Here is a 60,718-nt window from a genome sequence, read left to right on the forward strand (position 1 = left end):
AGTCAACGATAAAATTGTAGAGCAACATGAAAAGCTCCCGCTACACCTTTCTCTTGCTCAATACATGCTACACAAAAGTTCTTTTCCAAGCATGAGAGAAGCCCGCGAATGCACGCAAAGTGCTCGAGCGGCCAGTCGCTTGGCTTCTTTCAAGCTTGGAAAAAGACTTTTATGTAGCATGTATAGAGCAAGAGAAAGCTGTAGCTGGGAATTTTTTGTGTTGCTCCACAATCTTCCCATTGACACTTTTCATCTAATTATAATATTTAAGTTGACTGTGTAATTAAATAAGACTAATTTTTATGTAATTAGGCGGAATGCAAAAAATATAATAATAATCTGGGTATCTCCCAGTGACGGCAACAACATTACCTTGGTTCTGTCCAGCGATGTGACATTTGCATATTTTTAAAATTTCACTCAAGTTACGGGGGAAACCTTGTATGTTTCAAAATTGTAAGCTGAAAAGAAAGGTGGGCTCGATTCTTGTCATAGCAGCCCTTTGCACCATTGCGATAGGATTATGGGGGCCAAAAATGTGTAAGACGAGCCCGATCGCGATCGAAAGTGCGCCGCTTGACATCCGTATTTTAAGTTGTAGAAACTGCACCACTTGCTCCTGGCACACCAGCAAGTATGAAGGTTGGGAAACACTTATAAAATATTTCAATTTAATATTGATTCTTCGTCTCGAAATGCAGGCTGGAATCATCAACATTATTGTGACGCCATGACGTTGATAAAAAAAAATGACTGACGTCGGGCAGCAATAAAGCTGGGTATGACGATGTTGGTGACAAAGAATGGTCAAGAATGCTGCCCGCCTGTCTTTCGGATACACTCGCATGCGGCAGCAGCATTGTTCGAAAGAAATCCACTTTTTAGGTACCGAAAGCGAAACTAGTGCGTAGAGATAAATATCATAGTATCATAGTAAGTCATTTAGGGAACTCTGGCGCTTATCAGTTTTTCTTTTTTCTAAGGTTTATAAAGCTTTACCTTCATTGAACGCGAACAAATGATAAGTGGAAAATATCGTGTAAGTGCTTCTTTAATAAAAGCTAATATATTCAGTACGTTTCAATATTTAAGTGTATTAGTTTGTTTCCAATAAGTCGCACGAAGGTTATCACAGACCGCAGGCTATCATCGGAGCTGTCATTCTGTAAATGTAACTATTCTGTGCTGCAACCATGGTAACCAATTGTTGTAACTTCCTGAAGCAGTTGCCATAGCGATCAGAGCCACGATCATAGATGATATACGATCACAGCTGACTCTATGACCATAGTTCATGCCAGTTGGCCAGTCGCATCGCTGTGACCATCAACTGTTGTGTACAAATGGCGGTTTACACATTATTCTGCGAAGGCGTTCACCGCAAGTACAAAGCTAGTTTATGTTCAAAGGCAACTGCGTTTGTTGTGGTTCTAAGCTGCGCAACAATCGTAATTCCATTCATGTTCGCCTACAAAGACCTAGGCATGTATTCTAATTGCTTTTTTTCTGAGTTGTTGCTCATGGTTTGCAGTGACGCCGATGGATTTTTTTCCCCCACCCATCAACATCGTTTGTGAACGCTATTGGGAATTCACGTAGGCCTCCAGTTTAATGACACACTTTATCGTTTTCAGGGTTCTGGAAGAAGCTAGATCAGTACCAAGAACAACCTGAAGTGCGCTTCAAGCGTCGACTGATATTTATATTAGAATGTGGCGAGGGACTCGTATTTTGGAGTTCTTACCCTTTCCTAAACTCTCATGCTACAGAATTAAGCATCCCCTCTGTAGAGGTAAGTGACTGTTGTTAAACTTGGAAGTCGGAGTAGTAGGAGTTAATTATTAAGTCGAACTAATAGTTTAACTCGTTACGGGCGTTACTTGTCTAGTAGTTTGGGCACTGACTGTGTGACTGTGAATGGAGATTGTATTAAGGAGAACGTCACATAGCGTTCATAGTTTTGTAATTTCACATTGCTTCTCCCCACTAGGATTTAGAGGAAGACTTCGATTCTGATGGGAAAATGGATGAGCTGAATCTCAGCGTTAAAATGCCGCTGCCAAAAAAGTTCGACGTGCTTCGTGTGAAAATCCTTCTTCTTTTTGATTGTAGAATTGCGGTAAGTTGTTCTACACCTACTTAAGAGAGAGAGGAAAGACAGGGAGGTTAAACAGAGGCGAGTTTCCGGTTTGCTACCCTACATCTACGTAGAAATATAACAGCGATGATGTGCTAGGCTAGAGATCCACTGCAGCTTAACTGTGAATAAGTTTACATCCATACTCGTGATTTTGTGCAGTCCGTACATATAAATTAGGAAAAACAACTCAGTAAAACACACGAGTGCTTCTGTTTAGTGCTTGTGACTGAAGTAGTACTTAGTGGCGTCTGTGGGGTAGTGGGGGGAGGACACTCATTGGATTGAGTTCTTTGCAAGAGTTCATCCTTAAAAAGTTAAGGAACTTCGGGTTATAGCATTCTTATCAGTTATCATTGATTTTTATCAATGCGAGCCATAGTTCTTGTGCAGGACTTAAGGAAAATGGCAAGCCTCTAGCATACTTCTGCACTGCTCGCATTTCAATGTAGTCATCTCATTTGCCATACGTTATTTTCAAATTTCATTGCACCTTATTTTTTAATATGCTATAGTGCCTCAGATCAAATTCAGTATTGCATGAAAAAAAAAAAATGTCCACAGTGCAGTTTTTCGGAGCAAGAAAACCTTGTCGCCTAATGAATACACTGCTATATTCAGCATTATTGAGGATGCATAAAGAAATTGTACATTTTAGAGCACTAACAGAAGTAGCCACTTTTGCACTCAGCATAAGAATTTATTAATAGTAATTTTTCTGCTACAGGGTCCAAGAGATGCTGAAATGGCATGTGCTGCAGTTTGTGTTGCATATACTGCTTTCTGGTGCACACTTCTGGGCGCACCTTAGAAACGTGGCAGCATGCAACTGTGGCTCTGCCCTTTTGCATCAGTGAACAGAATAGTGCTCGTAATTTTGTGGCTTTGGCTGCAGTCTTGGATGTAGTAGGAAATACAAATGATGTAATTTGTTGAAAATTTCTTAATCTTTCGTTTGGTTCAAAAGCAAAATCTCTGTGTGCAGCCTTGTTTAATTTTTCCTTAACTTTCAGACGTACACCAGGGTCTCATATGAGGGGCTAGCCTTTATTGACCATTCCTCCAGCATTTCTGGCTCAGAACTTTCACTGACAGGAGAACTGAGACTTCGCCAGAAAGAACTGTTGCGACCTGGGTCTCATGACAGCCGCTTTGAGGTACATGTTCTGCAGCCCGTATGCATGCCATTTCGAAACTGTCACTTAGGTCTGAAGCAATGTGATGTAATTCTAGTGGGTTAAAAATATCTTTGTTGGTTTCCAGCATTCCATCATCAATCTGGACAGTTCTAGCGTGTCTTCATTCAGTCTTGATTTCATTCTAGACGAGTACTCAAAACGAAATGGTGAGTAGTTAATATCGCAGGTTTGAAATTATTTTTCAATGTGATCTCTTTTATTGTTATGCAGTGACAACGCAGCTGTCCAATGTTCAAAGTACATGGAGGGTTGCCTCGGGCGCTACACATTTCCTTGCCAACCTGAGGATCAAGTACCCAGTAGAGATTTTGTGGTATCCTTGTGTACACCTACATCACAGATATTAATTTATGCATGGTAGTCTTTGAGCTTATCTTAGTATGGGCTGCTTGTGCTTGACTAAACAGTGGCTATGAACAAGCATTTCAATTAATTTTTGTGCAACTTAGATTGCCGTCCTACAGTATAAGAAGCAGGTGAGGTGAAGAAAAGAATGCATCCTTAAACAAATATTTTCACGTTGCTACAATGACTGTATTAGTAGTATATCAGCATGTTGTTGTTCATTACATTTTTGGTTGACATACATTATCTGCACTAAAGTATGAATCATATAAAGTAACCTCATCTTCAAAGGCTGCTGTTGCAAGATGTGCAATGTGAAGAGGTGCTGTTTCATGTTACCGTCATTAACCAGAAAGGTTGTTGGCATATGCTTTCCCATTTCAAAAAATAGAGACTTCAATGTGAACTGCCATCTTGACATTTGCAGCGAATTCAGATGATGCGTTGCATCAGTTTTGAAAGTACAGCCCCGACATGGCTGTCTAGAGCGTGGGAGCAGTGCACTTCCGAGTCCCTTACCGTCGCCTACCGAAGACAGCTTGAATGACATAATAGCTGCTGCTGAGCATGTGCTACAAGGTGGACAGGATGTTGCCACTTGTGGTCATAGCCATGTGCTTTGCACAGATCCCTCTTTCTGATTATCCTGACATCTGAAAGGATGCGTGAGCGTAGATATTCTTTCTTGTGAGTAATGAGTGGTTGCGTTGTTGTGTGTGCTGATAAAGGAGTCCCTGCCATGGTGGCCTCAAAGACACTCTGTTGTAGGGAACAATCATTAAATAGGGGAAGCTGTGCTAGGCATATAGCTATGACCACATGTGCCAACACCCTGTTCACCTGGCAGGACGTGTTCAGAAGCAGTTATGCCATTCCAGCTTCGTTTGCCCTGTTTCCGCACTTTAGACAGCTATGATGGGTTCTGTAGATCTAAATTTAGGAGTTGGCAAAAGATGATTGAATGAGGGGTTATTATTACTAGTAATTGTTTCTTGATATTTCGCCTACTGTGGTTTAGTGGCTCTGGTGTTGCACTGCCGAGTTCAGGGTCGCAGATTCGATTCTGGCCATGGCGGCTGCATTTCAATGGGGTGAAATGCAAAAACGCTTGCGTGCTTATATTTAGGTGTTTGTTGAAGGATCCCAGGTGTGCAAAATTAACCTGGAGTTCCCCACTATGGCTAGTCTCACAATCATGTTGTTGTTTTGGCACATAAAACCATAGAACGTAATTAATTTCTTCAAATTTGCTGTGCTAAGTAACATTGTACTGTTCTTTCGTTCGAGTTTCTTGACATCACTAAACAGGTATCGTCCCGGAGTGTGGCAAGTCCTGAAGCATGCCTGGACCCAGTATTTGGCATTTCTTGCTATTTTTCTCTTACTGGGTGAAAGGACCAAGGAGTTTGTGTTTGGTAATCAAATACTCGAAACTTACCAGTCACTATAACTGGGAGTGACAGGCGCATGAGGTACCTAACTGTGCAGATGCTTCCAGCAGCACGCAGCATGGGCACTTGGCACCGATTCTGCACTCCATACGGTAACTTGCATGAGTGTTGCATCACAGGTCAGTATCAGTTTTGTTTTGTTCTTGCTACTATTGCCCTGGCTTGCCACATAACCTGGGAACATTCAAGCAATTGTATGTGCTTTAAACAGTTTGAATCGGCTGACATTGCAGTTTACTCAAACTGTGAATCTTATTCTGTGCTAGAGTATTCATCTGCAAAAGAGCAAGGTTAGTTGAGCTCGTGCACAGAGATGAAGGTACTTGCATACTGGGAAGGGGCCTAGTGTCTGGTTCAGTGTAGAACAAAAACATAATCATCTGCACATTTCGTTTCTTTATTCTTTTGCATTGAAGCATATTGGTCAGTATATTACATATATATCTCTGTAAGTGCATGCAAGCAAAGCAGGCTTAGTGCATGGACTAGAGGAATGAAACTGCATTTGAAGTCCCAAGTTCCAGCATGTGAACATGACATCATGGTTACAAGTTGCACCATCTTTTGTTCTGCATCCATGGCTCTTTTGTATGCAAACAGGCTGCTTATGAAATCAAATGTCATAAGCATATAAAAGTGGGGGCCACCGCTGCTACTGTGCTGCGATTTCTTCAATGCTGTCCTCCACTGCTACTGAACCATCTGTAAGGAATAAGAGGACTATCATTATAAAAGGGTTCTAGCATACACATTGCAGCGATTCTTATTTTAGCAGGAAAGCACTTTGTCACCGTGACGACTTCTGCTGCATATTGTCACAAGTCTTAGAATCTGAAAGCACTATGAATTCAGCAGTGCAGAGTAGTGGCAGGATTACAGATGCGGCACCTTGACCAAGAACAGAGCGTTAAATAAGAAAATTATGTATTAAGACTCGGTGTACCAAATAACAATGCATTGTAGAGCCAGGGCACACACTTTTTGGATTGTTGCACTCGTGCTGCTGTTCTCCCAGTGGTTGTAAACTCCGAGAGGTGGTAGTGTTAAAAATAAAGTTATTAAAGGGATCCTGAATCACTTTCATCGCTCGAGAAATGCATATGATATTAAAACAGGCCATTTCAGGAATGCTTTGCAGCAAAAGTGTACTTGAATGTTTTCAGCAGAAGTGTAGTTATTAGCAATCAAAGATCGCCTGTTGTCCTCTTTGCGGTGCTCTTGCTCCTTCTTCAATGCTTTGTACTGCAAAGGCTACAGCGGAGTGTAGTATTGCCCACAACGCTTTGCTTACTGAACATTGCCATGGTGCGCAGTTAAAATTTGATTTCCGATGTTCACACAGACACCACCACTACCGATTTTGGCACCTACGACGTTCCAAACTCGAAGGCCGAGTTCACGGTATATCATCCCTTTTCTGTGCTGCAGTGTACTACTAGAGAGCTATGCGTGGCTTTTATCGCACCGAGTGACGTGAATACCACATTTCCTTTCACACTCATCTCTACAGCAATCGCACAATATTGGAGGGTTGAACAGACTTCATCTTCGTTCACGCGAGTATGTCGGCAGTGCGCACATTGCCCAAGTGATAGATGCCGCACTCCGGACTCGCGTTAAAAGGATTCCTAATGTAACGAGCTATGACCATGATGTTGACACACCTCGAAGGTGTGCAACTAGGGAAGCAGATGACCTGTTTGTCAGATGTCGGTGCTTGGGCATTGAGTCGCGTCAGCCACAGTACCAATCAGAGCACACTGTTGTTGCATCTACGCTGCGCTGCAGACACAGCTACATGCAACTGTAGTGGTTAACTATGTGCACGACAGGGCTGGAGTGCGCGCTTGTGCTCATGTGCTCCAGTCTGGCCACACTATGTGGTGCAGACCAAGTTTGTCCTGTACCATCTTGACCCATTAATGGATGGCACCCACATCCCAGTTGCGCATTTTGTGCAGTAGCTCAATACAAAGCGAAGTCTGCCAAGAGTGAGTCCGCACTGGTAAGCGTATGTCCAGTCCAACCTTAAGTTTCTTGTGGTTTGAGGCTAGTTAAGTGTTCAAAACTGTTAGAAATTAGCAACACCCGATGGCTACGACACTGATAAGCAGTGTGGCCAAAGTTTCATTCCAACGTGGGTGATTGCGGCTGAGTGTTAGCAGACAATAGTCGGTGTTAGTCGTACTTTCAGAAGTACTTATTTCCTACTAAAATTCAAAAGCCGATTTTCCCTTACTTCAGCCTGTTTATTAAACTCTGTCAATAAATATACAGAGTAACAGTAGTAAGAAGCACACTAATTCAAACACCCTTCTTGATTGATGTCAGCTGTAGGCCAAAAGCAGCCGCATATGGGAATCTGCTATATGACGAAATATGGCAGCCCGAAAAGAGTGAAGAGAAGGCTTCTGTTGGAAAGAGTGTGTGAGAAAAAGGTGATTTCGTGCTCCTCTTGTGAGCTCCATGCACCGTGCACGACTGCAAAATTTGGCTGGGATGTTCACAGCAGTGTAAACTACCTGTGGACTGTGTTTTTTTTTTCCCAAGCATGAGAGGTGGTTCAGGACCCTTCTTACACATGCAAGTAAACAAAAGGCAGGCTTGATTCAAGATGGCTCGAATGATCTCAGTTGTCATGTGGTTTTCTTCTGGATAACATTCCAGCAGCATTGGTATTCTGTGGGCTTATTCTCTAGAAAAAACTTCTACTGCAATGTAGATTTATCTCAATGGAGGTAGATCAGAAAGATTTGGGAGCAAAAAACTATAATGAATGTGTAGCGCCACTTTCAGACAATTCATCACAAAAAGTAGCTTTTTGTTTGCTGCCAGCAATGGTACCTATTTTCATATTGTCCAGTGTTGCCATCTGCCATTTTGTTGCTAAAGCAGTCTTGGCCTTAAAGGAGTACTGACACAAAAAAAAAATCCACGTGGTTTCTTCTGCTTTAGTAAGCAGTTAATGACCCAGTAATCACGGCACGAAACCTAATTTACTTCAGAGTGCGACAGGTAATTATCTGCAGTCTTTTTTGTAGCGACCAGTCCAAGTTTCTGTTTCAGAGAGCAACGAGACGGGAGAAGCGGGAATGTAAACAAAGTGGTCACATGTTCGCAAAAAGCCATGACGTATGCTCTGACGCGCAGCCAGCGTGTGTGCCGGCGCGCGCATTTCATTTTGCTAGTTTGTCTGCTACGCCTGCATGTGGTTTGCCATGTCCTCGCCATCATCATTGTCGTCCAGCAGCGACGATTTCCTACATATGGGAGTCGCCGCCATATTTTTCACTTAGCGACTCTGATATTGCGGCCGGCGATGGCGAGGACGAACCTCAACAAAACCCTCGCGTTGGCCACATTCAATGGTAAGACACAACAAATCGGCGTTGAACGTTTTGGCCTGCACGGTATTTAACTAGTAGCGTGTATATATTCGTGCGTGGTCAGTGCAGTGCAGTCAAGCTGATAGTGTGGGAAATATCCCGATAGACGCGACAAAAACTGCAGTTGCAGCAACACGGAGAGCGTCCCACTACAAGTACAACAGAGGAGAAGAGCACATGTAAGCCGCATGGCAGCCAATGGAAATTCGTGACGTAGCCACATGATGTAGCGTTTTTTTGGTTATTTACAACCCCACCATGATGTCAATGTCGCGAGGTGCTCCGTTTTGCGGTTGGCTGCGCGCACATACTTTAAAATTGATTTTAAATATGTTCTAAGCTATATTTGCCGCTGATATTCTGTAGACGATGTGTGTGTGACCACCTAAATCAATCTCGCAAGTTATCTCGACTTCAAATTTTTGTGTCAGGACTCCTTTAAGGACAACAGGGTACAAAAATATTGACGCTACTTCACAATAATACATAGCAGCTGCGGTCAATGTTATCTGTGTGGCTGCTGCAATAAAAACAAGTTTAAGATGCAAACCATAGCAATTGTCCTACTTATCCAGGGACATTCGGTCCATTCATTGCAAGCATGTTTTTGCACAAAGCAACGGCACAGTTTTGAGAAGCCAAGCTGTTCTGTTGCAAGGCGAAACATTAAGCCCTTATAGGTTGAGTTGACAGTCCCTTTAATACATTGAACCAACACACTTAGAAGAGGATTTCATTCCTTGAGGGGAAGAAATGCTTCTTAACATGGTAAATGAACAACTCTGGCCACGGACAAGAGCCTGCAATCTTGTTCATGAGGGCACGTGTTTCTCTCTGCTTTCTGAAAAATCCCTGTTTGGCTTATAGAAGCATTCACATGGATTCACCTCTTCTGCTGCTAAGGGAGTGTAGCCACATGGAATTCTTCCTGAAGAAGTGGGACTACTTTTCTGAAAGCTGCAAAAGATCTCCATGGCTGGGAAATGTCATCACTAATCCTTTCCCTGATCCAAAACCACTACACGGGATACTCCTGTGTAATGGTTGCGTTCATAGAGACATGGGCTGTGCTACGTAGTGCAGGCAGACAACTATGAGTAAGAGTTATCCTAGAGAAAAATAGAAAGTAAAGAGCTGCGTGCCTAGAACTGGCTTATCACATCAGAAGACAACATAGGGGAAATTACTTGTACTTAGTAATTGCATTAAATTGATGGCAATAAAGTGGACGAAAAAACAACTTGCCGCAGGTAAAAAACGTTCCCACGTCTTCGCATGCGTAATGCAAAGACGTGAGATTTTTCCCTACTTGCGGCAAGTTGTTTCTTCATCCACTTTCATTGCCGTTAATTTATCATTTTTTGAATTCGATAGGTAAGTACAAGCAATTTCCCCTATGTTGTCCTTGGCTTCCTTGTTGGCTTCTCATGATACGAAATAAAAATCGGGTCCCTCGGTTAACCCCCTTTCTTCTCATTCATTAGAACTGGCTAAGGCACTTAAGAAAGAGAAAAGGCCTTGAAGGTGACAAAGGACAATGTTAGGTTTCATAGTGAAGTTGTTACTACAGCTAGGCGAGGTGAAGAATTTCAACAAAAATTTGTTGAAAAAAAATCACTGGTATTACAATTGAATTTGGAAGGGACGTTTGGCATGTCAAGGGTGATGATGCGTGGAGAAATGATCAAAGTTCTGTTAATTGCAGACTTTGGTGCTTGCACTATGAGGTATCCAACTATATGTGGCTGGAGAAATTTCAAGATTGTAGGTATACTACTGGGATGCTGTAGGACATGCTCAACTTACTGCAGAGTGTGGAACACTCCTTTGAGCAGTGAATTAAACTGTTGCTGTAAGCGAAGAGCTTGACACAATGCACATTTATGTTGGAGAACATTTACAGAAGTTTTGAGATTGCACAGCACACTCAACGTTGCTGCTGGCAGCATAACAGCTGTGGCCTGATGCTCTGCAAACATTCCACAGGACCCAGAAATGCCTCTTTGCCAGTAAAATACATGCCAGCTGGGTGCTGTGCCCACTTTGTCAAACTTTGCATCAGTGGAATCTGGTTTTAACGCGAAAGCGTTAAAGGGACACTAACGGTAAATTTTAAGTCAAGTGATAGACTAGTGCTCGAGAATCTCTAAGGCGTCAATATTATCGTGAACAGAGCCTTAATAATTGAGAAATTGAGGTAAATGCAGGACAGGATTAGAGACTCCCCTGGAACATTCAAGCACTTGCCCGATAATGTAAGCACTCCTCAGTTAAATTCTGTCACTAGTACTCAACCACTCGTTGCAAAAAAACATCCTAGTATTGCGTTATAAGACGAAATAAAATGCTACTTCAGTTCTATTTCATAAAAAAAAAAGAGAACTCATTGAAATTACCCTTGACAATGACGTGGGCGGTCGAAAGGTTACGTTTTCGCTCTACACCATGCTTTCTCGTTTCAGTAGTTTCATTATCGCGGAGTGCTGCGCTGGCTTCGCTGGCTTGCGAAACTCGCACAAACTGCAAGTAGCAGAGAATTCAACGTCCATGTGATGTCGCGGGATGCCCGAATGGTCTATGTCACTTGACCAAAAAGCAGCTGCAGCGCAGATTCCACCGCTCTGTCTTGGCTCGGTACTGCTGTCTGTCAGGCGCCGTTTTACTCACCGGTGGCAGCAAAGGGTGGTGATGGCGTATGCAACATCACCACTCCCCCGGTTGGGTAGCAGGAGATTTGAATTTTGAAAAAGGTATTTGGATCCTTCAGATGAAATTTTCTCATAAACTAAGTATTTTCTTCGCATGAAACAAGCGTTGCGAGGTTTCTGGAGTGGTATTTAAACAATCTACATTGACTTAGCATTTGCATTTAGTGTCCCTTTAAGGAGCCCGTGTCACCGAAAATCCGGTGTTTGACGTTTCGGCAAAAAGACTTTTGAACCACACATACCCAGACCTTCCATGTGACGCAAGGAAATGACTGAATTCAGTTTCTCAAGCTAAAATACGTGGAAAAATCGTAAACTATGACGTACACACAACCTACAGACATGATAGCTCTCAGATTGTAATTTGACTATAGGAGAAAACATAATTCTGTTACGCAAAAACTCAAAGAAACCCCTTTTCCAGCGTTTCTACAATGCGTCTATCATTTGCACATGCCGGCGCGTAAATGTCTCGGGAGTCCAAAGAGCGGTGCACCTGCTTTCTTCAAACACTTCCTGATGGTACTCGCCTCCGCTGCATCGCTGCCCACGCAAGAGGCCACATTCCTACCAGAAAGCCTGCCTTCGTGCATAGCATTCGCCGTGAGTGTTTCCCGGTAAACATTAAGGTTACATATGTTGCAGTTGCCGGGAAGCTTGAGAAACAGTCTGGGATCTTTGAATGCTATCGTCTTTCGCTCTTAAAGGCAAAGCTTAAGCATCCTCTAAATTTTGATTCACACAAGGCTGCCAGGTCTTTTTGTTAGACACAGTGCTTCTGAAAATTTTTTGTGGAGGTTTATGAGGTAGCTTGCTTTCATACCCAATGCATTATTCAACTTTGCCAAAGAAAGTGTTCCAGGGCACCGTGAACAAGCTTTTAAGGGCTTCAAGATAATTCAACATCTAGTGAGGATGGAACCATATACGAGTATGCTTTTCAGCTGCCGTGTGATAAAGTTCCCCTAATGTATTTAATAGTTCAGGAGCAACGAAATAGCCGAATGGGCAGGAGGCCACATGCGGAACAAAGTAAAGCAAGCACGTATTTTGTTTCCTCTCTCCTTTATCCTTTGCGGTTTGTTTTTGCTTGCCCTTACAACACACCGTTGCGCATGAAATTCTTCATGCATTGAGCAGTTCAGCTGCTACCACCTCCCAGCAAGAATAAAAATGTACAATAAAAGTATTTATGCTCTTTTGCAGTCTGTATTGTTCATCTGGAAATAGACAACATACACCTTCCACTGAACAAAAAATGTTTGCTTTCCATTGTGCTGGAGACAAACATGTACAGATGACTGGTACTGAAATTAATCTAAATGTTGCTGCAACCTAGGCTAACAGTCTGGAGGTTAAAGTGGAGCCTGTATTTTCAAGTGCATCTGCCAGGGCCAGCTGTATGTCTGAGCATATTTCGTTTTTAATGCAAAGCATTCTTTTAATTCCAGGAACTTTGTGGTAGGTAGGGAGGTGCCTGTCTTGCCGCGTTTCAAGTCTCTTTAATTAAAAGGAATGCATGATCAATGCTGGGATCAAACCTGTCTTCCAGCAGAGCACCTCAGTGCTCTAGCTAGTGGGCCACAATGGCAAGCACACTTTTCTCATGCCAAAGATAACTAGCTCTTTCAGATGTTTGGTGCGTGCGTCACCATACCAGTTTCTTGCATTCCTTCCTCATGATAGCTAGAGCATTGAGACACTGTGTTAGACTGCACTGTCTTTAGGATTGGCCCACATTCCCCAGTTCTTTCCTCGTAGCAGCTAAGGCTACACAAACTGTGTGACATCATACAGCCCTCACGATCGGCCGAGGTCAAACGGGTTTTAACATTTCTTAGCCAGAGTATAAATGCCATCGTTGTTTTAACATTGACTACATGGCATACACAGAGGCTTGTATAGCACTTAACAGCAGATGTCACAATCCGCGTTTCTCTCGCTTACGCCCGTCTAGTACTTATGTAGAACCCAAAAATTGGCATGTCATAAATTTGTGTTGAACGACCAGAGTGCAAATCATGCCGGTGCCATCATACGATTGCTGTCACTGTCGTCGTCTTGCTGCTGTCATCACACCCACAACTGCTCGCCTTATACAAACACATTGGTCCACATGGTAACACTCTCCAGAACTGCAAACAATGCTGGATAGCCAGCTACTGGCAAAATGCTTCATGCAACACAGATTTCCCCAGTACGTGGGATCTGCGCAATTGTTTTTTTTTTTAACTCTCACTTTGCAGACTTCTGTCCTTCGTAGTACTACTCAACTGTTGCTGTATGCACAAAAATTTAATTTTCAGGTCACTAGACTTGCTCAAGCCAAGGTTTACGGAAATGTAATGACAAAAGGAGAGTTGGGGGACCAAAAGCCTTGGGTTGCCATTTCATGTATAATGAACAATATAAAAGAATACATACAAATTTGCATTCAAGAGGCCCCCGTGGCTAAACATCTATGAAGGATGTAGAAGTATTCCACAAGCGAAAATGCTCGGCAGAAAATTTAGCACATGCACACATATCGGGTAAAGTCCTTATATAAAACGTAATTGCTTAAAAATAAATTCTGTGTTCCCCCTTGTATTGCTTGGAGGTGGTGTGCTATCCTTGCTGTCCCACCTTAAGATTGTTGGTCTGGCACGGTGACACTGCATAAAACATGTATTTGTCAAAACAACTGCTCATCTTTATGCTTGTAGGCACAATGCATCTGCAGTCCTAAATAGTTTTTGAGTGCTCTCTTTGCAACAATGCTTCAGTTAAGCTGTTTCAGCTAAATTAATTTGGTACACTTAAAAGGTCAACTGCAACAAAATTTCACTTTTGCTAAATTTGTTATAACTGGGTAGTATATACCACTAACACAATCTTGACAAAGCCGCAGGGCTGGTAATTGCATAGTTGACCTTTAACCCAGAATAAGTATTCAGCAGCCAATTATAAATGTTTTCGAAGAAACATATCCTTCTGAGAATGCAGTGACGCTGCTTAAGGGAGCTGGAAATTGAAGGGGGGTGCACAATATGAAAATGTGACCTTGTTCAAAGAATGGTTTGAATGGCTACAGTATTAAAAAAAGGCACTGTGCGACTTACTTTGACGAGGTGTGAATGTCTAATTCCTTATCAAATTTCAAATAATAGTGCCAGTATTGCAGTCTGTTCTCACCACAGCATAGCGTTTCCTGGTCGTTTCTCCGCTATCACTTTTAACATGGATCTGGCATTGAAGTTATCACGAATATAGATATAACTAAAAAAAAACCCAAAGCTCCACTGCTAATTATGAGTGATGGCGTAGTCTGAGGCTTCAGATTATATTAATTTCAACTACTCATGTTTGTTTTTTTTTCATCTAAATTTAAGCATCAGAATATTTTTGTGTTTCACCTCAACGGCGTGCAGGTGTGACATCTGGGCTACGAGCCATAGCGGGCTTTTTCATGTAGAGTTATTGTTTGTTACAACATGAATACCAATAGCTGTGCAGGTATCAGAATTACATTACCTTTGTTTACTTTCTTCAGCATGAAATTGCAGGGCAGAACCACAAGAAAGGGGCAATGCAGCAGAATCTGCTTTCTCGGTGCACAGGCTTCAACAGCTTTTTTTCGAGGTACTATTCATATGACTGGAGCTGATGCTCGGCTGTGTATTGAGGGCCCATGTACTACTTTCAATGCTCCAAAGGTCTTGAGAATGATACAAATAGTTCTCCTCACTTTAATGAGCTAAGGAACGACTTGCAGCACTACAGCAGTACAGTGCCTATTGACAGCTCTCGTCATTTATACGTTGGCTTTGAAAGTTTGGCAGAAGCTGCATCTTGGATGTACTTTGCAAGTCAACTGCATTCCACCATGTCACACTCCCTACAAAACATTTCAATAGAGCACTGGAACTTGCTGCCTGCGAGAAATAATGAGTGAATGACAGCAAGAGGGCACTACTTTTACTTTGTTAAAGCCGTGTTAAATTTAGTGACCCTTTTTAGTGAACTCTGTGTCGTAAATAGCTAGTGTAGCATGAATAAGCACCCAAAAGTAGTATGCATAAAAGATACACAACAAAACATACCTACCAACTGTCTCAAATTTTCTGCAATGTTTACTATGAATTTGGGCTCATCTTACAAATGTTTTACAAATTCTTAAAAATTTTTGCTAAGGCTTCGACATCTTTCCAAACATATTGTTTGCGAAAATGTTTTATTCGTTAGCTGGAAATCTAGAAGGGACAGGATGCCAGAGGTGTACTTGCTTTGAGTAAGTTTATACAGATAAGTTCCCTGAAGTTGGTGAAATTGGCATTACCAATGTCACTGAAAATGTCACTGAGATCTACCGATGTGTAACTTGTCAGTATTTTCTGACCAAGTTTGCTGCTGCTTTCTCTGTAAAGGTATGTGCTGTTAAACACGTGTAATTTGTCAACTCCTATGCGCACGCGGACTGCCAAGGTGCATTATTATCAGGAATTCCAAGCTTTGCGTCTGCTGTACAATATACAACTGTAACAGTGCAACGCTGTTAGGTAGTTCTTAACCCCACTGTTACCCAAATGATCATACATGCATGTGATGCTCTTAAGAATGTCAAAAGGCAGCGACTATTGTTACGTTTCGCCTACGACGCGCAGTATAGCCGGCGCGAATGCAACGGACGCCGGGGCTTCGTTCAAAGCGGCGGACATTTTGGCCCGTTCAGCGCTGCCGCAACGCCTCCTGCCATGCGCGTCCAGGCATGTTTCAATGCCACGTGTTTTCGTGTGTGTGCGTGTGTGTGTGTGCATGTTGGTGCCCACGCTTGTCAAAGCGCGGCAGCCGGGGAGAGGAGCTCCCCAACTGTGAAGCGAGGAGGTCTGACCGGCGCCGGCCCGGCGGATGCGTCACCTTCTAGTCTCAATGTGTCCGCGCGGCGCCGTCACGTGTGCCTTTCACAAGCCGTTCCTTCTTGCCCTCGACTCCGAGAGTATAAAATTAGCAGCCCACGGACACCGAGGGAGGCTCCGAATTGTTCCGTCGAGTAACGTGCTCTCCCATCTCTCCACTTCGGTCGACCTGACCGGCCGCTCTTTTGCGATGCTATAATAAACAAGTTGTTCTGTTAGCAATCGACTCATCCTTTGCCAGGACCTTCGGATGCTTCCAGTTGTGCCCCAGGCCGCCAGGCCAACGCTACCCTTGGGGCTTGCGACCCATATGCAACACTATCAGGTTAAAAAAGAAAAGGTGAGAAAGTCGCCACTTGGACACATTGTTTGAGGCCCTCAATATGTGCTTCTGACAGTAGAAGAATCGACATTTGGACGAGTTGGTACTGGTTGAACATATTGAAGGGGCAGCGCAATATGACGAAGACAGAAGGCAGGAACACACAGGACAACGCTGTCCTGCGTGTTCCTGCCTTCTGTCTTCGTTATATTGCGCTGCCCCTTCAAGAGGTGCTTCTGACTGCTCTGTGGGATGTAGGTTTATATTGCATGCATAAACTGGCGTTAGACGAGGCAGTATAGCAAAAGTAAGTGGGCCAATGGTGAGCTGTCAACTAAGCTTTTGGTCAGACAAACAATGAAAATAATAATAAAAAAAATTCCAGAGAATGCACATTCTGTACCAGTAAAAAAGCAGTAACTATTTAAATATGGAAGGTGAGTAATTATAAGAAATTTGCAAATTAATGCACATGTTAAAGAGCAACACGTGGTGTCTTGATGTTTGTATGTTTGCAAGCAGCCTGATTTTGGTTAATTTTCGTGGTGCCATCAGTGCTTCTACTTAAAAAAAAAAGAATTATGGGGTTTTATGTGCTAAAACCATGACACAATTATAAGGCACGCCATAGTGGAGGACTATGGAATAATTTGGATCACCTGGGGTTCTTTTAACGTGCACCTAAATCTAAGCACACGAGTGTTTTTGCAATGTGCCCCCATTTTGGCTTGCTACAGAACTCTTAACATCATGACCTTCCATGAACACAGGCACGCTCAGTACAAAAAAAATTGGAACAGAATGGTCTCATTAAAATCGCCTGTGCAAAACAATCTGTACAAAAATGTGCTCCTTGATGTACTATTTGGAAAATGAGATGACATGCGGTTTTTCAAACCGCTGTACGAATTTAGTTTAATATCTGTTTTTTTAGACATTTAAAAAATTTTTTCTACAAACATTGGTCAAATATTTATTTTCAATGAAACAGTGTTATCAATATGCCTGTATCAGATCTGCATAGTCAGATTACAACATACTCTTACCAGTTGCAAGAATTAAAACCATTAAGTTTATTGATGTGGATCAGAGATTAGGTCAGCTGATTAGTCAGGACCTGCAAGTCCCAGTTTATCATGTGGTCCCTTGGGAAAAATAACTGATGGCCCTTGAATAGATCAGTCTCGCCATGCTCAGAGTGCATATGCAGTTGTCTAGCAGGAGCCATGATGCTGGCAATTCCCATCACTGCTTTTCCACTGTACTTGTACTCAAGGCTACCTTGAGCATAATGCTAAGGGCAGCTGCATTGTAAGTTCTTCAACTGAACTTACTCCAATGTTATTTTGGAGGAAGGGAGGTTGGGGGGTGAGTATTTTAGTGCAGGTGCATTTTTGCAACTTGGCTCCTACTGCACAGTCCTGTCTTCTCCTGATCTTTGCCCCCCCCCCTGCATATTCACAAGGATTAAGGGAGTTTCTCCATGGGGAGAAATGGTAATAATAAAAACTATGCACTCCCCAACAATAGTTGTCATTAGGTCCATTAAGATCTACCAGTATTGTTGGATTGCAGTGTGTCACTAAAAGAATGCTCTGTATAGAAGAAGTGGAGCACAAATAGTACTAACACCATAGGAATTGACGACCTATATTATCTCACTTTAATAATCATTTTGAAAAACATTCCCCTATGCTCTCCTTGGCTTCACAGTGTGTTGGCTTCATATAATTAAAAATGCAGGTGCACTGATCACATGGGTCATAAGTTAAAGGCCAAAGTCTGCCAGGCATTGCCTTCTAAACTGCTACGTATCGGATGTTATTTCATTACTCACAATGGTACAGATGGCAGGCTTGCCCAATGATGGATTTGATGGATGGACAATGATGGACATTTTATACAGCAGTACACCGAGTGTGTCAAATCAGCTCTGCTGAATCCCACAAAGAGGAGGAAGTATTATGAAAGGGAAAAATTATCGTCCACCTCAATGTAGCTTCAAGCTACAAAGGAAACCCTTGTGGGTTTCTCACAAGGAACGCCTAACAGTTGAAAAATTCGTCCTGGTCCGGGATACAAACCCGTGACCAATGCCTTTCTGGAGTGGTTGCTCTACCATATGAGCTAACCAGCAGGCTAGCAGATCACAGTATGAAGACGAATTAATCGACAACTTGAAGCACTGGGACATTGACTAGGACAAATCAGTTCTGCGGAATCCTGCAAGGTGGAAGAAGTATCATGAAGTAAAAAAATTGTCATTCACCCAAATGTAGCATGAACCTACAAAGGATACTGTTAAGGCTCTCTCAAAAATAATGCCTCGCAGTTGTCAAAAAAAAAAAAAAAAAGAAAGACACACATCACAGACCAGGACAAATTTTTCCTGAACTGCGAGGCATTTTTTTATGAGAAACCCATAAGCGCTTCCTTTGTAGCTTCATGCTACCATGCTACATTTGTGACATTTTTCATTTTGATCCCCTTTAAGGAGTACACTCATTTGTGCAACCCTTTTAAGAACTTGAGCATGCACAATAGTACTGCACACACACATTTTTTGCCAATATTAGATGTGTTTATTTAAATAAACAAGAAAACATCATTTAAAGGGACATTAATGATTATTACATGCCTTGTCTAATTGTTTGAAATATTTTGAATTTGGGGTCTCTATACCACATTTCATGAGCTTTAGAATAACAAAAATGAATTTTTTTTAAGGAAAGTACGCTGGCAAAACAAGAACAGATATTTGTACATTTCAAATTCCCGATTATGTCTATTAACTGCCAATCAATCATGAGCTGGGTACTAGTGGTATGTATACGAGGGCAAGTAAAGGGACTTTGCAATTTCTTGCACTAGGGTTTGGTAACACTGCTAGTATCCAGCGCTGAAATAGTGTCGTCTGCAGCACTTCTATGGAATGTGTCACTCTTATTCAGGCATTAGTCATTAGAATGTAGCAGACCTTTAAACATGGCAGCTCCATTGTCGATCTGCACCAAGAAGGAAATGCGGGCAGTGATTCGCTTTTTGTTTGCGGAGGGTGTTAGACCTGCGGAAATTATTCGTTGAATGCAAGCACAGTATGGTGACAGTTTATCGCGAAGCAAGATCTACGACTGGATAGAGCGTTTCAAACAGGGAAGAACTTCTTTATGTGATGAGGAAAGATTGGGCAGGCCATCAACGTCAACGACTGAGGACAACATGAAAGTCGTTGAGGGTATGGTGATGGAAAACAGACGAATCACAGTGGACGAAATCGCCAATACTTTACATATCAGTCATGGTTCAGCGTATTCCATCTTACACAACAGGCTAAATTTTCGGAAAGTGTGTGCAAGATGGGTCCCGAAAAAACTGTCAGCGCAGCATAAGGCACAAAGATTGGACACCTCTCGTAAGCATTTGGCCCATTACCGTTGCGAGGCAGATGGATTTTTACAGCAAATTGTTACTGTACATAAAACTTGGGTACATCATCACGAACCGGAAAGTAAGGCTGCAAGCATGGTTTGGAAACACTCATCATCACCAGAAGTTAAGAAATTTAGACATCAACCATCAACTAGTAAGATTATGCTAACACTATTCTGGGGCATGGAAGGTGTGGTAGTCGTTCATTTCACTCCAAGAGGCGAAACTGTGAACCGTGAGAACTATTATGATGAGTTGCGAACTCAACTGAAACCTGCGATCAGATCCAGATGTCGTGAAAAACTGCGAAAAGGTGTCATCCTGCAGCAAGATAACGCTCGGCCACATTCTGCCAAACGGATGGCCGAAACAATAAAGGAGTTGGGATTCGAATTGCTGGAACACCCGCCATACAGTTCAGACCTGGCTCCAAGCGATTTTCGTATGTTTGGACCATTGCAGGAAGCACTCAGAGGAAGAAGATTTGCAACCGATGCAGAAGTCATTGATGAAGTGCAAAATTGGTTACAGATGCAACCAAAACGATTTTTTTTCTGAGGGAATCAAAAAACTTGCGAAACGTTGGCCAAAGTGCGTTGAAGTGCAGGTAGGTTATGTAGAAAAATAATGTACGTTTCAGTCTTCTATCATTAGAATAAATGCAGCTTTTCTTAAAAGTCTCTTTACTTTTTGACTTCCCCTTGTACATTATAGTAGGCACCACTGGAGCCACGTGATGCCTTCTGCTTAGATCAGCTATGTTGCATAGGCTTGGCTAGCTAGCATTGTCAAAGAAGTGGACATGGAGACGTGTGTAAATGAAGAGTTGGCATTTTCATACTTGAGTTGCAGTAAGCACTAGATGGTGCTGTGCACTGAGTGCATCGGTCATCCCTCTTACAAATGCCGTCTGAGTCAATACAAGAAGCCAGCCATGGAAATTTTAGCGCATACAAATGCACGCTATCACGTGTGTTCCTCTGCACTATAGCCTGAGTTGTCATATGGTTTTGAATTCACGTCGTGGCCTGTGGATTCACACATCATCTAGAGTATGGACTGCACATTAAAGAGGGACTCGAAGAAGCCTAAGCCGAGTTTAATACATAGCTGCTCATCAGGGCACTACTATAGAGGATTGGTGCTGGGACTTGTATATTTATGCACTCTTTTTAAAGAATTGCATGGACAAATATTGACATAAGAATGCTTTACGCAGAAATGCAATGAAACATGACTGCAGTGAGTTTTCGCACAGTCAGTAAATATATTTGGGCATCTGCCGATCACACAGTCTTTACTAGCTTGTGGTGCGCAGCAGTTCACTAAGTGCACATGGCATTGTTGCGCCATCACACATATTGTTATGGTGAAAGGAAAGAGGAAGGTGACATAACGTAGAGGAAGACGAAGACTGGCCGTTGCCTGAATGCCATATACACCAGTTGTAAACATACATTATTTTACACTCGTGGGCCTGCTTTCTTCCTGCAACATTTTGGAGGAAGATGCGAGGTACAATCACGGAACTTCGCAGCGGACGTCATCTACCTGCTGCCACAATGGCAAATCAACCGACACAAGCGACAACGCCTCAGCAGCCCGTGCCAACGGTCATCCTCACTCATCCGCGGGACCCGGGGACATCTTGTGGCACGGACAACGCCGACATCGAGGACTGGCTTACGATGTACGAGCGAGTGTGCGACAACAACAGGTGGGATCCAACAATGATGCTAGCAAACCTTATATTTTATCTGAGAGGAACTGTGAAGCAATGGTACGATACACATGAAGCTGACCTAACGAGCTGGGATGTCTGCAAAGAAAAAATGCGAGACTTGTTGGGCAGGCCTGTTGGTTGCCAGCTGGCAGCAAAAAAAGAACTTGCATGCTGCACTCAGACGTCCACAGAATCCTATGTCGTGTACATACAGGATGTGCTGGCCCTCTGACGCAAGGCTGATAACAACATGACCGAGGCAGACAAGATTGGTCACATACTAAAAGGTATTACAGACGATGCCTTCAATCTCCTGATGTGTAAGGATTGTGCCACTGTGGATGCAAATATAAAGGAGTGCCAGCGCTTCGAACAAGCGAAGGGCAGCCGTGTCGCTCAAACTTTCGACAGAATGTCCAATACTGCCGCGACATCTTCTTGCGAAGACCCACCACGGTTCGTTCAGCCAACAGGACCAGAAGATACAACGCGCATCGTTCGCCGTGAGCTTGAGGCCATGGCACCGGCTCCTGTTCGTTCCAACTGTTGGGAAAGCGTGCCTGCTATCTCCCTTATACAAGTGGTCGTTTGGGAGGAAATAGCAAGTTTGGGCATTCCATCTCTCTGCTCAGTCCACCATACAAACACCTACCAGGTTTCTCTGGCTGCTCGCTCCCACATGCAAAGCTTTTCGCCACTCCGTTGCAACTTAGCTGACTGACACACAGCAGATGATAGACCCGCCTGTTTTAATTGTTCCGGTATTGGACACATTGCCCATCATTGCTGCAACCACTGGTTGTCATCTCCTTGGTGGTCATCTCCGAGTCACAACCACCAAGTGCCAGACAATTGTACTTTCTCGCCCTATATGCCGACTAGGAACATCAACGCTGACAGTGCTCCACCTAGATCCAGCCGCTCCCTGTCTCGGCAAGGTCGTAGGTCCTGCTCGCCTCTCGTTCACCGCTCTTCGTCCCCATCTGCAACCGGTCGCTTCATTTTGGAAAACTAGGCGGTGCAGCCCCTGGAGGTGAAGCTGCAACTCCAACCTGGCCCACAAATCCTCTGCTGACCCTGCCTACACGTGGAAACCTACTGGACATTGAAGTTAATGGCATTCCTGTTACATCTCTCGTTGACACAGGAGTGCAGCTTTCAGTTACGAGCAGTGCTCTCCGCCGAAAGCTCAAGAAGGTTCTGACACCCGCCGTACCGTGCACTGTGCGAGTCACCGATGGGAGTACTTCACCTGTTCTTGGAATGTGCGCAGTACATGTGACCATTGGGGGCCATTATACCGTTGTTTTATTTATCGTCCTTGAGCACTGTCTGCACGACCTAATTCTTGGTCTCGACTTCCTTCCGAAACACTCTACCCAAATTGACTGCTCCGCAGGTGTTGTACAGTTGGATCTGCTGCTTCCTGCCGACGCAACCAACTTGTGCTTCACACCGCTTATGTTCTGCTGAGTTTGCAAGGCTGTCTCCATAGGCGGCTACAAATGTCCTTCTGACGCCCTGTCCTCCCGTACGTGATGGCGAGTACGTTGTGTCGCCGCTTACTGACGTGGTTTTGTCGCGAAATATTGCCCTACTGAGCAGCTTAATTCAGATCCGCGAAAACTGTGCTTGCGTGCCCATCCTCAATTTTGGATTTTGATCGCATATGCTGCCACACGGTATCGCCATAGCACATATCACTCCTTTGGAAGAATTTGAGATTTCTTCTTTGACCTCTGAATCCTTCCGCAGTACCAACGGACCTTTGTCAGCCACTCCTTCGTACTCGATGCCTGCGGATGATGTTTGTAAGGATTGCCCCTGACCTTCCTTCCGAGCAAACAACAGCTCTTCGTCACGTCCTGTCATCTTATCAGGATATCTTTAATTTGTACGACCGTCCACTGCGCCAGACATCTGTTGTCACGCATCAAATCAACACCGGTGACGCCAGCCCCATCCATAGGCGGCCATATCGTGTCTCCGCAACAGAAAGGGCCATCATACAGAAAGAGGTAGACAGGATGATGGACAAGGACATCACTGAACCTTCCAGTAGCCGGTGGGCATCCCTGGTTGCCTTAGTAAAGGAAAAAGACAACTCATGGCACTTCGGTGTTGACTACCGTCACCTCAACAGAATAACAAAGAAGGATGTTTATCCCCTGCCTCGCATTGATGACGCTCTTGACTGCCTTCATGGATCCCAATACTTTTCATCAATTGACCTCTGCTCCGGCTATTGGCAGATTAGCATCTATGAGATGGACCGCGAGAAAACTGCCTTCGTCACACCGGACGGTCTGTACCAATTTAAAGTCATGCCCTTTGGATTATGCAATGCGCCAGCTACATTCGAGCGCGTGATGGACTCTCTCTTGCGTGACTTGAAGTGGTCTACATGCCTCTGTTACCTCGACGATGTGATTGTGTTTTCGCCGAACTTTGAGAGCCCCCTGCGGCGCCTCACAACCATACTCTCCGTGTTTCGCAGGGTTGGCCTTCAGCTAGACTCCTCCAAGTGCCATTTCGGTCGCCGTGAAATTAACATGCTCGGCTAACTCGTAAACACTGCCGGAATCCAACCTGATCCACAGAAAGTTCATGCCGTGCGAAATTTTCCTGTACCTTGTTCAACAAACTATGTCCGTAGTTTTCTGGGCTTATGCTCTTATTTCCAGTGATTTGCGAAAAACTTTGCAGACATCGCTCACCCTCTCACTGACCTTCTTAAGAAAGATGTCTCTTTCTACTGGGAACCACTGCAGGAGAAAGCCTTCTCTACCCTGATTGAGCGGCATACAACGTCCCCGATTCTCTCACACTTTGACCCTTCTGCGCCCACTGAAGTACAAACTGATGCGAGTGGTTATGGCATCGGCGCTGTCCCCGCTCAGCGTCAACAGGGCCAAGACCGTGTCATCGCTTACGCCAGCCGTTTTCTTTCCACGCCCGAGTGAAATTACTCCATTACCGAGAGGGAATGTCTCGCGCTCGTATGGGTGGTCGCGAAATTTCGGCCGTACCTTTTCGGTTGGAGTTTCTGCGTCGTAACCGATCATCACACCCTCTGCTGGCTCTCCTCTTTGAAGGATCCAACTGGACGAATTGCACGTTGAGCACTGTGTCTACAAGAATATACGTTTTCTACTATGTATAAGTCAGGGCGCCTGCATAAAGACGCTGACTACCTGTCCTGCAATCCCGTCGATCAACTGGACGATACCAATGCAGACTCGGACATCAGTATTCTATCCCTCTCTGGCTTCCTCCATAGTGGCGACGAGCAACGCCAAGATCCTGTTTTTCGAACACTTATGGAATGCCAAAGCTCCTCGCCCAATGACCCGTCCCTCCGGATGTTCACCTTGCGCGATGGAACTTTAGACCGTCGTAGCATTCGTCCTGATGGCTTGGAACTCCTCCTAGTCTTTCCCAAGCACCTTCGACTGGCCATGCTCTAGCAACTCCACAACGCTCCTACCGCTGGACATCTGGGCATCACTCATACTTACGACCGCCTGCGGCGCTGCTTCTTCTGGCCCGGCATTTATTGCTCTGTGTGCTGTTATGTCACTTCTTGCAACCTGTGTCAGCGCTGGAAGACGCCCGCTATGCCTCCTGCTGGTTTGCTTCAACCAATTGATATCCCTACAGAGCCCTTCTTCCGTGTGGGCCTCGACCTCCTTGGCTCCTTTCCAATTTCCATTAAAGGAAACAAATGGATTGCTGTAGCAACAGATTATGCCACGAGATATGCCATCGCACGAGCGATGCCAACCAGCTGCGCTACCGATGTTGCCGACTTCTTAATATACGACGTCATCCTGCACCATGGCGACCCTCGCCAGTTACTCACGGATCGTGGCCACTACTTTCTATTGAAGGTCGTCGATCTGCTCTGCTCCTGTTCTACAGAACACCAGCTTGCTACCATGTCCCACCTTCAAACGAACGGCCTCACCGAGCGACTCAACCGCACACTAACTGAAATGCTGGCCTTGTACGTTTCCGACAATCACCGTGGCTAGGATGTCGCTTTACCATACATCACTTTCGCATACAACTTGTCCCGTCTGCCGGATTTTCAGCATTTTACCTTCTGTACGGCCGCGACCTCACCTTGCCCTTCAACACATTGCTACCTTCCACAGTACAATCACCCAGCATTAGTTACACTCGCTATGGTATTGCCTTAGCTGCCCAGGCCCGAGAGGTCGCCTGTCATCACCTCACAGTCTCGCAAGCCTCTCAAAAACGACGCTACGACCTTCGGCACCGAGACCACCATTTTTCACCTGGTCCCCTTGTCCTTCTCTGGACACCTTCACGTCGCGTCGGCTTGTCGGAAAAACTACTTCCCCGTTATTCTGGCCCGTACCAGATCTTACGTCAACTGTCCGACGTGACATACGAGATCGCCCCAGTCGGTCAGTCTTCAGTGCCTCCCAACATCACCAGTGATGTTGTTCAAGTCGCCAGGCTCAAGCCTTATGTCCCCCCATTAAGTGAGGCTCTATAACTTGCACCGGGACGGAGCTAATCCCACCAGGAGGGTGATGTTACGGTGAAGGGAAAGAAGAAGGTGACATGAACTAGAGGAAGACGAAGACTGGCCGTTGCCTGAACGCTATATACACCAGTTGTAAATATACATTATTTTACACTCATGGGCCTGCTTTCTTCCTGCAACAATATATTCTATTTGTGTGCTTTGTATATGAGTTGGAACCCTGGAACATGTCAGAATGGCACTTTAGTCTCACTTTATAAGTCATTTCTACTAATAAAGGAAACAACCTAATATGATTCTACAACCTCTAGGAATTTTTGTTTATTGTCAAATCAAGAATAACTACACACTTTTCTTCGAAAGATATTTAAAGCGGGATGTAGTATATAATTTCTGTACGAATATTTTTGTTGGACATAGACCCCGCACCAACTATGGTACCCAAACAATACATAACCAAATATCTCTTTGTAGCAGACATCCTTCTATAATTGATCACACATTCAACAGTACAACTATTTGGCATTACAAAAGGAAAATAAAACTACTATTGTCAAAAATACCCGATGCTATGTGGTTTAATTTGGTGCCTGACCTGTGTGTAATAGGTAATGAAATTCATCGTTGTATGTAGTGCATATATGTAGTGCATTCATAACTTCATATTCATATTTACATAGTGACACAATCGTATTGCACTACCTTGTATGACTTGTTACTCTTTGTGTGTTATTCAGTTCATTATAATCTATGTCAAGTGTACATTTGCTTGTGTTCCCTATGTATTATAATATCTACGTTTTGTTCTACTTATTTGGTATTATATGATTGCACACTGTATTTGATTTAGTGCAAATGCTGTCTGATGTGTACTCCCGAGGCGAAGGCCTTGTCAGGAAACATACGTTTCCTTTTGCCACGCCTCGTGGACATACCTACAACATTGTATTTATGTCTGAAATAAAGACTGATTGATTGATTGATGATTGATATTGATGGTAAGAAAAGGTGCTGGGGTACGAACCTGTGGTAGAGATTACGTCAGCCAAGAACTCGTCCAGCGCTTCGCGCTCTTCATCGTTCCCTTCCAGGTCAATGTCTTCCAAGTCAACTTGTGCATCATGCACAGCTTCAATTCCTGCATGAGAAGTTGATGCACCTGCCCCTTTAGCAAACGTCATGTATGTACCATTGGGGAAAATGTGGCAAAGATGAACTATCTGCATCAGCTTGTTCTAATTATAACATGGTGCCATGCTTTGCTTTCTGCATGCTATGATGGTCACCAGTGGCTTTAATATTAAAAAAAGCCAATTCTTTCTTTCAGGCAAGGCTATTATATGTAGGTGCAGTGTGTGTCTGTGTGCACATGAGAGTGGGTGAGAGAGAGAGAGAGAGAGGGAGAGAAGGCAATTATGAGCTGCAAATGCAAGTGTTTCATTCAGATTACAGAAACACTTGTGCTATGTGAAGTCTGGTGCATTTTTCACACTCGCATTGAAGCTTTATGGTTTGGCTAGGTATGGTGCACAGAAGAGTGAGAATAAGTAGGCATAACTCTTTAGCACTCTTGACCCAAAAATACTTCCGTTACATCTAATATTCGTTATAGACATGTATTTGTTACAGGCTTATATCAGCGAGAAACATTTAAGATTGCTTCGTTGTATCTGATAATTCATTATATTCATGATCATTATATCGAGTTTCAACTGCAGTACAATTGCTTTTTGTCACCATGTATATGACAAATATTTATCATTTTCAGAGGAAAGTGGCTATTTTTTCTCTGTCAATCTGAAAATTGCTCCAAAGAGTCTAGCTCTTTCCTTACCACGACCATTGGACATGGGTCACAGGTGACCCACAAGAGCCGTGACAAATTTTAAGACTTCCTCTCTCTTGATTGACTTGCTGCGCCATCTACAGCATAGGCTAAGGAATAGACTTTCATTTTCTGTGCCGCTTATATATTTATTTTTGTTTGCCATGCAGAGGCGACATTTAGCAAGCACACAGATGTGTGCACCCAGTGATCTTGAAGACGACAGGCACTCTTGCAGCTCAGCACTAAGCCCTCGCAAAACAGACGGTCTCGCAATTATACAGTGTTCTTGGACACTCAATTGTTTGGATGCTATATTGCAGCAGTGAGTCTGAGGATGACGTCAGGTCATGGGACAATGTTTTAGATGGAAACCCACAGAAGCAGCTCAGATTATCAGTTGTTTGGCAGTGAGTTTCCTTTCCTGCCTGTTGATGACTTAGGCTATGTTCACACTTGGTCTCGGAGCAGGCGGAAGCGGAAAAACACGACAAAATCCGCCTGCCTAAGTGGAAAAATGGGCGGAAAACTAGGCGGCGAAAAAAATCGGTCTCTGACTGATTTTTTCACCACAGCGATGCGGCAAATGGATCCGCTTCACCAGAAGCTGCACTAGCATGTAAACATCCGGTCGTAAAATTTAACATTTTCCATTCTTCATTGTCTATCTTTAGGAAAAGCAACTAGCTAAAACTATCGAAGCTGTTTCTTGTTTATCTTCCGTGGTAGACGAAAGTTAAAAATGACACGCCCAGTTGCGCGAAATGATAGCTTTTAGTAACTGATGGGTCAATGAATGCACGTATGTCTTGAAATAGTGTGATGAACAGTGCCACCACGCGGACAAACGTACGCAAACTAGATGGATGTGGGCGAAAGCGGCAGTGGTTTCTGCTGCAGTGGCAAAACAAATGTGAACATCTTGTACATGTGCGGAAAAGATTTTCCGGCCGCTTTGGCTTTTCCACCCGCTTGCCATTTCCCAAGTGTGAACGTAGCCTTACTGATTTCTTGTGCCGACTGAGATGTAATAGAATTGTTGACAATGTTATAGCTCTGATTTACAGTCTCTCTATAGCATATTGTGGGGATCTGCGGCCCCTGCCTCAGCAGAATGTGAGATTTTGCCCAATATTTGTGGAATCTACCACAAAGACTTTGCAGTTTCCACTAGGCAGAAACCATTTTTCTTCTAAGACCACACCGCTAGAACATTGTGAAAGTTTCATGAGCTATAGGCAGTTCAAGTGAAAACATTTTTGTATATTTCATAATTTTTTTCTTCTTTATTTAGATGTTATCGGCGTAAAATTGGAAGTGTTTCCTGCACATTTAAATAAAGTTTGTATTCCACAAAGTAGTTTACATTCTATGCCCTGACATGTCGTTCAAAGTTATATTTTAGGAAAGTACATATCTTTAGCTTTCTTTTGATATATAGCACACTACAACCATGACCATATATTCAATAAGTACTCATTACTAAAGCCTCCAAAAAAATGGAAGGCGACGCTAATAATTTACTTGGGTGTCTCTTGATGCCACTTGCACCTCGGCATTGGTGTTCTTTAGGTTAACTTTAGGCAAACGCAACGCACAAACTGAACTCGGAGGCAACTGTTTTCCATTAATTAGCCGGTTAAATATTATGCCACCTTTTTGTGTGTGGTGTCATTATGACGTCATTACTTCTGCTTTCTAATTCTGGGTTTCCAGGAATTTTGCTAAAGTCGTGCTCACGTGGCGAGTCTCTAAGTCTACGATTTTGTGCTTTGGTGTAAGGTAATCAGTGATTTCTAATTAATTCTAATTATTCCAGACACTTCAGTAACTCAACTTGTAACTAAACTTATGCTCTGATAGCATATCTATAATGAAACCCATGAATTTTGTACTGTACTATTTTTTTCAATTTTTATGATACATCTTGAATTTCCTCCCCAGTCTCAGGAGGTGAACCGGAAATGCTGCACAGGAAACAAGTGTGTCACTCAATGCTCATGCCACTAAAAAAGGCCATTTTGTCCATAGTAGGAAAAGAGTAAGCCAATTCTCACTACTAATTCAGGTGTTGCCAATATTGTCGTAACTTTTCCTACAAACTATGACAGGAAGGTTGCCCAGATACGTACAACCAAGACATGCCACTGTGTTAAGCTGTTTTTTACCACGACCATTAAACACAAATCACGGAGTGCCACGCTCAATTTCAAGGCTTGTGGCACCCATATGAAGTGTCCGCTAGAATGCAGTCTAAGGATTAAACTTTCATTTTCTGAGTAGTTTATTTCTTTGCCACATGGCAGTGATTCTTAATGGGACCACAGGATGTGTCGAGATGTTGGTGGAAATGAACAGGCCATGATTTATAATAGTATTAGAATCGAGCATGCTGTTAATGATTTAAGATGGAATTATCATTCTAATTGGCACAAGTCGTGATATACGATATGTTGCGCTGACTGGTGGTGAAACCTTGGTACTAGATATGGATGCACTAGGATTACTGTACAGAAGTTGGCTGTTATTAAGTGCACCATAATTACTGTTTAGAATCGCAGTCTTTATATTACATAGGCGTTAGCACTTCATTCTATGCATATTATGAGCTAAAAAAATAATTATGGAAATCCAATTCACCTATTGGAACTCCAGAAGCAAAACTTTTGTGAAGCAGTTAAATAAATGCCACACAATTGATTATATTCTGCACAGTGCTTTGCGTCGTAGCGATTACCTGCCTGCCAGTGAAGAGACAGCAAGAGCCCACGTCTTGCTGGACCCCCACCATGTGACCACGCATTACACTGTCTCCGGGATTGGCTTCCTTTGCTATGACACTGTACACAGGCGCTGCGCGCCGACTATAGCGGGCCGATCCTGGAGATAGTGCAACAGTAAACTGCACTTTACTCAACAAAAGACCGACCAAGCAAATGCACCAAACCACAAACCCTAGGAAAGAAGGCATAGAAAGGTTTGTATAATTAGAGGAATTGCGCTCTTAATGATGTATATCTGTTGCAATGAGGATATTTAGGTAGCATATGTTTCATCACGAAGCGATTCCGTAGAAAATGAGGCCAGTAGCCAGTACACCTGCAAGGTTAGTAAACATGGTAGTGCTGCCCTGCGCATGAGCTTTTTGCAAGACAGTAGCACACAGCCATAGTCAGAAAAGTCCAGGAGGTTCGCAAAGTAAGCTTCACTTTAAGAGTTCACGCTATGCTGCGGCTTGAGGTAGCGTTTAGGCCAGGAATCCTCCAGCCACAGGGATGAGTACGCCTGGGAGTAGGAGCTAAAGAAAAAGGGTTTATTTTACATATATACACTGGCTCCAGATATGGAAGCCCACTCCATGCAGGAGCATTTTGAATGTCTCGGCTCACTACATCTCTGAGCACACATCAGGACACATAAGGACCTGCACCAAAGGTCTCCACTTTTACATCGAAGCTGTATACCTCTACCCTCCAAGGAAATTTTTGTGTCATTGTTGGCGTGGTAAGCAAAAAACTCCCCATACATGGGCCGATCCCGGACATAGTGCAATGCCGGGCCGACCCGCGGCAGAGATGAAGCAGGCATTAAGCACTCCCTATAAGTGGGCCGATCCCGAAGATAGTGCAATGCCGGGCCGACCCGTGGTGGAGGTGAAGCAGGCGTTAAGCACTCCCCATATGTAGGCCAGCCAGCCTGGACCAGCCTGGACAACCATCAGCTCTTTTGCAGAGAGTTTTGTTTTCTGCCTTTTGATGACTAACTAAATTTTGTGCCAAGTGAGATGACATGAAGATGTTGGCACAATATAGAATATAGGTCTTACTTACAGTGTCTCTAGTGCATGTGGTGGAGGTTTGCTGCTCTCAGCCAGAGTGTGACATTATGTCTTTTGGCAAACATTTTTGGGAACTACCAGTAAGAGGCAGTTTCCATCAGGCAGAAGAAAAATTTGTAGCACACATTGCTTATGAGCTAGAGCATTGAAACATTTATGTGCTGTCGGAAATTCAAGTGAAAAGAGTTTGTATATTTCAGAATATTTTATTCTTTTGTTAATTTTGTGTTATCACATGTTCACAATGTGTTACCACATTGTGAACATTTCCGGTACTTTTCAGTAAAGATTGTTTTTTACAAATTATATTAAACCTAACATGCATTTCTGAAATTTTATATCTTTGGAGAGTACACTTCATTAGCTTCATACTGATTTATAACGTATTAATGTATCCCCTAGTCCCTCAGGGTGTATTCAATAAAACATATTTCCTAAAACATTCAAAAAGAGGGCCATTTTTTTCAATGAGAAGTAAAGATTTAAGAGCTCTGGACCATTTCAGCTCATCACAAGTGATTGCCACTATTTATCTTATGACGTGTTGATCTTATCACGGGCATTTTGCCACTTTTTGAGTGGCTTGTGATGAAAAGAGGCCATCAATGGGTCTTTTCCTTTCCCAACATAGATGCATAGATGGAAGTAGTTGTTTTATTGTCTGCGCTTTTATTAAGATTTTTTTTTTACACTAGATGGCAGCTAATGATCCCTACATGAATGCACCATTGTGTTGTCGGCTACCTGAAATGGGACAGCAATGGAAAGAACACTTGCAAGGAAATCAGGATCTGGTGCAAATGATGTGAGAAAGCCCAGTTCGAAGTACCGTGCTTTGAGCACTATCATACTGCTGGTATTCTGCAGTAGTTTGCATAGCATTAGCTGAGGAATGCTACAATCCAAACAATGGTTTGTTTGTGAAGTGGGCAGTTCACAACAGTAAACAAGCAATATTTTCAAGCGAAGCTTGTATTGCCTCACTCATATCTGCATCGGTGTTGCTGTATGAGAAAACTCAAGCCGCGCGAAAATAAAAATTGCTTGTTGGGCTGCGAATTCGAACCACTGACTTCCGGGTTGTGAGACCATCACGCTCAGCCACTGTCGGTTCATCATACGCGCCCTTTAAAGTGAGGTTTTATATGCATGAAGACATAGATGCAGCGCGAGGCGCAAGCCAATCACAGGTGTCCCCTCCTTCCGGAGGAGGGAAAGCGGGTGTGATCACATGTTCGCTCGCCTCGCGCCCACCGTTTCTCGCTAGTTCAGGCCCGGCAGTCAGATGGGGAGGACACGTTTGGTTCGTTCTGCCGAAGAGCAGGCTGCGTTGAAGGAACGGCAGTGTGAGCGGGCTGTGCGTCTTGTGTTCGGCTGAAGAACAGGTGGCGTTTCATGAATGCTGCCAGGAACTCGCTCAAGCAAGGGCTCGTCATCGACGTGCTGATCTTGCCGTGAGGGAGCACGAAGCCGAGGTGTTCCATTCGTATATAATTTATTTCAATTAGTAAGTACAAGTAATTTCCCCTGTGTAGTCCTTGGTGTCTTTGTTTGTTGGCTTCTTATGATATGATTAATAAAGAAAGTCAGACCTTTTAGTTAACCCCCTTTCACAGTATTGGTTCAGTATTGTACCAGTATGATACACCACCACCACCAAAAAAGTCACTGTTCTTGCATATTTCTAAGTTACCTAGAGCAGGTAAAGCTCGGTACAAATATACCAAGGTGCCTCCATCATGAATATAGGAAACAAGCAAATGTGTACGTACGGTGCAGTGTCCCTTGTTCTTTGTATGCTTCAAGATCCCTGCGAAAGACTTCCCCAAAGGTCTCTTGCCGTTCTCGCAGCACTTCCTGCTCTTGTTCTTCCAGCTGTCGAAGCAGCGTTTGGTGGTCTTCTTCCAGTTTGTCTACGTAAAAGACCAAAGAGCTATATCTTTCATGCTACTTTTTTAGCAAGTGCAATGTTTTGTAATAAGGGTGAACAAGTGGTATTGTGGGTGTTCATGTTTTCTTCAATATACTTGAAATAAATCTTTTTCAGTGTCACACATTTTGCATAATTTCTTTCTCTAAATACAAGTTTCACAGACTGCCAACAGTGGATCTCTAATGTTTTCAATGTGCCCTACAACACTGTTTCACCCATTGGCTCCCAAAGCTGGCAAACCCCAGACTCAAAGAACCTCGACCACATTGTCAAAGCGAGCGATTCACAGGATTGGTTTAAAACGGTATTTGTTGATTCTGCAACATATAGCATTATGTCCGCTTCAGTGGTGGTACAATCTAAAAAATATTTCGTTTATATTTGTAGACACTTTGTGCATGCATTCCAACATCTATGTGCCTGTAGCAGCACAGTGACTGCATTCCATCGAATCCTGGCAAACAAATTTTGTCACAACAGTGCAAAATGTGCTGGGACAAAAGAGGAAAACAAATTTAGCAGGTGAGAATATGAAAAGTGCAGTGCTGCTTTCTACATGCCTCAGTGTTTCAAGCTTTTCCACACAAAAATAAATCTGAGTGTCAGTTAGGGTTTTAAACTGAAAAGTGCTGCTTCATATTGTGAATAAAACTTATTTGTTCACAATTTTTGAGAGTTTATTACTGTAGCCCATTGTACAACAAACACAACAGCGAAACTTTGCAGTGTACACATGGGGGCAAAATAATAGAATGGAGAGCCACGTAGCATGCGTAATATTTGGTAGCCAAAGGGTTAACAAAGCTGCAAAATGTCTTGTGAATGAAGGGGCATCACTGTACCTATATCCTCCTCCAATAACGTAGCAAAGGTCTTTGTACGAGTGTACAGAAAAAAAAAAAAAAAAAGAAAAAAAAATCAACGACTACCTTTGAATTTTTCGTCTCTTTTCGATTCTCCCGTGTGATGTAAACCAAAGAGCCCCGCCAGTAAGCCAAGCAGTAGCACTTTGTTATGTTTATGTTAATTAGTTCTCGCATGGCGTACAACATTATGCCTTTATTTGAGCTGCTTTGCTGTTAGCTTTCACAGTGAGTGCCTGAATGCACACACTCTGGCAATATGAAAGGGAACACCAGAATTATGTTCAAATATATGGCAATTTTCCTTGTGTGCGCCTGTAGTGAGGAAGACTTCCATAAGTGGGGTTCTTCAACAGGAGAACAACAACGAATAGTAGCAAGTGAGGTTCTGACCTGCATGTTTGCACGAATCGCATTTTCAACAAAGAAAGATGAAGTGTTCACTTTCATATTGGTGGAGAGTGTACCATACAGTGTTATGAAAGCTAGATGCAGCAAAACAGCAAAGGAGCTCACATGCAACATGCATGACCATGTCTATTGGCAAGACTGACTGAATAATGGGGTCAAGGTAATAAAGGGAAGGAAAGCCACAGTCTATGGCTAAGGATTAATTTTGACCACCCGGGGTTCTTCGATGTGCACCTGCTGCATGAATGGTTTTGCGTTCTGCCTCCATCAGAATGTGGTTGCCACAGCTGGAAACCAAATCCACAACTTCACACTCAGTAGCAGAATGCTACAGCCACTACAGTAAGTTGCTAGCAAGTAGAACAAGCTAATTGATCATCTAACATGGAGCTCAAAAAAGTATTCTAAAGAGTGCTTTTGACATTAGCAATTACTTGCTTAATCAGCATCGATTTAGGGTGATCTTTCTTGCAGTGCTCTGTTGACCGCTTCAGAATTCTGTAAAGTGTTTATATGACCATGGCCATATTTGAACGCTGGTGTTCGTGCTTTCTCCCATGCTTGAGTGCAGCTCTAATGGCACATTGTGGCCCACTTTAGGTTTTGCAGGTTTGTTTATTGCTTTTCTTTTGCAAAGCTGAAAGCATATAGTAACAGTCATATTCATTTAACAGGAATCCTGACATTAGCACCAGTTTCAAGATTCCTGACTACAAAATATACCACAAGATGGTATACATTGGTTCTCCAGTTAACAGTTTCCCAAAAGATTGTGGTGGGACAAAAATAATGGAACAGAGGGCCATGTAGCATGCATGATATTTGGTAGCTAATGGGTTAACAAAGCTGGTGGTGGTGAGTTCTTGTGCAGTAAGGATCAAAACTAACTCAAATACCAATGCCTATGTATTTTGCAGCACATTTTTGGGATGGATAACTCAAAACTAGTGATGGTCTTAGAAAGAATAGGAGAGGAAACAGAGGGTGGTTAACCAGAACGAATGTCTGGTTGATAACCCTTTGGTGGGGAAAAGGTTGGAAAATATGAAAAGAAAGGAAACAAAGTCCACTGTGAGGCACCTGACAACTATCGCACCTCAAATAACGACAGTCAGTTGAACCTGATGGAGCCCCCAATGCTCCAGCTTGCTCCCTTTTATCTAGAAGTTCATGGTGGCACCATCACCTGGCTCTGCCAGTCACTACAACAATGGCCACAGTGTGTCAGGCAGACTCAATGCTTTTAATGAAACGCAGCGGTGCTGCTGCTCAGGCTTCATTCATTTGGGACCAGGATCTAAGAAATCAGTTTTCCATCAAGCGACGGTTGTGAAGTATTTCAAGAGCAATGGCTGGTGTTTCTGCACCAAAAAAGGAAATACTATGAAAAAGTCCGCAATTATCTCCCTGCACCAGTGCTGGGCAGTACCGAATATACATGTATCTCAGATACTATCTTAGATACTCTTTGGGTATCTTGTATCTGTATCATGACACAAGTCTGTATTTCCGATACATGAAAGAATGTATCGTGCATCTTAAGATACAAGCTACTGGCTATCACAACATCCCTATGCAAAACCATACATGTTTCAAGCTGACACTGCTGCAACTAAGCCACCTGAATAACACTGAAGGGAGTGAAATTCTTTTATCTTCCCACCAGAGCCCTCCAGCAAGGGTGGGCAATGAGGTTTGCGCGACCCTATTGGTGAAGCAGCATCACGTGGTAGCGCCCGCACCGTCTCAACACTGCACGCAGCCGACCTTTTGTTTTCTTGATTTTTTGTTTTTAGTTGCACCGGTGACATGACGCTTGTAGCCACTCTACTTGCTGTGTATGCCAATGCATGCGGCGTCTTTCACGCAAATTGTGATGCCGCTATTGCGTCATTATTGCAGTTTCTCTTGCAGGGTGCTTTGTTACGAAGTCCGAAGAATCCAAGAATGGGGTTGCCTTGCATCTAGTGGCTTTCACACATCAGCGATTTGAAGGATCTTGTGGATGTAAGTTTGACTGTTGTGAAGCAAAGCATGGTAGCATTGCTTCCGGGAGACTGGGGCATAAGGCGGCTATTTTGTATACGTGATTGTTGCTAGCAAGCACCAAAAGCAATTTTTTGGACTACGTTACATGTGTAAATGGTAATAGATTTACGAACAGGGTAAAACTCCACAGTGGTATTTACGCCATGGTGCAGAGGCGTCTTATTGACGTTCTTGTAATTAGATGGCGACCCACTAGCTGGTCGGCCAGCAGAGCAGCGACTCCCATCAATTACAAAAGCTACAAGCAAAAATTGTTGACAGTGCAGTGTATAAAGAGTTTCCACGTTAACCAGCTAAATCAACTCTAATAAATTGTTTTGGAATGAAAATATTATACTTTGAGCAAAAAAGACAAACATTTTGAGATACTAACAGACATTTCATTCAAATGAAACAAGGTTGGTCAAATTTCCAAGCAAAGATTTTTGTGCATATGCTGCTACACTATATAGATCTATAATAAGAAATTTGCAATTGTATCGAAGTATCGTATACAATAAATGCGGTAGTATCTTGTATATATATCTCAAATACTTGTGGCCCAATTATCACAAATCATATCATGATACAATTGCAAACTATCTTTGCCCAGCCCTGCTCTACACCCACAAACTTCCAAATTGAGGTTATCCAATGAGAAAGAAGTATGTATTCATGAATGCCACTCCAAGCCATAGGCGATATAAAAGAGTTAAGTCTTGCTGTGGTAAGCTGAATAGAAGGCGGAGTAAGCTGCAAATGGTAGTCCAGGTAATGAAGGTGCTGGTTTGCGAAATCTGACATATTCCATTGGGCCATTAAAAGTTCACATTCAACCAATGCAAAGTTTACCCACTGCATATACTCTAGAAAATGGGTTAGCAACACAGTTGACAACATCACGAGCAAACTGGGTGGCTGCATCTCCCTGGTCCTTTCCAATTGCATTGTAGTGACTTGGAAGTCACTGAAAAATGATGTGTTCTAACAATGAATTTCCCTTATGTTTGCTACAGGTTCATGGGATTCAAAGCTTAGTGCTGAAAGTAAGCTCTGGATGGCTGCACTGTAGTTGCAGAAGATGGACTGTTGGTGTTGAGCTAGTTTCCAGATAGATGAACTGAAGTTCCACATGCCAGCCTACAAGCATGGTGGCTGTTGTGGATTTCAAGTGTGAGGTTTTGAGTATAATATTGAATTCAGCTGGGATGACTGGTGCAATCATTCATGTAGAGCGAGTGAACGATCACTGGAAATGTTAGGGCAGCTGCTGTGGACATCATGTGCTGCCAATGAGACTTGTGCTTCTTTCTTGATGCCTAGGATGTCGGGACACACTTGAGGGGAATGCAGGTACAACAACGGTGACAGCTGTCTTACTTCAGGTATAGTACGATGGCAAGGAAGCTTGGTGAGCAGCAAGAATATCGCTGTAACTCGTTTTTATGCGCTTCCTAAAGCCTCCTCTGCTGCCAATGCACTCCACTTTGTTTCAAAGCAAATGAAGAACGGCTCTTGCATCTGATGTTGAAGGTGTTTTGCACGATTCTTTGTTCACACATTGACAATTTCTGTGTCTGTGGCAGGAGCAACACAGCTGCGTCCACATCCGCAATCAGGTATGACAATATCATCCTTGGGCACTTTGTCAACAACCTGGTATACACACTTGTACAATGTGCTACAGCTGCAGCTTTCATGTGCTCGCTGTGGGACATGTAAGCAATGCAACGTAGAAAGCGCAAAGCCATTAATTACCTTTGCCAAATTTTGATGATGTCAAAACACTACCACCACTTAGAATACTGACCTTCGCAGCGCTCTTTGCATTTCCAGGTTGACAGGAAGAAAAACAAAAGCAAAGAACTACTATCTATTCAGCACCAAGTGGTTCCGGGTGGATTTCCTGCTTCGCATTTCATAAGTGGAGTCCGGCGCTGCTACACTTCGAATACTACTCCGGCCTAAAATTACTGTGGCCATCATATCACTAGGCTAAAATGCACAGCAGCCAGAGCCAATAAAAACTTTGAATAAAGCAATATCTCGAGTGAAGTGCCTTCCCTATAATGAGGGTTTACTGCATTTCCTTTTTTAATGAAAATAAGAAGACTTTTATTGTAAATTATAACAAGCCAAACTTGCATCATGCTGTGTGTTGTTACTGTATTCCATTATTTTCATTATGATAATAATTGTGGCACCTTGCTGAGCTGTGCAACTGAGCATACATTGATTTACGTATGGTTACAAGGACTATTGCATATTTGAAAGGATATTAAATGGCATTTCTTCTGCACCTTCTGTCATTACTTTTCTATATGGAAAGGTATTCAATTAAATATTTGAACAATTTCTTTCTAACATTCACCTTCAATTCAATAAAAAAATTTAATATCTGAACATCCCTTCTATTCTCTGTTTAGGCTGTATCACATGATATAAATAGTAAAGCAATGTTCAGAAGCATACTAAACCACCTTCATACAATTTCTACTAGAAAAAGAAATTACATTGAGTAAAGTGAGAATTATCGCTATTGGTGTACTTTCATCTTGTAATGTGCTGAGTAAAACTTAGTTGTACTTGGCACATTACAAGATAGAAATTTTTTTTTTTCATAGTCAATGATCATAAACAAGATTAAGTATCTTTCAAGGCTCTACAGAAAAGGAAAGCCGAAAAAACAAAAACAACAACATAAAAAAAAAAAAACTGCCGAGTTTCTGTGCAGCTTAAGCACTTCAAGCACTATAAGCAGTGCACTGTGTGAACTTGACTGTGGGGAACTGACTGCTGCATCTCTGAATGATAGGCAGTGTGAATAGGCTACGAGGAAATCCAGCCTTTTTGCAGCATCTACATTTTGGAAGCACCTGGGATTAATTGCACAAGTGTGAGCACCGTAATGCTTGTGCGACTCTAAGCAAGCAATGTTGCAGGCCCTGTGAAATTTTCACATTAATGTCTGTTGAGTGATGCGAACAATATGCAAGCAAACAGTCCTTTTTACATCAGAAAGAAAAAACAACATAGTTTATGTAAGCCTCCACATTCATTAAGACAACCATGGTTCCTTCATGCTCATAAAAATCTAAAAATGGGGCAACACTGTGTTTTGCCATTGTCAAAAACACTGGTTCAAGACAATACATACAAGCAAGGTACATACAAGTATCTTGCTCAGCCATACCTTTGAGGCTCTCAAAGTGTCCTTTCTTTTTTTCTCCATATAATGCAAGCTTGAACCTTTCGTCTAGTTGCTTCTCCTGCAAAGCTTGTGTCTCGATGACATCCTCCAGGCTTACCAGGCGAAGTTCAACCTCCTCAAACATGCCTTCCAACTCTCCTGCATGGAAGGTCAATATGAAAAGCAATGAAAGGTCCATGACACACAATGTTTATCTTAAGGTCAACAGTTTATTTCCAAAGATGTAGTTCTATTCTTGGCTTTCATGGAATCACCTTATTGATTACCACATGGTGAACATCCCTTATGTTACAAGTTTGATGTGAGTTTATTTTTAGTGCCTTCACATGCTGCCTTTCACATCACTTACTTTGCAAGACCCCAAAGTAAGCTGCATTATAAAGTGCCAGTGTGCAAATGAGTTAAGCATTAATTGTGCTGACTATGCTAGTTTTTTTTACTATTTTCTGAGCATTATTATGATAACATGAATTGAGCAATGCAGTATAGTTCAAGACAATGGAATAAGCTTCACTACAAGCCAAGCCCAAATTGCAGTGATCCACACTGGCCATCTCAGTTCATAGTCTGAGCACTGTTTGGCTTGAACAGAAGGTTGGCAAAAGAATACATTTTCATGCACTACTTTTGAGGATACTATCATTGCTGTTACATTCATTTTACAAACTTGAATATGCTGGATATTCAATACTGTAGCCAGGCCACTTTCACATCTACCTGCCTTCACAAACTTATCAAATGCCACTCCATAGTCATTCTGTTCCTGACTACATACCAACTGCAAGTTACCTTTAGCTCATTCTAGCCAATAGAACTCGGAAAAATGGCCCAAGCATATGCTATTTAGCAAGAGCTGAACAGGTACTGTGGAAGGCTATGTGCTGTGTCTGTCAATTTCAACAGTACCTATGGTGTTCATGAGGTCCTGGACACCCTGCTGTAGCTTGGGCAGCTGTGTCAACTGTAAGTTCAGCTGCTGCATGCTGACCAACTGCTGGTGGCAGTAGGACTGCAGCCCTGCAATCAGGACATCTACCTCCTGCGCAAGACACATAGTAGTAGAGTGAAAGCACAGCACTTGGCAACTGGATGCTACTATATGATTGATAGGCCACGTGCGAACACACCAGCTGCACCCCCTAACATGCTACACAGGTGGGAACAAGCCCTTGCGATGTAGGGTTCTATGTATACCTTTTAACTATAAGTGCAACTAAAGACATGGGCTGCAGACTGCAGCTTTCATGCATTGTTGCTTCACACCTCAACTCATTTCAGTTCTACCAGCGTACAATTCCCCAAATACAGAGATGAACTGGGTGCATTTGACCTATGCCTGAAAACATGCATTCGTCCCTCCTTATTGAGCTGTCAATAGCATCTGCGTTAGCAGGACTTGAATGTTGCCAGAGCTACTAAAATCTTGCTGCAACTACAAACTTTGACTGCTACAGGCATAGCCAGGTGGCAGCATGTGCTTTGTTGTCACAAATGGCTGTATGTATGCAAATGCCTGTAAGCATGTATGTACACATATAGCTAAGTGCTGCAATGGCGATTAATGTGTTCCTGAAAGTAAAAGCCCCAAATGTGCTAAGCATGGCTGCACACCACAACAAAACACCACTCAATGTTTAGCAATAGTTGGTTATGTTGGCAAAGTTTAGCAATAGTTGGCTAAGCTACATTTAGTTTTACTAGACGGTGGCATAGGATGACCTTAATCTCTCTCTATATATATATCCTTGCCACAAAGTATTAAACAGGCTTTCTGAATTCAGCAGCCACTGAATATGCTCATTTCAGGCTGAGTGTGTTAGCAATGAACTATATGACATTATATGACATTATATATTTACTTAGGTCAGCATATTACTAGGCAATGCATGTTCATCTCATGTCTTAGTGCACATAACACACACCTTTCCAGCACTATATAAAGCAGGGAAATGTACACTCGGCCACAAAAGTTTAAGGACCACGGGATCTCAGAAGACTTTCGCTCCCCGAGCAGCCTGTAGCAGTAGCCAGTACAACTGTATACAACAATGTTGTTAGCATATTCTAGCCGAGTGCCGAAATGCAAATACCAGGCTACATTGTGAAGTTGCCGAGATATTCAGCTTTTCCTCACATTTCGTGGTCCCTAATATTTTGTGGCTGGGTGTAAATATTCATCCAGAAACTAGAGCTTTACTCCAAATCTCCTGTTTATTGAAATGCAGTGCAAGTTATTCAGAAGAAGTGATATTAGGGCTTGCATAATGTAGCGATTTCTTTTGCTCAATTCAATTCAGTACTTTTCCTATCATCCACTAGTCATGGTCCTGGTGATAACGCAGGTGTAGCACTGCTCGATCCACTGATTAAGAGCCAATAACAAAAAAAGAATCCGAATAGAATCTTTATATTATCTGGTCTCTGCACATTGCTCCCTTGGATTGTTGTGCACATTTCCCATCAATTTTCTGCACAATAGAATTCTGAACTTTGAGCCGATAAATGGAAAGGAAGCAGTAATTTATTGCTTTGAATTATGGGGTTTTATGTGCCAAAACCACTTTCTGACTATGAAGCACGCCAAAGTGGGGGACTCCGGAAATTTAGACCACCTGGGGTTCTTTAACGTGCACCTAAATCTAAGTACACGGGTGTTTTCACGTTTCGCCCCCATCGAAATGTGGCCACCGTGGCCGGGATTTGTTTCCGCCATCTCATGCTTAGTAGCCCAACACCATAGCAACTAAGCAACCTAGGTGGATTAATTTAATGCTTTGCACAGCCGCTTTGTTCAGTCATAAAATCTTGACATTCTCATTGGCCCAATGTAAAGAACAACTATGCAAAATGTTCATCATCATCATCATCAGCCTATTTATGTCCACTGCAGGACAAAGGCCTCTCCCTGCGATCCCCAATTACCCCTGTCCTGTGCCGACCGATTCCAACTAGCACCAGCAAATTTCCTCATTTCGTTGCACCACCTAGTCTTCTGCCGTCCTCTACTGCGCTTCCCTTCTCTGGGTACCCATTCTGTCACCCTAATGGTCCAACGGTTATCTAATCTGCGCATTACATGACCTGCCCAGCGCCATTTTTTTCTCTTGATGTCTATTAGAATATTGTCTATACCCATTTGTGCTCTGATCCAAACTGCTCTCTTTCTGTCTCTTAAGGTTATGCCTAGCATTCTTCGTTCCATCGCTCTTTGTGCGGTCCTTAACTTGTTCTCAAGCTTCTTTGTCAATCTCCAAGTCTCTGCCCCATATGTCAGCAATGGTAAAATGCACTGATTATACACCTTCCTTTTCAATGATAACGGTAAGCTGCCATGCAGTCAGGAGCTGACAATGTCTGCCATATGCGATTCAACCCATTTTTATTCTTCTGTGAATTTCCTTCTCATGGTCAGGGTTCCCTGTGATTAGTTGACCGAAGTAAACATACTCCTTCACAGACTCTAGAGGCTGACTTGCGATAATGAACTCTTGTTGCCTTGCCCGGTTATTTATCATTATCTTTGTCTTCTGCATATTAATCATCAACCCCACTCTTACACTCTCCCTGTTAAGGTCTTCAATCATTTGTTGTAACTCGTCCGCAGTGTTGTTAATAGAGCAATGCCAGCAGCAAACCGAAGGTTGCTGAGGTATTCGCCGTCGATCCTTACTCCAAAACCTTCCCAGTTTAATAGCTTGAATACTTCTTCCAAGCACGCAGTGAATAGCATTGGAGAGATTGTGTCTCCTTGTCTGACCCCTTTCTGAATGGTATCTTCCTACTTGTGTAGAGTTAAGGTGGCTGTGGAATCTCTGTAGGTATTTTCCAGGGTATTTACGTAAGCGGTCTGTACTCGTTGACTACACAATGCCTCTATGACTGCTGGTATCTCTACTGAATCAAATGCTTTTTCGTAATCTATGAAAGCAATATAGAGAGGCTTATTGTACTCTGCAGATTTCTCGATAACCTGATTAATGACATGGATGTGATCCATAGTAGAGTAACCCTTCCTGAAGCCAGCCTGTTCCCTTGGTTGACTAAAGTCCAGTGTAGCCCTTATTCTATTGGAGATTAGTTTGGTAAATATTTTGTATATTACCAGGAGTAAGCTAATGGGCCTATAATTTTTCAGTTCTTTAACGTCTTCCTTTTTGTGGATTAGTATAATGTTTGCATTCTTCCAGTTTTCTGGGACCCTTGCAGTCGATAGACACTTCGTATAGAGATCTGCCAGTTTGCCTAGCATTATGTCTCCTCCATCTTTGTTTAAATCGACTGTTATTCCATCCTCTCCTTTCACTTTTCCTTGATTCATGCCTCGCAAGGCCCTTCTGACCTCATCTCTAGTTATAGGATGAGTTTCTGTATACTGTTCATTATTGTTTCGAATAGAGTACTCTTGAGTCATCTGGGTACTGTACAGGTCAGTATAGAATTCTTCCACTGCTCTTATTATACCTTCGAGATTGCTGATGATATTACCCTGCTTATCTTTCAGTGCATACATCTTGGTTTGTCCTGTGCCAAGTTTCCTTCTCACTGATTTCAGGAAGCGTCCATTTTTTACGGCTTCTTCAGTCTTTCTCACATTATAGTTTCGAATATCACTTATTTTTGCTTTGTTGATCAGTTTTGACAGTTCCGCGAATTCTATCTTTTCTCTTGAGTTGGACACTTTCATTCTTTGTTTGAGCTTGCCTACTGGTTGCCTTGGTGCCTTGCCTCCCACTTCAATTGCTGCCTCTGAAGCCAGCCTCATTACGGGTTCATTCATTACCTTTATGTCATCATCTCTGTTCTAAGGCTGTGTATCTGTTTGCAAGTACTTGCAAGTATTTGCAAGTGCAAGTACCAGCCTAAATTTGTCTGCTTTTAACCTTACTGCCTCTAAGTTGACCTGTTTTTTTCTTGACCAATTTTACTCTTTCTCTGTTCGAATTGAGCTGAATTCTAGCCATCACTAACCTATGATCACTGCACTTTACCCTACCTATCACTTCTACATCCTGCACTATGCTGGGATCGGCAGAAAGCTTGAAATCAATTTCATTTCTTGTTTCACTATTAGGGCTTTTGCAGGTCCACTTTCTGTAGCTACATTTCCTGAAAAAGGTGTTCATTATTCTCAGATTATTCCTTTCTGCGAATTCCACCAGCATCTCTCCTCTAGCATTTCTAGAATCGACGCCGTAGTTGCCAATTGCCTGTTCACCCACGTGCTTTTCCCCACAAGTCACCCATTACTACTGTATGCCGAGTAAAAAGTTCAAAGTGAACAACGGAGCAGTTAGACTGGTTCATTGCAATGAAACAGTTGAGCTGCTCCGTTAGGACGTCTCCTATTCCCCGCTTGTCCCTTCTCCCTAGTTGCCTTTGTCTCTCTCTCTCTTCTCTATCTGTGTCCTGAGGTTGTTAACTGTTAACAGATGGGAATAGGACAATAAAGCAGCTAAGCCAATTGGACACTTTCACCTGGTATGGAAACAAGAAAATAAAAGAAATTGATAGAATAATATAGTTATAGCCCACACAGCAAAAAATCACTTCTAATTTTTTTTTTGACTTGCTGCAATTGTATGAACAGTAAAAAAACAAGCATGTATCAGAAGCATACATTAAAGAAAGCATTAAACAGACTAAAAATGTTTGTTATTTTGCAATTACAAAACATGATGTGTCATGGTAACAAACTGCAGAAGTGCAGTGCAGAAGCTAGTGCTGTTTCAAATGTAGAACTTGCAGTATTGCTCAGTGCTGAAAGTAGCAGGGAGTACCACATATTGTTGCTTAGTCACATTGCTTGTGCCATCATAAAGTTCAAGTCAAAGCTAACTTTGTAAAAATCCGTAAATGTGTGCACCGCATTACAAAATGTACATGCCAGAATTACGGAAATATTAATATATACTTCAGCTCTCTTGGCGTTGCCTTCATTTTGGCTGTGCAACTCCTCCCACTTGGACTGGTAGCTGAAAAGGATGCAAATAAAGAAAAAAAGAAATGCATTGAACCGTCTGAATTGACAATCGGAGAAAAGTGGGACAAGATGTCTCATTCTTCAAAATGCGCATACTCACTAATGTAACAAATCAGCTCCAGCACCTTGAAGCCGTTTTTCACATTCCTGTTGAGATCTGCACAAATGAATGCGTGCATTTAGGCTAATTACGTAAAGTCTGCGGCGCTTAGGTGACAAATAACGTCAATATTGGTCAGTGCTTACTTTGGGAGTGACGTATCACCGAGGCTAAGGTTTCGGAGGCTGCAAGACAATGTTAAATAAATTAAACTTCAAGAGGCGCCCGCCCAAGTTCTAAATCATGTGACAAAGTAGTCTATGTTTAGTTTTAACTTAGCATTTCAGTGCGTGCTGTCATCTATACACCAAACAACGTCAACTTTTTATTAATGCAGGAAGAGTAATATGGAGACTTCTACATCAATTTAAAGTAAAATCTTTAATGTGCGAGCGTGGCAGTGTAACATAGATAACTCAAATGAAAGATCTGTGAAAGAACTGTTATCAATCCTACAATCGCCCGCACCGCCTCTGCGTCAAATAATCGGTTACGAGACTGCAAGCAGGCAACGTCCAGAAAAAGCATAACGAACCTGAAACTGAAATCTTGCTGAACGCTGTGTAACTTGTCCCTTAAGTTCTCCAACATTATAAATAGGAGAACCAGAGAAATGTTGGAATGAGTGACTGTTTAGGATGACATATGCATACATACGCTGACACACATTCACAGGATTTAAAAAAATAATCACTGAAACCAGACGCACAGCACGACCACCAAAGCGTACTGCAGGCTGCAGCTGGGCAGCCACCGCGCCAGGTCGCGCGTCCCACGCGCACACCGACACTAGCGCCGCTTTTCATTAGTGTTGTTGTCACCTTTACCCGTATATTTTGCAAGTCTCAAATTTTTTCTTCTTTTTTATTGTTGTTCAAGCAGCTTTGCGTTAAATGCAGGTAACAAAAACAATGAATATAACAGCTAGAATAAAGTAAGCGACAAACTTTGATCTGTCGCAAATAAGATGGAGGTACACATGAAGATATCGGCTGCTAACAAAAACCTGAGTCGAAAAGAGTCTGCGTAGCACCTAAATGGCCCAAAGATTTTTTATATTATTCACTTGGCTGTCCCCGTCTGGCAATCCGCCCTACATGTCCGGCATATGGGTTCGTAAGCGAACGATGGTGACGCTGCGAGCGGCGCTCTGGTGACGTCGCCTTTGTCGTCTGCTACGCGCCAGTTGGAATCGCTGCATTTTCAATAGCTTGCTCAAGTCAGTTTTAGCTCTCATTGTGCGCACACGTAGCATGGTGCTCTGAAATAACTGCATAGAGTAGAATCACGGTAAGCGGAAATCGCCTAAATAAAAATAACAGAGTTGCAAGTGGTTGGTTTTGCATTTGAATAGTGTAAAAAACTTTCGTTAACCAAAATGTTCGCAACTCCATGTATAAACAGAATTTCGAAATCAACCTCTAAAGAATGATTTTTTTCAGAGTGGACCAGAATCGGAATTTTTTTAGATCTCTCTTCAGTAAAGAACGTTATTCTTGCAGGATGCGCGGCATATGCCGAGGCCTCCAGCGTTTTCCTTTACACTGTTAAATAACGACTCAGTCGTGGGCGACTTCTTCGGCCGCTGTTACGAATTTTTGTTACTCAGATTCAAGCAGCTTCAAACAGCGTCCTTTCCACCCTCGATGTCTGGACCAACGAAGGCGACAGAAAGAAGCGATGAAAGTACCGGAAAATGACTGTTGCGAAAAAAGAAAGAAAGAAAGAAAGAAAGAACGAAACCAGCCGTTATTCGGCTATCGGAGCGCGACCGATCTTCGTTCAACTTGAGCAGCGACAGCTGATCCAACGGGCACGCGGAGTTGCGCGAGCCAATGGGGCGTGGAACTAAAGGCTCCATCCTACGAGGAAGTTACCCCACCTCATTAAAAATAAGTGTTTCTTTTTCTCTCTGTCTCTCTATGTTCAAGTTTACAGAGGATGCACGTTTGGAGCATGCATTAAACTGCTTTTGTCCCTGCAGGGACAGCAAGACAGTAGTGTTGACTGACCAGGTCGCATGCAAATAAGAATATGTACGCGCATCAACACGCTGGCCAAACTTTCTTTCTTCTTCTATTTTTTTTTTTTAATTTCCACTTGGAAGCTCTGGGGATCCTATGTAAATAGACGGGAAAAGGGACATCATTTTTCCCGGCAAACACTGCATCATGTTTGATGAGGTTTGTTCCATTTAAAAGAAAAAAAAAGTTAAAATTTAGTGATTGTTGGTAACGAACTTTCGATTTAGGTCGCCAAATTTTAAATAAAAATTGGCAATAATATTTTCAGAATACGCAACTATGAAGTTTACAACACTGTAACTCAGCAATGAAAAACGATATCACAATTCTGCAAATTAAATTGCACCTAATAGTACGTCTAAAGCGCACAAATTGATATATTATCCTTGGCTCTCAAATAAACCATGCACTATTATATGAGTAGAAATTTTGCAAAATCCTAGCAAGCAATATAAGAAATTCATGCAAAATACAAATTGATGCATCATATATTGTCCGTTTTGGATGATCTGACAGATCCAGTTTACAGAACTGCGATATCTTTCCTTGGTGCAGAGCTACGAATTTGTAAACATTGCGCTTCTATTTTTTTTTTTTCGAACTTATTAATTTTTGAAAATTCCCTTTCAGAAATTCAAGCCCTAAACGAAAATCCCGCTTACAAGTCACTGGAACTTTCTCTCTCAAATTCAACAGATTTCATTAAAATGTCCTATAGTGGCTATCTCAGAAAAACATTTCTTCATTTTACACGTATTCAAATAGGCGCCATCGGAATTGGGCCCGAGCTGAAGCTTCCTCTTAATTTCTGGCGAATCGATTATTTTCGACTTCCATTTATTTGTACTTGTTCGCGCTACTTGCTGAGTCCAAATTATCGGTCGACGAATGTAGTGTTCCAAGGATAAAGTTTTAAGCGCTAATCACTTCGTCGTTTTCTGTTTTCTTTTTTGTTTAACTAGCTGCTGCATTCACTTCTTAATACTCAAAGTTTCTGACAACACTATCAAGAGACTGTACGACATACAGTGCCGCATCTCTCTCCGTCAACGGAAATTCCTGTTTATTGGAACAGATTTCTCCGGTACCTTGAGACTCCATTTAACCAGGTTCTACTGTATGTACCGGGTGTTCAAAATTAAGCTTTATGGTTTTTTTAAAATTAGGCACTGGAAGGCACGCGAAGACCACCGGTGCGATTAAGTTATTTGGCCAGGGGGACACAAAGTGAGATGATAATTGTCGCTGTTAGCAGCCCAGTTAACTAAAATTTAATAATTAACTTCTTGTTGACTGCAGTAAGTGGGTATGTTTGTATTGAAGAGGTAGAGGCAGTCGTCCTTCTACACAGTTTCAATTGGAAGAATTCTTCTATAGCATGTCTGTGCTCCGAGATATCCGACTCCAAATTTTAATTCCCCTTCCCCTCTTGTCTCTCTCTTCCCCTTCCCCTCTCGTCCCCTCTCGTCGATACTTCCTCGGCATTAAATGCCGAGGAAGTATCTATTTAGTTCTTGAACCGATAAAATACCATGTGAGTAAAGTGAGGAGGACGCATTGGGCATGAAGCTGCTGAAGGTTATTATTCTTATTGCTGGATTCTGGAGATGCTGAATGGTTGATAAATGAGTAACTGTACGTGTTTCCCCACGATGAGATGCAATAGACAATGTTGCTGTGAAAGAAAGCGTAATAAAACGACAACAATATTTCAAGACGAAAGAAAGGATGAACTCGCATGAGTAGAGAGATATGCAAGTTAAACTTTAAATGTTCATCTAGTTTGATCCCAAGAAATATTTCATTAGAGGCAGCATGAATTCGAGTATCACCCACATAGACAAAGGAATTGTTAGCAATAATTCTAGTTGACGAAAATATGACGAAGTTAAATCTCTTAGCATTTATATTTATTTATTCTTTTTGAACCATTCAATAACATTTATCAAATCTGCATTCAGTTTAAACAACATCGAGTGGACATCTTTATCGGCGATTATTAGAGCGGTATCATCCGCATAAAGTATACAGGAAGAATGTACAAGACTTAGAGGAAGATCATTGATGTAAATCAGAAATAAAAGTGGACCCAGGATTGACCCCTGCGGAACGCCTATGCTGATGGCTCGGGGATTAGAATATGTACCAGGCACATGTACTTTTTGTTGACGATTATGCAAATAAATACGAATTACTTCTAATGGGGGCCAGATACACCGATTGACTCCTGCAGTTTCTGCAATAAAATGTCGTTCATAATCGAATCAAAAGTTCTTGAAAGGTCAATAAATACACCTCCAACGACATTACCGGTGTCAATGGCAGAGTTAATTTTATCTGTCAGCGATATTAGAACCAGTTGAGTCTAATATCAGTTGAGTATTCTGGTCTGAAACCATACTGGTTATTGGAAAGAATACCAAACTTGTCTAGATAAGTTCTTAAACGTCCTGGAAAAAGTTTTTCTATGACTTTACTGAAAAACAAAAGAACTGCTATGGGACGGTAATTTGAGATTAATCGCTTGTCTCCTTTCTTAAAGACGGGAATAATTTTTTGCTTTTTTCAGCGCTGTTGGGAAGAACCCAGTTAGAAATAAACGATGTGACAAAACATCATAGCTTAAATGCGCTATCATTTTTATGTTGGCAGCAGAAAAAAGTATTAGGACCAGCACCTGTATTCTTAATGCTAATGATAACGTTGTAAACTTCTTCAGGCGAAGCCGGATAAAGAAAAAAAAGGAATCCGATAATCGCGAGCACGTGTAGTTGAGGGGTGCTGTTGACTGGGGTGTATTAGAGTTACTGTATATGATATTGTAGCATATACAGTAATTCTAGGGTGAATCAATGCTGAATAAGTCATTGAAAGCATTCGCAATATCAGGCGGGTTTTAAATCACATGATTTCCTGAGTGAATCAGCGTTATCTCTGAATACGTAGTAGTTCTGCCTAAAGTCCCTTTATGAGCTTTAAGAGCTAAGTGCCGAAAAAGTTCGCGACGGCCGCCGACGCGCTTTATTGGACAGCGCCGATGCACTTCCGGCTGGGAGCTGCTTCCGTCCGCCATGTTCTTCCTGGACCAGTCCAGCTGCTGAGTTCGACGGCCCTGGCACGCTTGTTTTGTTGCTTGTGCAGTTGTGTCGTCTACAGAGTTTGAGCGAAGGTGACTTCTGTATATCTGTCGCTGTTTGCTGGGAGTCAGCGTACCTTTCCGGACGCTTCTTGTTGCCTGCTGCTGCAATGTTTCATTGTTCGCCTCAAGACAATAATTTACGCATATTAAAGGCACAAAACTGCGGGCGCAATGCACGTTTCGAAAAGCCCAGCATCAGTCTGAATAGCGCTAAGCAGATGCGGCTATGAACGGCAAATATGGCTTTGTGACTAAGCAGATGCGGATTCCTACTTAAAAACGCTTAGTTGAGCTGTTGTTTATTTTATTTATTTATTGATACTGCAATCCCGGTATCGGGATTATAGCAGGGTGGGAAAAAGAATTAAGCAGTTTCACAAAAATGGCAAAATGTACACAAAAGAAATAAGGGTGCAGGTTGAAGCTATGCAGTCAGCATCAGGAATACATTTGAACAAGATATCAAACAGTAAAAAATAAGATACACAATAGAACAGTAAAGTGATGAAATGCAGTAACACAGACTAGGCAATATGTTGAGCGAATAACGTCAGTGACGGTTGCAACACTTCATTGTTAGTGAGGTTATTCCAATCGGTAATAGTTCTTGAAGAAATGAGTATTTAAAACAGTTATTACGGATGCGAAAAGGAGTTAAAGTTAGCTGATGTCGTTGTCGGGTCGCATACCCTGACGAAAAATCAACTAAATGGGTGATTTCAGTTCTGTAGTGTCCTTTAATTAATTGGTACATGAACTTAAGTCTTGCAGAACGATTTCGCTCATTTATTGTCGGCAGACCAGCTTTGATTAAAAGATGTGTTATCGATGTACGTCGGTAATTATTATATATGTATCGAGCAGCCCTCCTTTGAACCCTCTCTACTTTGTTTATGTTAGTCTTAGTGAATGGGTCCCAAATGATAGCAGCATAATCCAAGGTAGGCAAGACAATACATTTGTAAGCAAGGAGGCGGACAGATGGAGTGGATAACCGCAATGCCCGTCTTAAGAAAAACAATTTACGAAAAGCGTTACACGTAATGAAATCAATATGTTTGTTCCAGCTGAGATTGTTAGTGACCCAGAGCCCTAGATATTTATATTCTGTTACTTCTGCAAGTGTCACATCATTAATACTTTAATCAAACGGTAAGGCATTCTTTTTGTGAGTAATCCTCATCAATACAGTTTTTTCAAAATTAATGGACATTTGCCATGATTCACACCATGCAGAAACTTTTTGCAACGCGCTATTTAGTATTATTTGATCTGAGACACTTCGTACTTCTGTATAAATGACACAATCATAAGCGTAAGGCCTAATCTTCACAGGAATGTTAGACACAATATCATTATTATATATTAAAAAAATAAAGGCCCAAGAACAGAGCGCTGAGGGACGCCAGAGTGAACTGTAAGCTTGTCAGAACAATGATTGTTAAAAACAACGAATTGTTCCCTGTTTAGAAGGTAGGCTGAAATCCACTTTACTAATTGTTTGTTATGAAGTATTGTGTCTAACTTATAAATTAACTTTTCGTGAGTGACCCTGTCAAAAGCTTTCGAGAAATCCATAAATACGGCGTCAATCTGTGTTCCATTGTTAATTGAAGAGGAAAAATCATGTATAGTTTCTACTAGCTGTGTACAAGTTGAGTAACCCCTCCTTAATCCATGCTGATATTTAGTAAAGAAATTGTTAGCTTCGAGGAAGTTTGATATGTGATTGTGAATTATGTGCTCAACTAGTTTACAAGCAGTCGATGTTAGCGAAATCGGGCGGTAATTCTTGATCAATCGCTTGTCTCCACTTTTGTGAAGCGGTTTCACTCTGGCAGTCCCCCAGTCTCTTGGGATTTGACTTTCACACAAGGACCTTGTAAATAAAACAAACAAATATTTAGATGTCCATTGTGCATATCTTTTCAAAAAGGCATTAGGTATGTTGTCCGGTCCAGGTGATTTCTTTACCTCAAGGTTAAGCAACATACTTAAGATATCATGCTCACTAATGACAAGATCCTCCAAAGGCGGCAGTGAGGCTTCAAATTTTAAAACAGCAACATACAGGAGATTCGGTAGTGGTTTTATTGCAGTACAAAACGAAAGGAAAAGACGCTGCCGGCCGCGGCAGTTGCTATCTGAGGTTTTGCGCACACAAGCTGCGGCCGGCAGAAATCTGATCTAAACATTTGCAATAACACTCTGCATATACAAAGATGCGCGCGTGCACTGTTCCCTCGCGAACTAGGCAGCCGCACTACGACTACGCAGTTTCACCTGGTTTCACCGCTCGCACCGTCTGCGACAAACAGCACGTAAGTAACAGCTGGAACGACTTACTGGCACGGTTTCCCTTTTGTCAGTGCATAACTCATTTTCCCCGTTTCTTAACTGCCCCTCACAGCTAAGCCGTGACTGCAAATGCATACCGCTCATGTGCATACAGCGCGTACAACCGCGCCGCCGGTGAGGAAGAACATGGCGACCGACGCTAGCCGCAAGGGAAAGCGTGGTGGGAGAGGAGGAACTTGTCGCTACTTGGCAAAAGCCGAACAATAGGGACTTTAGTTCTGCCAAGAAAAGAATGTACAATTTTCCATTGTTGAAGCGCAACCCCATTGCTCAATAATATTAATGAATGACGCTATGCTTAAACGATTCTTAAGGTGCCGGTTTATTTTGATAATACTTGGAGTAGTTTGACGTGCAAAAACAGGGTGATGTCGCGTGATAGACAGGCGAAGTGGCCGCAACGCGAGAACTTTTGACCAATAGCAGAGAGCTAATAGCGAAAAGGTGTGGAATCAGAAATAATTTTTTGTTGTTTCGTCTAATCAGGCTTAATCAGTGTGTACACGTCATATCAGATGTGGAGCTGTCGCGGTTTTCATGACGTCGCGTGACAGACAGGCGGAGTGCGGGTGGCTCAAAGAAGCTTTTGACCAATCGCGGAGTGCTGATTGTAGAATTGGAATAGAAAAGTTTGGAATAGCTTTACGTTATAACGCCCCAGAACTCTGTGATAGATGATGACGGCGAGCGGTAGGTGCAGGCAACAACTAAATTCTTATTGGCTTGCGAAAAGAGCGGTTCATGAAATTCTATCCAGACGGATTCGCATTTGTTAACATTTAAGGCCAAATATTGTCGCCTGTGATATTGCCAGCACGTTGATATAAAAACAGCTGCCCCACCATGAACATCATAATTTCGGCGACAATATTCATAAACATAATAAGGAAACGTGTATAGGTCTTTATAACTTTCACATAGCCATGTTTCGTTAATACATATAATGGAAAATGGTGACCAATGGACGACAAGAAGTTCGTAATATTATCAAAGTTTGTTCTTAGACTTCGAGCATCAAAATGGACGAACGACCTACATGGTAGAGAAGTTGCAAAGCAAGATCAGAAGTTGAAATATAGGCCATCCTAGATAGACGCTACAGAGGCTGGGTTGTAAATATATGTAAGATAGATAGGCTGAGCTCCGGTTTTATGCGAAACACCCTGCTGTCAGTAGACTTACTTGCTTTTATCTGACAGTTATCTGTCCAGAGAAACGCCAACTGTTTCTCTTTTTTTGAGTGCAAAGGCTTTAGCGAAAACCTTTTTTTTTTGTCTGGCGAAATGATCGTTGACAAAGACAGCCTGGGTATTTTGCCCAGAAAATCCAATGGAACCGGAGTTAAGGCGAGCTTTACGTGCCTTCCTAACAAAGTCAATGTTTATCTCACGGGAACAGAAACGGGCCACAATGTTTTGTTGCCCGGACCTTGTTGGCAGTCGGTGAACAACATCAAGATCAGTGTTTGATACAGGACAGTTAACTTTGTTGCCAACAGACTGCATTATGGTAGCACAGTCCTCCCTTTGAGTAGAGGGGACGCCCTTAATCTTGACATTGTTGAGTCGACTATACTGCTCGAGGTCAGCCGCCTTCTTTCTTAGAGCCTCATTCTCGTTTTTCAAATCTTTGTTAGTAGAACAAAGCTCTTTCTGTTGATCACGGGCTGCCTCAACAATGTCATTAAGCACATTGAGGCTAGCATCCATGCTCGTAACTTCCGATTTAAAAGCACTGAAATTAAATCCCGATTCTCGAAGCTTCATTTTGACATCAACTACGATTTTGTTAATGAGCTCTGTCATTCGTTGGTCAAATTTTGCTTCAAGGTCATCTATTCTCTTAGCTAATTCGATATGCGTAGGCATCGCGAATCCACTAGTCGAAAAACTGGCGAAAACGCAAGTGCAAAAGAGCAGCAGCAGCAGCAGCGGTGCTTGCGTTATAAGACAGCAAGTACTAGTAGCACTGATTAAGTGCTACTGATTAAGAAGTGCACTGATTAAGAAGGCGCTTTCTAAAAAAAGTAAGCGAACAATATTGAATTTTGCCACACGTTTTACAACGCTTATCTAAATTGGTGGTTCCGTTTCAGTTCGTAAACTGCAATATCTGCCCTAAGATTAGTTGAAGGCTAAGTAATAAAATTTTGCTAATTATATAAATATTTACTGTGATCTCTCATGCAAATATTGTCCACCTCCTTTAGTCACCTAGCTCAGGGAGTAAATTTGTGCTATATTAAGCTATAACAAAATATTCTCTTATAAGGTTAAAAAAAAATGGAACACCTGATTCAATTATTAAGACAATGCATGACCTACAACTCTCCTTGGCCGAGATTGCCGTCTTATTTCGGTAGACGATAGCGCTTATTCACATCACTGAACAGACCTCGCCCGTGCGCAATACCAATGGCAGGAGGTAGAAGTCTGTGTCAGGAGCCGACGGAGTATAACTTGTATGCCGTGTTTCTGGCCCAAGCGCTGAGCCGACTAACGTGTAAGGACCGTGCCGAGCCGCTTGTTACAGTGGCACTACGTGAGCAATCGACTACAATTTTCCTGTGCAGGTCAATACTGGGGCACATGGCGTTGCTTTTTGTCCCCTGTTCTTTTCCCGCCTTCTACGAAAAGTTGCAGACATATATAAACGCAGAAAATCTGCTATCCTGGAGAACGCGATTGCATTAAAGTTCACTCGGAGCAAATGTGTGCCAAAAGCAAACTTAGCTTTCACATCTAGAGTCATCTGGCGTATAGCTGTAAATAATAACTTTAGAAACATTTCAATGCTAAATTTATATTGATGAAGTTTTGAAGCACAAACACGCGACATTGAAATGCGTGAGTGCTTTCTTTCTTTTTTAACCACAAGCAACTTCACTGGTTGCCTCTGCATGGAAGCAGCCAGAAAGCTTCAGAAGTGCTGAATGCTGGGCGAGTAGGTATATTTCATACTGACGAAAAATAGCGCAAAAATAATCTCTGTTTCCGACGAAAAAGAAAGCAAGGGACGAGAAAGAGACACGATACGAGCGCCCGTGTCGTGTCACTTTCTCGTCCCTTGCTTTCTTTTTCGTCGGAAACAGAGATTATTTTTGCGCTATTTTTCGTCAGTATGAAATATTGATGTGATTAGCATTCTTGCCTACTTCATGCGTTTTGATCTATCTATCTATCTATCTATCTATCTATCTATCTATCTATCTATCTATCTATCTATCTATCTATCTATCTATCTATCTATCTATCTATCTATCTATCTATCTATCTATCTATCTATCTATCTATCTATCTATCTATCTATCTATCTGTCTGTCTGTCTGTCTGTCTGTCTATCTATCTATCTATCTATCTATCTATCTATCTATCTATCTATCTATCTATCTATCTATCTATCTATCTATCTATCTATCTATCTATCTATCTATCTATCTATCTATCTATCTATCTATCTATCTATCCATCCTCTTACGCAGACTATACAGGGTGTTTCAGCTAAGTCGGATCAAAATTTAAAAAAAATATGCAACCAAGTTAGTACTGTTCACTGTCCTCTTGAGCAACTCAAATAATTTTTTGCTATGAGTTTAGGTAATTAATTAACATTAATTAATTAAGCAACATTTAAAGTATTAATTTAAACGCATCATCTTCAATGTGGAAGTTGTAGAGTCTGTTAAGAAATCTCCAAACAATTGTTTTCGTGATGATAGCTGCTGTGGTTTCAATTTTTCAAGGCTTGAAAAATTGAAAAACAAACATCAATAAAATAAAAGATTTGAAAAAGTACAACATGAATACGCGTGAACGCGCCAGCGACATTAGCGCCCTCAAACTTTCTACGAACGAACGATCGATGCTGCACGCAGACCGAAGTCACGAACAGCCCTTGAGCAACTGAGATGAAACAAATACAGCGGTCCACTTTTGCCGAAATATCCTGTCGGTTGAAGCGATGAGATAGGCTATAACAAACGCATCGCAGTTCTCTGCCAGTATTGCTGTCGACAGGCAGCGTAAAGGGCGAGGAGGTTTTGGTGGCAGATGACAATGTATCGGAGAGGACGGGCGCGGTCATCGCCAATCATTTTATTGCGATAACAATTATATGGACACTCCAGGCGCATTTCTGCTGTCGCTGTGAGGTTACGTATAAAGTCCAAGGGCGATAAAATCGTCACCGCTCGCCGGACGCTGTATGCGCGAGTGAAAGCATGCGAGGGTGAGCTGGCGATCGCGGCTCAATCTCGAGCACGCAACGGCGGAAAGCTGGGAGGAAGCGCGCCGCCTTGCGTCGCGCACAAGGTTTCGGGGGGAGTGCAGGGAGGGGGCGCATTCTACCCCGGGTGGCCCGGGCATGTATTTCCAACTGCTTGTAGGTACAGCGGGGCGCGGCACGTGCGGGGACGACGGACGTTTGCGCGCATGCGCGAGTAAGAGCAGGTGCAAGAGAGGAAATGTGGGGAGTTTTGCTCCTTGAAAATACGACTCTGCCTAGGTACTACGGAGGAGTTTCTATGCGTGCGTTGTATGCGCTTGTCCCTTACCACCGCAAGTTGGCGGCTCGAGGCAATTATATTTATTCGATCATTACTTCATTCGATTCTAATCATTCGATCATTCGATTACTAATTAAAACAACGTGTCATGATTTCGCTTTATTGCCGGCGCCTCCAGGACACCAAAGCGGCAACGGGGACATCAAAGCTAGAAGCCGGACTGGTCCGTGGGTTGGGGCTCGCCCGTGGACACGGGCCGCCCTGCTTCCAGCTTTGATCCTCCTGCTGCCGCTTGGGTGCCCCGGAGATCCTGCGCCGCCTGCTTTAATATAACCTCGGGTGCTCTCCCGAGGCCTCCGTTTGCCGGTTACATGTGCCCTCCTGGAGCAGTGCTTGTAAAAAATCCGATCTATCGCCGCGACCAAAAAAGCGACCCGCGACTTATACAACACCAGTCAGAACATTGTCTCTTCAGACACAGCGATCACCAAGCAGCGTCCGCTCCCACTGTCTCACCGCGCGGGCAGCCAGCGGCGGAGCGTATAAACCATGCAACTTGACCGCACTCCACAATGCCGCCGGCATGTGTAGGGGACAAACAAATACAACGCGCGCTAAGAAACCTCCTCCGTAGTGCCTAGGCCGAGTCATATATTCAAGGAGCAAATGCCCCAGATTTTCTCTCTCGCGCCCGCTCTTACTCGCGCCTGCGCAGAAACGTCGAGCTCCGTCAAAAGTGCCATGCCCCGCCGTACCTACTAGCAATTCTAAAAACGCGGCCCGGGCTGCCGCGCGCGCCTCGCCGTGCCGCTGTATTTTGAAAGCAATTTGCGGCGGGTACATAGTCCGCACTGCTCTTTGTTTTCGTGGCGTACCTCGCGCAGATGCGAGCGGCTGCACGAAGGTCAATTCGCTCGCTGATGCTGCCGCGTTTCTTCACTGCAGCATTTTGGCAGCCAGTTTCCGAGGTCATCGAGTGAGATCTTGTGCACACGTGGCACCACGCTCGTTAATTTAGTTAGTATGCCTATGTTTTCAAGTTTATACGCGTATAAACTTGAAAACATAGGCATACTAACTATTCCAGCTGTCCACTGATTTGCTATCGCAGTCGACGCTTCACCTTTCGGGCGAAACTGCGACTTTTTTTGCTTGCGGCCTATTCATGCCTCCAGTTTCTGCGTGCCGAGTTAATCCTTTGTTGCTAAGTGTTTGAGGGCACTAAAGTCGCTGCGCGTGTGCGCATAGTCACGTGGTATGGTTTCAAATATCGCGCGCTTTCTTTGCAACCCTGAAAAATTAGAACCACAGCAGCTATCAGCACGGAAAGAAATTATTTGGATATTTCTCAATCAGCACGGAACCCGCCGTGGTTGCTCAGTGGCTATGGTGTTGGGCTGCTGAGCACGAGGTCGCGGGATCGAATCCCGGCCATGGCGGCCGCATTTCGATGGGGGCGAAATGCGAAAACACCCGTGTACTTAGATTTAGGTGCACGTTAAAAGATCCCCAGGTGGTCGAAATTTCCGGAGTCCTCCACTACGGCGTGCCTCATAATCAGAAAGTGGTTTTGGCACGTAAAACCCCATAATTAAATTAATCAGCACGGAAATAAATTATTTTGATACTTCTCAATAGGTTTCCCGGCGTCTGCCGTCAGACAAAATTAATAAAATGAAATACTGCAACACTATATAACATTACAAGAAGAACAGGAGGGAATATCCACCGCCACACTACAAGCTTAACAGAGCAGAAGCCGTCATACTACAGCGACTTCAGATGGGCAATTACCTCCAAGGCACTCTACTACACGCAATGTACCCCTCAACATTTACAAGAGACTGCCAATTCTGTAATACACCAAACACCCTTTACCACATGGTCTGGAAATGAAAAAAAGAACCCGCGGACAGCGCCTATCCAAGCAGCAACAGAAGACCAGTGAGAGGCGCAGCTGACAAACCCAAAAGCTGAGGACCAGCTTCGGCTGGTGAACTGGTGAACAGGCCCAGGCTATCAGCACAGGGCCACGGCTACCTGGAACAGGGTGGCCTCCCACCTAAAGTTTATTCACTCACTTCTCAATAAGGTCTACAATTTCTATATGAAAGATTCTGTGTTTAAATCAATGCTTCAAAATTTGTTAACTAATTATTGTTGATTAATTACCTAAGCTCTTAGCAAAACATACTTTGAGTTGTTCAAGAGGACAGCGAACAATACCAAGTTGGTTGCATTCGCGTAACTCGCGCGTGGATTTTTTATGTTTGGCCAGACTTGCGTGAAACACCCTGCATACGTGGCCTAAGTTGTCTACCAGCTTGGGCCGTATGTGCTCGTATACGTGGTGCCGTGGTGCTCGTTCCACCGTGGTCACACCTTCTACACCG

At 42.8% G+C, this 60,718-nt stretch overlaps 2 protein-coding genes across 4 annotated transcripts; one reads left to right on the forward strand and one right to left on the reverse strand.

The window, feature by feature from the left end:
• Positions 1-1,273: 1,273 nt before the first annotated feature.
• Positions 1,274-39,393, forward strand: LOC126544028 (transmembrane protein 231-like). Of its 3 annotated transcripts, none has more exons than XM_055061978.2 (11): positions 1,274-1,482; positions 1,635-1,792; positions 1,991-2,119; positions 3,151-3,294; positions 3,401-3,482; positions 3,547-3,649; positions 4,990-5,096; positions 29,881-29,977; positions 33,861-34,229; positions 36,896-36,988; positions 38,846-39,393. In XM_055061978.2, the coding sequence occupies exons 1-10, from the start codon at positions 1,344-1,346 to the stop codon at positions 36,972-36,974; spliced, it is 1,407 nt and encodes a 468-aa protein (XP_054917953.2). In that variant the 5' UTR covers positions 1,274-1,343; the 3' UTR covers positions 36,975-36,988; positions 38,846-39,393. The 3 variants fall into 3 exon arrangements, with proteins under 3 accessions (XP_054917953.2, XP_072143054.1, XP_054917954.2); XM_072286953.1 differs by lacking the exon at positions 38,846-39,393 and adding an exon at positions 38,026-38,561; XM_055061979.2 differs by lacking the exons at positions 36,896-36,988; positions 38,846-39,393 and having other exon boundaries at positions 1,277-1,482; positions 33,861-34,011; positions 34,095-34,211.
• Dysb (dystrobrevin binding protein dysbindin) lies at positions 5,514-47,079 on the reverse strand. The gene is made up of 9 exons (XM_050191219.3): positions 46,836-47,079; positions 46,447-46,485; positions 46,301-46,357; positions 46,132-46,192; positions 41,127-41,259; positions 40,203-40,358; positions 33,547-33,687; positions 27,136-27,249; positions 5,514-5,834 (listed from the first exon to the last, which is right to left on the reverse strand). The coding sequence occupies exons 1-9, from the start codon at positions 46,889-46,891 to the stop codon at positions 5,785-5,787; spliced, it is 807 nt and encodes a 268-aa protein (XP_050047176.1). The 5' UTR covers positions 46,892-47,079; the 3' UTR covers positions 5,514-5,784.
• Between the last annotated feature and the right edge of the window lie 13,639 nt (positions 47,080-60,718).

Source organism: Dermacentor andersoni, chromosome 1 (assembly GCF_023375885.2).
Source record: "Dermacentor andersoni chromosome 1, qqDerAnde1_hic_scaffold, whole genome shotgun sequence".
Taxonomy (NCBI): Eukaryota; Metazoa; Arthropoda; class Arachnida; order Ixodida; family Ixodidae; genus Dermacentor; species Dermacentor andersoni.

Bases quoted from the DNA above. Each gene is read 5' to 3' on its own strand.
- LOC126544028 (XM_055061978.2), top strand. From the start codon at position 1,344: ATGGCGGTTTACACATTATTCTGCGAAGGCGTTCACCGCAAGTACAAA. The intron at 1,483-1,634 runs GCATGTATTCTA...TATCGTTTTCAG, and splicing joins GTTCGCCTACAAAGACCTAG to GGTTCTGGAAGAAGCTAGAT. The intron at 3,483-3,546 runs GTGAGTAGTTAA...ATTGTTATGCAG, and splicing joins CGAGTACTCAAAACGAAATG to TGACAACGCAGCTGTCCAAT.
- Dysb (XM_050191219.3), bottom strand. From the start codon at position 46,891: ATGTTGGAGAACTTAAGGGACAAGTTACACAGCGTTCAGCAAGATTTC. The intron at 40,359-41,126 runs GTACTGTTGAAA...CCTTCCATGCAG, and splicing joins GGACCTCATGAACACCATAG to GAGAGTTGGAAGGCATGTTT. The intron at 5,835-27,135 runs GTTCGTACCCCA...TATTCCTTACAG, and splicing joins TGACGTAATCTCTACCACAG to ATGGTTCAGTAGCAGTGGAG.